A 72,089-nucleotide genomic window follows, 5' to 3' on the forward strand; every position below is an offset into this window, starting at 1 on the left:
TCTGCTCACATGATAATTTATCAAGCGACTGGCGCCGCTGCACTGGACACCACTTCCTCCTGCCGGATCGCCGGTTTCCTGGCTTCCTGGCTTCCTCGCTTACTGGCTTACTGGAGGGCCTATCAAAAGGACATTAGGCGTGCCGCTCCGTTGACAAGTTGGCCTGCGAACAAGAGAAGTAAATGAAAAAGCGTCGGTTAATGCGCCAAGGCCAATGGAAAAATATGAGGGCCAGCGGTTGCAAAAGTATTACCACTGCTCATTTTTTTTCTTTTTTTTTTTTTGGTTCATTCTGTTCTGTTCGGGGTTCTTTATGGCCGCACACTTGACTAGGCAGCGCCGCCCTGCACTTCCTCTAATGGCTCGGAAATGGCCGTATAAATCTCATTTGTAATCGCAAAGCCGAAAAACTATCGCCAGACAACGCCTAAAGTAGGCAGACCCCAAATAATGGAGAACTTGCCGCGAAAGAGTTGCAAAACTTTGCGGCACCGCCACTCGAAACTAAGTCAATAAAAAATATAACCCAAATGGCTGGCGGAGGTGCAGCGGGAATGCAATAACAAGGACCTCAATCGGTGCGGCATATTTTCGACGACTTAGCGACTGTCGTCAGCACTGCCGGGACCGCTTCCGTTTTGGTATTAAGCCATCGAAACTTTTATTGATTTAGGGGCTTTCGTTGCGTCCCAGCGAGCATTTCAGTTGACAGGCCTGCCGCAGACAAAAGCTGAAAAAAGGAGGTTCACGCTGCATGGCCAAAAAATTTAAAGGACTCGCAGTATCTAAGCAAAATATAAAACTTTTTTGATAGCTTCATGTGATAAAAAAATATAAATTTAAGTCTGTCTTTAAATGTTTGTTGATATTTATAATATATTTAATATTCTTTAAATTGAATAAAATTTGCAGCAGCAAATTTATTAGACCTTTAAAATTAATCTTCAGTAAACCTTGACTGATTTACTTTTCTGTTTGTCCTGCGAGCCAGCCAGCTAAAAGAGTTCAAACAAAAACAGGACCCAACACCTGCACGGCAATTTTTGACCAAATATTTGCCGAGTACCTCAAACAAAGCCCCCAGCCCCCCAGCCCCCTAATTCCCCACTTTCTCCCCCTTTCCCCTGAGCCAATTGTGTCTCCGGTTTGTTGTCTGGCGCAACAAAAAATCAATTTCGGGCACATTACCAGCCAGGCAACTTGATTTTATTATTTACTCGTATTTGCCGTTTGACAGATTCGCCTGGCTGCCCTCAAAATTTCAAGCGCACTCGCACACACACACGTCCGCTGGAAAATCGGAAAAGCGGAGGGGCTTTAAAATTGCCCAAGGGGGCCCAAGTAAAATGACTGCAGTGCGCCTTTCGCAAGGAGCGCAGATAAATCGAAATAATAAGAAAGAACAAGCAGGGGGGAAAAAAAGAGAGAAGAAAACCAAGCGAAATCCGTGTATGTTTGCTCACAAATCTTGGGCAAATAAAGCTGGAAAATTCAGCAGGGAAAAGCGGAGGAAAGCGGAGAAAGGCGGAGAAAAGCGGGTAAGTGCGGCTGGATTTTACGTTTTCATTAGAGACTGTCTCGGGGAATCCTTCTGCTGGCGAGAGATCCGAGTTTACTGCAACTTTATCCTATTTTACAAACTACTTTAGGCAATTGATTGTGTGCCAATGTGTCCATGTGTGTGTGTGTGGTGTGTGTCTCAGCGGTGAGTGTTCGAGTATCTGTGAGTGTAAGTATCTGTGTATCTAAAAGGTGCCGGCAAACTGAGCCAGCGCTTTTTGATGTCTCTGTGTGCCTTCTTTATTTTTATTTTTTTCCTTCACTGCTACTCTTTGCTCTTACACGATTTCATTTACTTTGTGCAGCACAAAGCCTAAGCACTCTATGTGTGGGTGTGAATTGCCGGTTGCGCGCGTGTGTGGGTGTCGCCCAGTATCTCCGCAAGTGTGTGCGTGTGTGTGTCTCGGAGGCAATGAAGTGCATTTGAAGCGCACTTGATGCACGTACGGCACGCAGCGCCTTTTTAGACGTATTGTAAATGACTGCAGTGGGCGGCCAAAGGGGGCGGTGGCGGTAAAAGGGGCGTGTGAGGACAGCGCGGTTCGTTAGTTTGACACACACTCACACACAGGAGAAAGGAGAGAGTGCAGAGAGCTATACAGACAGACAGGAAGTGAGTGTGTATGTGTGTGGGCGTCTGTTTGATAAGTGGCAGCAATTTTTTTTGCCCCCCGTCAGCTCTTTTCTACTTTATCTTTCTGTTTCTTTTTTTTTTTCTGCACAGTAAGAAAATGTCAATGAAATTGAACTGTCATTTGGCGTTTTATCGAGTTAAAAGGTGACATGTTAAGAAGGAGAAATATGAAGATGATATTTTGGCACTTTAAATCTTTTAAGCAATCTAACTTGATATAACTTTTACGTTTACCATTTAAGTTTAGTAATAACTTTCTTTTTGTGTTTATATATTTTAAGGAAGATACTTTTTTTAGCCGTGCACTGCTGTTGCTCTTCGTTTTTCACTTCTCCGGCTGACACTACGTCATCTCCTTGAAACCATCCTTCAGCATTCCGCAGCCAGCTAGCAGCTAGCAGGATTCAGTATTCGGTCGCCAGTCCTCAGCCTTCGCTTCGTCCTGCAACGGGGGCCACTAATGAAATTGTTAATTTTTGTTAGCAAAGTCACGTACACGATGTGTTGATGACGCTGAAGAGCCGTCGACGCTGACGCCGCTGGCAATTGGCCCGGGCCAAGAAAAATCTAAGGTGGCCAACAGGAGGGGGGGATTCCTTATTGAAGGGGGAGGGATTGGGTCGCCGCCACTCATAAGTTAAATGGCCCTTGTAGTTTTTATGGCCAGCCTTCGACAAATTGCTGGCTGGCATATTTATGAGCAACAGTTTTCCATTAGCATTCGATTACCAATGGCGGGGGTTTTTCCTCTCATTCGAAACAAGAAACAAGGAGTATATGTGGAGTCTCAAGTGATTTGTATGTTGCAGCAATGGGGGGATAGATATAGCCACTATATATACAGACTATGGACGTTGCACGTGGGGCAACATACAGAAAAGACATCAACAGCCAAAAAGCGAAAAAGTCGCATTGCAGCTATTTCTGTTACGCTTGCCAACTGCTGCCAAAAAGAAGGTCCTGCCATTAATACCGTTTACCTCTCGTTCCCCCTACCTCTCTCTCTCCCTCTCTCTATCTCTCTCTCCCTCTCCCTCTTTCTCTTAGTAGCAGTGTCGTCCTTTTTTTGCTGTCCCTGTTCCACTGCCTTGGCACGTAGCCATTGCAATTGTTGTTCGTGTTTGCTGTTGCTGATGTTGTTGTTGCTGTTCTGTTCTGTTGCCCAAATGCGAATTACGTATACGCCAAGTGGCCCGCTGGCTGCTTGCCTGACTGTTTCGCCTCAGCTGAGTTCGGTTCGCATTTGTTTGGCATTGCATTTTATTCGGGATTCTTTTCGCTTGTTTCCCATTTCGTTTCTGGCTCCCCTTTTTTTTTTTTTTTCTATTTGTTTTTTTATTATTTTTTTTTTTTTGCATTTCGGCCATTGTGCTTATGCACAAGTGCAGAACGAAACAAAACTGAAGGCGCAATGTGGCCGAGCTCCTTTGTTAAAGTTTGCATAAATTAGAATGCATGAAATCTCATTGCAGAACCGCACCAACAATTAAGTGGAATTTGTGGAGCATATGAGCTGGGGCGAATTTGAATTTGAATTTTTATGGCACACTTGCAGGCGGGGATTACAGATGTCGACGTCTTGGTTCGCTGCCATCTCATCACTTTCTACCATTTTCTTTTTTTCAATTTGCAATCTGCGTTGCCGGCCGTTAGGATGTTCGGAGTCCTGGCACTCCCACAACGCTTACACGTAATCTGTTTAAATACACAATAAATAATGGCAGGGAAATTTGCATGAAAAGCCGAACCGGAACAATGTGCGATACACGGACGAAGGTCGAAGGGCTGAAGGAAGGAGCTAAAGGGAGCGGGGTCTCACGTATTTTTTGGGGCAATCATGAGCATGCCATAATGCCTGTGACCACGACTATTAAATCAACACGCGGCGCCAGGCCAAAACATTGGCCCAAATGGCAAAACGCTGCCAACAATGTAGCTGCGAATATTACACATACGAGCTTGCCATACAAACTCGTTCGCACATATATGTGCGTACAAAAATATAAATTTGCCATGATTTATTATTATTCCGTGCGGTTGTTCTTCTTCTCCCTTACTTTTTTTTATTTTGTTCGTTGTATTCTGCTATTATTTAAATTTTAAATAGCTGCAAAGTGCACACACATACTGCCTGGCACTCATAACTCCCACTAGAGTGTATTTCGCTGTGGCCATTAAAACGTTTGCCTTTTCAGCTGCTGCTGCTGCTGCTGCTGCTTTTCCCGCTGCTGTTGCTGCTGCTTTAGCTGTTGTGTCATTATTATTATCGTTCATTGTTTGCTGGCATGTTGTTGTTTGGCAGCCATTTTGTGGTAAATAGAGTCGTTTAAATGCATACACACACACATACACTAGCGAGATTTTATAATAACATTCATAATGCAACGTTTGCATGTCATTCGCAACGGCAACAGAAACAGCAGCAACAACAGCAACAACAAACAAGCTGTAAAAGCAACTGCAAGCAATAAGGACACGCAAATTGTAATTCGTGTAGCATACTTTCCAGGGCGCCCGCTCGAGGGTTAATGCAATCAGAGTGGAAGTGCCAGTGGAAGTGGAAGTGGAAGTGCCAGTGGCAGTGGCAGTGGAAGTGGCTGAGGCACACGACAGCTAATGGAATCACCCGAATCCCGGGGATTTAATAAACTATGCAAAGTTAAAGACTCCGACAGCTTTCGGCCCCCAGCCTTCGGCTTTCAGTCTCATTACATGTCAACCCAGCGATGAGTGTGTGTCCCGGGTGCTTAGCGGATTTTCCGCCTGCCAAATACCAATCATTCGCCATGAGCTCTATCGATTTTCGTGTGGCCCGTTCGGCCCGAAAGACAAAAGTTATTAGCGCCCCGAGACAAGAGGAGGAGTGGAGAAGGGGAAATGCCCGAGGTGCGCCGCTAGATTTCATTATCATTCCTCTGGCATACTAACTTTGGCTGTTAGCCTGGAAAGTGCAGCTGCTACCCAAAGCTGCAGGCTGGAAAACGGGCCAGAACCAGAATCAACCTCGCAAACCGGCAGCCAAAAACCAAAAAAAAAAAGAGTAACAAAAATATAGCAACGCAAATCCAAGAAAAGCAGCAGCGTTTTCATTTTTGCACGCTTCGCTGGGAGAGTCGAGGAAAATTGTGGACGGCTGGCTCCGACATAACTGCCATTGTGCCGGCGAAACGAAAATAGAATGGCGAAATAAAACAAATAGAAATTTATTGCCTGGAATTTATGACAATTCTCCATCCGCCTCCACCCGATGCACTTACTTCGCCTGCATGTGGTTTCAAATCAAATGTTTAAAATTACAAAAAACGGAAAAGAATTCTGCGCTCGAGGAGATTTTATGAATGGGGAATACTGTAACTGACTGCGAAGAATTCTTTTGGAAAGAAAAGTCATGTAAAAACTAGTTATTTCGATCCATATGCTTGAAATAAAAATGATTGTTAAGATAACAAATGAATATGGAAAAGATATAATGTTAGAGGGAAACTATAGTTTGAGTGATTGAAAGTTGCAAAGGTGGAGAAACTATTGAAGAATTCCAGCTCATATGAGAAAACTATTATGTGGATTGCAAAAAAAAAAAGTACTTTAAAGTATTTCCTTTTACAAGTGAAAAATTTAAGGGAGACCTGCTCGATAATTACGTTTGCAATCACAGACCCTAAATGCTTTTTCATTTCGGCTGGCACTCAAGACGGCCCTGTCGGGTAGATTTGCTGGCACATGTTCAAGTGCTATTCCCTTGGCCCGGGGTGTGCCATTCTTTTTGTCTTTCCATCCGCCGCTGGTGGCGAATTCAGCTGCCAAGTGCCAAAGTTCTGCCAGGCGGCACTTAAAATGCATTTTGCTTCTTGGCCAGTGACCATTGCCATCGCCTTTGCTTTTGCCTTCGCCTGGGGTTGCGTCTAATTCGATTAAAATGTTGTAAATTATTGCACTCGCATCGTGGCACCGTTTATGTGTCAGTATGAGTTTGAGTGTACGTCTCGGCCATATTATATAATGCTTTATTGAATTTGCAATTCGAAATGGAGGGGGAATGAGTGAAGGGGGGTAGGGCAAAGTGGAAAATGTGTTTTCAATGAACGTTTTTGTGCGTTCGCCCATAAATCTCTGCCGATGGCCAGGCCAAAGGACATACATAACACACACACTCCTTGAGGACGACGATGCATGGCGAAATGGAATTGCAATTCCCTGGCATTGGCAGGCGAAGATCGAGGAGACCCAAGAAGCCAAAGGAGCCAAAGGAGCAGGTCCAATTGCCAAATAAATGCGTATGGTCGTAACTTAAAAATCAATTTTGCCCCATCGCATCAGCAGGCAGCATACATAATGCATCCATCCATTCGTTTAGTCATTTACGCACTCGAAGTATGACAGGACAGGACAGGACATCGTATCCTGTATGCGATATCAGGAGACTGGGAGACGCACATGGGGAATACCAAAAATTGTTCTGAGCCCGGCAATCAAATGTGGTAATTTAATTTATTGTTTATTTGCCATGAATCAAAAGGAGGCAATGGAACGGAATGGAGAATGGTTGGGGGGTGGAAAAGATGGAGCATCTGCCGCAGGCGAGTAACCGAAATGAACTAAATAAATAATTTGTGGCCCTGCTGCAGTCATAAACAGAAGAAGTCAGCAGAGATACAGAACTCAGATACCGAGTCAAATTGATATTAATGATTGTTTGCTCAGGCATCCAACCCCTTACCTGATTCCGCATCCAGAATTTCCCAATGGGGGAGCACATGATGCCAAGATACCGACTCTTATCTGCAAATATCAGAGTGATGGACAAACGGAAATTAGTGGAATATTCAGTGATTACACGCATCGCATTAAGCAGACGGCTGCTTTTGTTGCGGTCACCCATCGAAAAGTCAATCAACTTAATTACAAATAAATAAATATTTTAATTAAAAATCAATCACAAGCGCCGCGGGCGGAGGAGTGGAAATTAAAATTCAATTAAGTGCTGAGAAGGGTTTTGTACGGTTCCGCAAATAATACGCATACGCAGCGTTCGACGCGTCGTGATTATTCATGCTTCATTGAGCAATTTTCCAAGGAAAATATTGCTGGCATAAATCAATGCATTGTTTTTAGATACTTGCACCTGGCCGCAGTCGCAGGACACGCCATCCAGGATAATATTAAAGGAGGAGGTTGGGGGTAAATAAGGGGGAATTGGCCAGCATAATTGTATGCGTGCACAATATTTATTATTTATCGCCTCGGGCAGGACGCGAACGTCCTTTTGTCGCCACTGTCCTTGTCCGCAGCTCGTTGTCCTCGCCGTTGGCGATAATGGGAGCAAGTAACTTTTAATTTTAATTTAAAATGCAGTTTGCAGTTCGCAGTTCCCATTGCATACGTGTTGGTGTATGTGTGTGTGTGCACACCACTCGGCCACGCCCACTTGTCTGTGTTTATTCACGAAATGAGTTTTAAATTAATGCGATTTTGTTATTTATGAGCGGGTGCCACGCGTCGTATACGTAATGTGTTAACTTAAAGCTACCCATTGACTTGTGTGCGTTACGTTTGAGCCAGATTTGAACGCATTCCCCTCTCACCATCTCCTTCCACCAGCCGATTTTCCCTCTCTGTCTGGCCGCACACAAACAATTGAACTAATTTCCCAGCAGGCCAACATTTCGAGCCTTTTGCATCGCAGTCGGCTCTAAATTGCAAACAAATCAATTGCTGGCCGCAAACAGGAAATCACCAAAAGCGGTCAGAGAGCGAGAAGGCACTACAAAGTGCCAGAAAGAGAGATCCTGAATCGGGGGAAGAAAGAGACGGAGAATACGCACACACAGCGCTAGCAAATTGCATTGCATTTCATTTTCTGTCTGAGTTTAAACTCATTAAATATGCAATAAATATCCAAGCTGCAAAGTGGAAATGAATACATTTGCTGCCTTGACACTGTCCCATCCAACATTTTCACCTCCTCTCGCTCGTCCTCATTTGAAATTCTAATTGTTTTGCGAATTCATCAATGGAGCCCCGCTCCTTGCTTTCCATTTTCCATTTCCCCCCTCTTTAACACGTCCCCTTCGATTACATTTCCATTGGATTTCCGCAATTGATTTAAATGTATTACGTGAGCTTCAATTCGAACTCTTTGTTTGCCAATTGATAATAAATTGTAGCTGTCAGTAATTTTAATACGGTGTGTCTATCACACGACCACGCCCCCCTTTGCCAGCCCACCTTTGATGGATATGTTTCGTCATCAATAGTCGGGCATGTGTTCTACACAAAAAAAGTGTAGCCATCATGATTGTGAAAAAATGGCTGCAAAAACTAGGTGATTTCACAAAAAGAATCTGTTAACTGTATAAATTGATGCATTTCATTTGCAATGTTTTATGAAAACATTCCACGTTATATAAAATAAAAACAGTTCAATGAGTTCCCTCAATTTAAAATAATACCATTCGGCTATTATCAACTTCAATATTTTCGTAAAGGAATATAAAAATAAAAAAATTTACAAAGAATAACACACAAAAAATTCTTCGCAGAACATATTCTTGGAATAGGACTTTAAAAAACCGATGTATAAACAACGATTCCACGAAAACAAAATGTAAATTTGAAGTGGAAAATTCTCCGAACCTCGAATGATTTGAGTGCAGGAATTTCAGCTCACACTCTTGATTCCGATCCTGATGAATGCCCCAGGAGCCCGAATCCTGCCCCAGTATATGCAAATCGGCTGCGGCATAATTTCGGGAGCCGCAAGGCCAAGTTTGGGGCCACGTCATCCCACGCACTTCCGGCGGCGAAAGGCGAAATTTCGATGAGCGTTTTAGAGGCAAGAGTGTTTGAGTGCGGCACGCAACTCGTGGCGTGTGGCATGTGGCAGGCGTGGCCAGGATGACAGGCGAACGCCTCGAGCGGCCAAAGTTGAAACAGTACGCTTCAGTGCAGCTGCTCCATAAATTTGCCACGCCCCCTCGGGCGCTGGACATTTCCGCTTCCGCCTTTGCGTTCGCTTTCTCCGGTTCTCCGGTTGAGAGTCAACATTTAGCAAGCCATTTGATACAATCAATGAGTTTCGCTCGTTGGCGCAGCGAAAACAAAACCAAATTGAACCAAAGCCCACCCACTCACCCACGGAATCTCTTATTTATAATCACTCACATCCGACCGATCCAAAAAGGAGCCAAGGAAAATGCGGAGGAAAAACACAATCCCGGGGCTGTTTGTTTTTCGGCCTTGCGGCCTCGGGCGTGTTGCCCAAATTATGTGGCACTTTAATTTGCGTATACCGCGCCCCGAGGCTCGTTTAATGATGCGTGAGGGAGAAAAATCCACAATCCACAAGGAGCTCACAGGAGTCAGGAGCTCAGGAGTCAGCGAAATGCCAGGAGACACGTGCAGGCGATGGGAAATTAATGGATCCGCAAGTTTACAGGAGCTTGCACTAATTAAAACGGACTTGGCCGAAATGCAAAGCCAAATAGGGCCAGAAACTGTCGCCAGCAAGCGGCGCCTTAGATCTCTTTGCCACCGAACCAAGAGAAAAAAATAAAGGAAAAATATATAGTGGAACCCTCAGCTTTGTGCAATTATGATAATAACAATGGGGCGTAGCCAACGCCCCTTTTGTCTGGCGGAATGTTGCAAAAGTTTTGCAAGTGCATAATTTGAAAAGGGAGCCTAGGAATCCCAAGATCTGGAATCTGCAGTTTGCAATTTGCAGTTTCGCAGCTAGCAGTTTACTTTGGGCCGAGCCTCACACACATAATGAAATAATTGCTGCGACAGCCAGGCCATTCGCAAATGCAAAGGCGAAGCAAAAGATTGCCAACAGTTTTAATGCGGCCGAGAGGAAGAAAGTTTTCCTTGCAGCACCGACATAATTTAATAAGGAGCCAGCCGCCTGCTGCTGCAGTTTTCGTTTGCCATTCCTTTCAATTTATGTGGCATGCGGAATATTCAATTTTCACACACAAACACAAACACACACACACACGCATACTCGGCAAACAGTCCGTGTGGAAAAGCCAAAAACTTCTTTTCGAGCACATTCTTTTGGGGCGGCTTAACTTAATTGCCAAGAGCTGCAGACCATAAACTTGAGCTTATTGGCAGCCGGATAAACTTGGCTTGTAATTGAGCCCCGAAACCCTGGGGGCGAACAGATAAAGGCGGTCTCTTTTCGAGAGTCGGCCATTTGCAGCTAATAAATTGCGGATGCGATAGGACATGGCACCCACTGCATTCTACATATGCATTACATGTGTAATTTGTAACGAAATTAGAAGTCCTTCTACTGCTGCGGCGCACGAAAAAATAACGAAGAGGAATTCACTGCCGGGGAAATGAACTGAAACTGCACACACATTCTGCGCCTCTTCACTTGCCAAGACGGATGGAAAAGTTGAGTCTCCGGCCAGATTAACTTGTAGCCGAGCAAACATGGCACAGAACACCCCTGGTACAATCCCCCTCTTTCCACCGAAAAATGCAGTTGAAGAAATTGAAAAACTTTTCGCTCGTTCTTCGTATCTCAGTGCTCTGCATTCTCATCCGTCAGTTGGCAAGGAAAATTGTTGAAAAGGAGCTGCAAGAAAAAAAAGGGGGGAAAAATTAAAATGGAAAATCCAACAGCAGACACACACACACACACATATACATCTACGCCCTCGGCCACGCCCACTCGGCTGCTGCAGTGGCAACATGTGTTGCTCAACGCCTCCAGTTGTACAACGGCTCGTATACGTTATATGCCAAGCGATGTACGTTTGGGTGCTGAAATTACACAACTTGACTGCTATAAAATTCAAATTAACTCCTCGCTCAGCCAAGGCTGCTGCTTTTTCCCACTGAGCGAGTGTGTTTTATGGCGGAGATAAAGGGGCGAGCAGCGGAAAGGAGGGGAAAGTTAGCCCGGGTTCACTCTAATATGGAAAACGAAAACAAATCTTAATTAAAAATTATTGTTGACATTTGGCGCAACGCGCCCTGCACTTTTAGCCCTTCTTTTTAACCCTTTTTTGCTCGACTCTCTTTCTGTTTTTTATGTCTGCACGTACAGTCGGCAGCAAAGTAGGAGTTATGTGTGTCAGGAAACATAAATAATATTGCTGGCCATAAACAAACATTCTAAGTGTTCTTTAAACACTCAACATGCATACAATAAAAAATATTATAGAGGTTGTACATTTTAATACCATTTTAAGTGAACCAGGAAATAAGTACTAAACTTTTTTAAAGCACCTTTAAAATAGTTTCTTGAACATAATAATTTCATTTGCAAATGGAAATAACTGTCAAATACAGAACCAAAAACCATTTCAATTAGTTTCCCATTTCCTTTAAACAACTTTAAAATGTGAAAATGCCTTTAATTTAGGTTTAATCGTTTTCAAATATTCTGTGTTATATTTTTTCGCCCCCAGCTGTTTGTGGCTGCGTAATTCAGATGAGTGGGCGGCAAACGAGGCGGCGAAGCAATTAAAAAGCCAGCCAGCGCCTTCAACAAGTGTTCAAATGCTACACCCGCCAACACAACCACACACACACACACACAGACACCCATCCACACAGATACTCACACATTAGCCAAAGAATAAATACGCAAGAAATGCGGAAAATGAGGGGGAAAGAGCGGGGAAAATGGCAGGCCTAATGTTCCCCCATGGTTTTTATGGCGTCCCAGAGGCTGTGGGAATTGCCGAAGCCGGGCCCAGGTAAATATTTGATGGCATGCATAAGGTAAGCGACTCGAATTCCGTCATAATTCGCAGGACAGCTCCCTTGAGGAAAACCAACCCCCCCTTCCCCCGTTTCCTTTCCCACTTTCCCCACCAAACCCCAAATAAATTGAATAACGGGGAAAGCGTAATTCGTAGTTCGATTGACGAGTCGCTGGCCTTAAAAGTCAATTAAAGTGGCTTTAAGCCCGAAAGTGGTGGCCATTTTGAATTTTAAGTCAACTCTAGTACCCCTTTAACCCTTACCCTGCCCTCACTCCGCTTTTCCCCCGGCTGGGGCAACTCAAAAGTTTTGTTGCAGCAAAAGTTTTGTTTAACTTTGTTACGCTTCTATTTTTTATGTGATATTAAGAACGCGTTTAACCCCTTGCCCTTCCCTTCCGTTTTTTTGGAGCAACTTTCGGGGCAAACCCACTCACATACTATATATATAGTATAGTATAATATCGTACTATATTGTGTATATATATATATAAATGTAGGACGCCCTGTCGCATGCAAATAAACATTCAATATACAAGGAACAAGCAAGTTTGGCTTGTCTTTGTCTTTGTCCTTGTTTTCAATTGGTTTTTATCACTGCATTTTGATTTTCTTCCTCAATGAGTTGCTCAATTGTTTGCCTTGTAGCAACTTGCAACTGCAAACCAGCAACTTGCAACTGGGAACTGGCAACAGGGAACTGCGAACTGCTAGCAACTCGAGGAGAAAGTTTACTTTTATTGCATTGTCGTGCGGTTGCAAGTCGCCGAAAGTATGCTTTTAATTTTCCTGCTTGCATGTGCACGAGAGATACACAAGGGTTAACGCGGGGGTTAAACGGGGGGCTAACAAGGGGCCAAAGCTGGCGAAAAACTTAAGCCATTTCGAGTGGCGTGGAAAACTTGCAGCTGATTAAGCTCTAAATTATGTGTCACTTAAGGATGCGTTCGCAGGTGAGATCAATTCTCGACCTGACTTCTCAACAAAAGGCATTAAAAGCGAGCGAGGAAAACCCGGAAAAACACGCTCCTCGCTCTTGCAGTAAGGCAATTAAAATCGACATTAAAAAGCCAGAGCAGAAATACACGGATCGCGTAATTAGTAGCAGCATAACGTGGCAAACTGGCAGCTACCTGATAAAAGTTTCAGTGCGAATTGTTTTCCATTAAAGAGCATACTAATTAAAATTAATTGCAATGCTAAAATAGAGGGGGTAGGGCTAATCAAATATTTAATCACAGCCGTGTAGAGCTGATCTACGGCTTCCCTGCTAATCTGCAAATGAGGTTTGAAATAATAATTTAAATAATTTAAGGCGACGGGGAGGCCAACTGGAGCGCCATTTGCATAAATACATTTCTACGCAGGGCCCTCGCTCGCGGTGGGAAAATATAATATTTTTCCGCTTTATTGGCTTCCAAGTGCATGACTTTGGTTTGCTTTTCGCCTCGCCTGGCCTAAGCTGCAAAACTTTTCCACGGGCGCTTTTCCGACCGCCAATTCCCTCTCCCTTCATTGCTCTTTGGATATAGCTATATATATACAAATATACGTATATAGTAGAAGCAGCGACCTTCGGGCGGTGTGAGAAAACGTGCACCTTGCCAACTTGCGAGTGGCACGAAAATAAAAAGGAAAAAAATTCTGAGCGGGGGAAAAAAAGAAAAACAGGCACAAGGCAAAAAGGGGTTTATGCAGTTCTCGGCTGCGCCTTAAGCCCAAATTGAAAACTCTCGATATGGAATTATTTACATAATGCCAGCCAGGCGCATCGAGTCAAATGGAGCCGAGCTCATCCCAGCAGGATCCCCATAACCCACCGATCCCCTTCCCCTTCCCCCTTTTCACTCCTCCTTGAAAAAAATGTTTTGCATCCTCTGACAGCTCGCGTTGTTGATTCGCCGAGCGTGCTCGTATTTTACATAACAATTGCTGCCATAGACCCCACTACATTTCCCCCTCCCCCCTCTGCACCCCCTTTGCAATCCCCTCTGGAGATTGGAACACAATTGATTTAAATGTTTGCGCACATGTTCCGAGCAGAAGAAAAAGCAAGCGCAAAAAAAAATTTGCCGAAATTTTGCGCCAGGACAGCAGCCAAAAGGACTCCGATGTAATATTATGCAAAATGCCAGCGGAGGCGACGATGCGGATGTGCGGATATTCCGAATGCGGATGCAGATGCAGATGCAATTGTCGCAACATGTCGCCGCCGCTGACTGTTGCAGCTGCAGTGCAGCAGTGGTGCAGTGCTGCAGTGCTGCTGTGTTGCAGTGGCAATTGCAGTTGCGCCACTGCCAGTTGTATGGGCACGGCGTCAACAACATTTTTCCAACTCAATTACCTCGGCAGCCGCGACGTGTGCGGCATTTGAAAAAAGCCAAGTCTCAAGCGGCAAAAGTTGACGACGATATTGAATAGAGCGGGGTTCGGTCGGTCGTCGGTGGTGCAGTGGTGCAGTTTCAACTCCTGAAGTTTAAAGACAGTCGAACTTTTACAGCCAGAAGTTCAGGCAACTCCAATTATTAGATAGCAGAAGCGATAGAAAATTTCTCTGAAGTTTAAGCCATGAAAACTTTTCGATAAATTGTGATTGGTTAAATAGTTATGATAAATTATAAATTATAACAATAGAAACTCAGGTTGTTATTTTTGCCAATTAATTTCTATGATTTCTTTAAATAAAGAGAGTAGATTTGTTCATATAAAACAAATTTTTTCTGTATAATTTTTATTAAAAATACCTTAATATATAAAGGTTCTCTGTTACACTTTAACTTAAAATTGTATTCCCAATTCATACCTTAACTTTGACCCTATCCTTAAGGAGAGTCACGTGCTTGCAGCATCTTGCTGTTGCTTGTTATTTGCCTGCCACAAACAGCAGACAGTCAAACAGTCAAACATTCCGAGGAGCGTACAAACAACACCTTGCACTAATAAATAAACAGCAGCCAGGTGGATTCCTCTAAGCCAACCGACTCACAGGCTCACAACTCTCAACTCCCACTGGCTAATCACTCATATAAATAAAGCCCCCCAACAAAGGCGCACCTGCCATTGCCACTTCCCCTTCTCCGTGCAACAGCCACATTGCATTTGCAGCAAGGACGACAGGCAGGCAGGCAGGATATTCGCACAGGCTCCCAGGTAACCCGGTTAACCCGTACCACCGCCAACCGGTTTGGCATATGTAAATTATGACAGTGCCAAGTCAGGCACTTAACTCGGATCCGTCTGTGCGAAATGAGTGTGGGTTCATGTGCAGCACGGATGTCAGTCAGTCAGGCCCGGGATATTTGTGCTCAGACCTTGCATCAACATCAACAACATCAGGCGGGGAGCATCAGGATCGAGGAGCAGCAGCAGGAGCAGAAGGAGCAGATGCATCCTCGCCTGCTGATTACAAAAGTCAACTGGGTGAGCACCCCTTTTTTGCCCCTTTGGCAACCGCACTTTGCGAGTGTTTGCTGGCTGCACTCGAGTGAGCAAATACTTTATTAACACAGTTTTTTGGCCAACATGCATGCAGAGAGAAAAATATGTTGTCAAGTGAGGATGGTGTTCGAAAAAAACATAAATTGAACAAGGAAAACCAACAGGGAAAAGGTTTTTATTCAAGAAAGAATTTAAGAAGAGCACTTTAGTTTATCTTGTTACTGAATAAGTAATTTAAAAGCCCTAACCCTTATTTTATTTATAGTATAGTATCTTTAATGGTAATAATAGTAATTTTCCTTTTCTCTTAGTGTCCACAATCTAATGAGCAGCCTGCATTCAGTTTTCCAGCGTTCAAGAGTTCTTTGCTGTAGTTATAAGCCCAAACTTAAACACTTTGTCGTCTTCTTCGTCGCCGAAAAGGATGAGGGAATTATAATTGAAACAGAAACAGTAACAGAAACAGCCAATGATGGTATTAGGAAACATGAGACGAGAGCTCGAGGGAGATTCCGATGGGAAGAGTCAACAGAATGAGGGCTCTCGACTGGAGTGTCCTTTGAGTAAATCTCCCTCAAAGTTCTCAGTCCTTTTCGATCTTCTGTCAGCTGCAGCCGCTTCTGTTTGTTTTCGACCCTCTTACCCATCTTACCCATCTTTTCTATCATTTCTATCCCCGCCCCGCAACCCCTTCTCGAGTGTTGTCAAATTTTTTGATTGCCATTCTTGTTTGCATGTGGGCCACGCCCCCCTTTCCAAAGTTTCGTGTCATTTTGCTAGCGAATTGTTTGGCGTCGCTGGCAGTTAATAGCGTGGAATATCGCCTGACTTCCTATCCGATGTCTATCTATATATCAATCCCATCATATCCGTCTATCCAACCATCCATCCATCTATCTATCTATCTAGCTAGCTGGCTATGTAGCTATCTATCTGTCCGTCGCGCTCTAGTTGAGCTCGGGAATCCTTCCCATTTGTCAGGGGGCTCATGTTGATTTCTGACATAATATTGACAGCTAAACAAATCCAATTATGCCCAACTCCGCTTTAATCTCTGTGCAGCCTTGTTGCTGTTCATTCGAGCGCTTTAAACGTCCGCCTTTCCAGGGCATTAACTGCTGACCAGAAGGACCTCCTCGCCACTCCACACCACTCCTCTGCCCTCCTTTCTGATCCTTTCTGCTCCTTTTTGCGGAGGTGTGCAATTGAATTATTGCACTCAATGCACAAATACCAACACCCTCGGCTGCAGCCATAAATATGAAATTTTCAACAGAACGCAGAACGGAGAAAGGCAGCCTCATCCTGCCCCAAATGCAACGCCTAAAAGCATGCAGCACCATTTGGCCAGCAGTTTCATTCCCTCCTCTCTTTCCCTCCCTCTCTTCCCTTTTTGACCACCTCCTTTTCTCTCTCTCTCTCTCTGTAGGCAGCTACCATTTTACGGTTTATTTTCGGGCATTGAATGCAAATATTGGCATAAATTTCGGGCATTTGCGGTCACAGCAGCCGAAAGAGAAGGATAGCTGTGGATGTGAAAGGGACAGGGCTACTATACTATATGTGGCTCTGCATTGTTTGCCTGTTTGACTGACTGACGGAATTCTCTCGGATTTTTGGTTATGGATTTGACTTTGCTGTGCCCCAGTGTTTGTGTTTTGTGGCTGCAGCTCTGCTCAGTTGAGTGGAGTCGCTTCAGTGGAAATCAATTGGCTTTTTGCTACATCCAATCCCCCCTTCACCACCCCCTTTTTGGCCACCAATGCTCTGTGGTCGTATCTGTGCTGCGGCAACAAATTTAATAACATCTACATGGGAACAACCTGCTGCAAGGAGCTCTACAGATAGAAAAAATAAACCACAAAGAGAGTGATCAATTTAGAAAAATGTAAAATAAATACAAATATTTGTAAACATTTTTAAAAGTAAAAAAATAAATCAGGTTCTAATGATTTTGAAGCTGGAATTAAATAAGAAAAGGAATTGCTTCAATAAAATAAATTAAATTATAAATACGAAGCAGGCACTTTGGGAAACATATCTTTGGGCATTTATCATTTTAGTTTGATAGCTTGCAACTCAACAATCGTTATTAATATTGTTTTATTTTCTGTGCAGGAGTGCCGGGGGAGTTTACCGACTTCGGCTTGTCACTCGCATATGTTTGAGTGCGGCCGGGCCGGCAAACTTTAACTACTTGGTCGTCCTGGTCGTCGGGAGAGGAGGGGGGATATATCAAGTCCGAGGAGTCCCAGGCCAAATCCTCCTGCCACCGCCGCCTTATCCACACATGCGTGTGATTTATGTGCTTGTTTTTGGCTGCCTGCTGCCGGACATTTATCAAAAGGCGAGGACAAAACAAGCAAAACAAAGGAGGACACACAACAGGCAACGAGGGCGACAACGAGAACGAGAACAGAGCGAGAACAGGACAACGGTGGCGAAGAGACAGGATTCGAGTAGAAGATTTTTCAGTTGAATTTACTTAGGCTCCTCGAAGGGTTTATTTAGTCAAATGTTTAAATTCCACTCGGGAGCCTTTCAAATTCGATTCGATTTCGATCTGTTCTCGGTTCAAAGTTCAATTAAGCGCACATTTGCGGGCTGATTTCGATGTTCTCGTTAAGCCCTTCGACTGCCATTTGGGCCAAACGTATAAATTTGCACACACACTCTCAAACACACACACACACACCATTCCACTTGGGCCACGAAGTTTGTCTATCTGCGGGCCACCCGAATCAATAAATTAAACGCCCTCAATATCCTTTAGCCTTTAAAGTTGCCCTCGCCTCGCCAAAAACTTTTCGACCACCGACTGTTTTGCCTATTTCGCCGGAATCCTTTTTTCGGGCCCCGTAAATTGTTGACGGAAATTGGCAAAAACATCTGAAAACTTTCGGCCGCCTAAAACTATGCTAATTTCCGATGAGTTCTATTGTCTACGTGGACTTTCGGCCTTCCACAGTTGGGAATTATAACGCCTGCCACAAACTTGTGGTGTGTGGCATAAATTCCGGTGAGCCACCTCCGAAAATTTTAAGAAAAGCAAAGAGGATACGAAACAAACATTTCTTTCAATTTGTTTTTAATAAGAATAATATCAGCTCTTTTTAAATAAAAACCATTCTTACAAAGTCTATGGAAAAAACTGTCAGTATTGACAGTTAAATTAATAAAGTTTTCTATCTCTTATACTCTTTAAAGTTCTACCTCTCTTAACCTACCGAATTTAAATATTTCATTCCATAGCCAAAACGTGAAGTCAAAGTTTCTAATGCCTTTCTGCCCAACCACAATTCATCCTTCTCAACTGGTTATTTTATTGCCTCTCGGCAATAATAAATCTCTATTATAAATAACGTTTCAGCGCCCCAAAGCCCGGTGTGTCTATTATACACGGCATTATATTCCCCTGCTTATTATCCATCCCGTGCCTGATGCGGCTGAATTTGTTGTTGTGGTAACTCGACTACTTACAACCCTTTTGAGTTGGCAAAGTGTGGCATAAATTGTAAACTCAATTCGCGGACTCTGGCCTTGAACACATTTTAATTAGCTATCACGTCCGTGCCATGCCAACAGCTTAACAGCCACCTGCTATTTCCCTTTTTCCCCGCCGGATGGATGGGATGATGGGGCACCCTGGTCGAAACTTTTACCCAACTGGTGCTCATTCCCAACTGGTTTTTGCCACTCTGTGTTGCCATGTTCTCCGATTCCAGTTAACGGTCTCAAAGAGCGCTACAGATTTGTTCGTTTCATTTCGCTCGTTCGTTTGCTTCCTGCCGTCATTTATAGAAAAGCTACTTAGACACGACTTTCAGCCAGGTCCTGGCAAGCAGAAAGCAAAAAAAAAAAAAACCAAAAAAAAAAGGGGGAGTAAATCTGGGTGGATGGGGATCCTGGCAGAAGGACAACAATGCAAAGCAGGATGAAAGGCAGTCCGACTGATGTTTAGTTGCAAAACAATTAAGCTGAAAGCAAAGCTGTGTATTGAAGTGTGGCTGTGAAAGGAAGCGCTCCAAAAAAGCAGATATATATACGTATATATCTTTGTGTATATGTAGGTATAGAAGTCGGCTTTCGACTATTGACAAATGCAAAGAGACAGGACGAGTTTCGGGGGGCAAAGGACTCCGCTGATGGATGAAGATGCTCTGACATTAGCATTAATAGAGCGACATTAATTCTGCGGCCGGGGCGGTAACTTTAAGAGCCCGACTGGCAATTATCCGGAACAGGAACCTCTATTAATTTTGCAGGCATTTCCATCCCAACCCATTCCCAGCCAACTCCTCCGCCGCCTGCGCTTTCCTTTAAAATGCATGCGAGTATAAACCCATTAAGGAGACGTACAGGATGGCTTCCTGCTCGTGAGGAGTCCACTTGACAGGCACCTGACTTTCAAGCGAACAAATGTTTGCATATGTCGGCCCCACCTTGCATAAATAATTAATTTAAAGCATCCTTTTAGGCGCCTTCCCGTAAAACTGTAGACAAAACTGCTTAAATATGCATAATTACCTGAAGCGTCCGACTCGAGTTGTGCCAAGATCCTGGGAGTCAAGTTGGTAAGGCTTCGAGCCCCGGGTTTTCAGGTTTCCAGTTTTCAGGACTCAGGACTCAGAAGTCAGGAGTCAGGAGTCGAGCCATCCATTCCGGAAGTGCCTGTGTGTGCGAGAGTTGTTCGTTCCTGCAACGAGAAACGAGAAATTAGTTGTAGGCCCTTTATTCATGAGCAGAATTTACACAATTGTTGCATACTTTCGGGCCATTTGCAAATGTTAAATTAATTGCCCCAGCTACCCCCGCAAAAGAAACTCGAGTGCCGTTGGCCCAATAAAAATGATTTTAATGTGCTGCTAATTCCCCTTAAGAACCGGGGGACAACACGCAACATTGTCATGAGAACTCTCCCCCTTTCGAACGAGTCCTTTCCCATTGACATTCCCATAAATATAATTACAATAATAAAGGAAATATTTACAGCAATTGTAAATACCTCGAGTCGACAACTCGACACGCACGGCCTCAAATTAATAAACTCCAATTGGTGCCATTCCAGTGACATTCCCGCCCCCTTTTCGCCCCCTTTTCGCCTCAGCCTCTGGCTGTCCTGATTGCCGGGACTTCCTGATGAGCGTGTGAGCCCGTAAAGACTTCCTGCCTTCGGGCCAGGATCCTGTGCGTGAATGAGGGCCAAAAGCAGGGAGGCTGGCAGGACGAGAAGGCGGAGTCCTGAAAGGCGTGTCGAAACTGTCACACTCGCCGCCATTTCAGCTGCCACTTTTTATGGCGTCTCCTTTCCCCAAATCTCTTTGTGCATAATTGCACTGTCCTACGCTAAATCTGAGCTGGGCTTATTGAAAAGCAGGGACACAGCGGAAAAAATGCGAGTTTAATTGGCCAGAAAATATCCTGACAGCACTGTCAATTTAAATTTCTTTTATGTGGATGGGTGTTTTAATTTTATTTACGAAATGAAATCAATTATGTGGGATTCGTAATAAAAAGAGATACTTTAAGAATTGTAAATGACGTACTATATTTATATTTAGGAGTACTTTCCATTTTTTTCTGTGAACGATATTTATCCCAGCTGTAACTACAAATATAAAAATCTATTTAAATATCTCCAACAAGATATCTAATTTTTCCAAGTGAGCGGACAAAGTCCAACTCGGTTAGCCGCCTCGCACACTCTTTATGGCAGTAATATCGTGATTAAACTGGCCACACGCCACAATGTCATCAAATAAAATGTAGTTAAGAGGTTAAGACCACTTGACAGCAGTTCGCTTGGCTTTTTCGCCCTCTTTTTTGGGGGGGAAAGGGGGGATGGCTTTTCACTGGACAATGGCAACTGAGATCCAGTTGGGGAAATTTATGATTAAACCAGAGCCAAGCCGAAAATCTGAAAGTTGGCCAAAGGTAAACCCCGCTGGCCTCTGGTTATATGCTAAAGAGATCAGTGCCTGAGAACAGTGGGGCAACAATGGACGGCGTTTACCGCAGGCCAAAGTGCCACACTTAAGTGAATTACAAAGGCAGTTGGAGGAGGTTTCAACTCGGTTGGGGAATGGGAGTGGAAATGGAAGTGGGAGTGGAGCAGTCAACGCGTTGACAGCCACAACAAGCGGCTTAATCGCATTAGTGAGGCAGGAACAGATGGAAGGAGAAGGAGCAGGAGGAAGGGAAAAAGGAGAGGGGGAAAAGGAGCAAAAGGACCCAGGCAAGTGCGAACTGTGAAAACTGATTGTGCGACGCCTCCAGCTGTGGAACGAGGACACCCATTCCCACTGAGTTGCGGCATTGTGAGCGCCACTATTTATACAAAAAAAAAAAAAGAAAGCCAGGAAAAGCCAGCTGGAAAACGGGCGGCTACAGTTACTACAGTAGCAAAAGGAGCAGGAGCAGCAGGAACAGGATCTGGAACTGGAGCTGCAGGACTAACCGTGGCAATCGTCGGGGAGGCGCAAAAGTTCACAGGGCAGGAAATAAAAAATTCGTATTTATATTACACAAAAATGTTTTTTTCCCAGGAGGAGTTGAGCTCTCTCTGGTCGCCCCCGGAGCCTCACCCCAAAAAAAGCAATTAATCTACGACACAAGGCAAGGACATGAAGGCGAAAAAGAAGAAGAGGAAGGAGCAAAGGACGAGGCCTAGTCACTCGTTGGCCAGAAGGGCAAAGGCAAAAAGTGCTTATTCCTGCTTCCTGCCAGCAAATCCAATAACTTATCTTGATTTTATGGTTATTTCAACAAAGGCCGGAAGTTGTAGGTGCAGCAAGGACAAGAGTCTAAGGACGAAGAGGGCCGGGGACGCAAAAGGACGATGGGGAGGACGAGGCCGACAACGAGCACGAGGACGAACAATTGGCAAAAAGTTCTGTGGCGTCCAGTTTTGCATTTTGCACTTGACATGTCATTGTGTGCCAAAGCCAAAGCCAAAGCCAAAGCCAAAATGAAAGGGATAGGGCAAGGATCTGCTTGGGTTGCGAATAAGGACCTCGACGACCATCCTTCCCCCAAAAAGGAAGAAGACGACTTGTTTATGCGACCGTGTGCAACTGCAATTGACATATGGCTTCTTTTCATTTCGGGCCCTCTGAGTTGTAAATTTTAAATGAATTATTTTATTGGGAACCCCGCGCACATCTGTCCAAATTCCCACAGCAGGTGATGGGCGATTATCGACTTTGTGGCTTTGGCCACGCCCCCTTTTCTATATATATGGCATATATGAACGACAAGACATCTACAAGATTAATTGTGCAAAACGAGGTGCGTGCCTTGCTGCCTTTGACATTTATGAGCCGCATAAATCTCCGCGAATTGCCGTCCCCGTTTTAAATGCAACATAATTCGCCTGCCACTAATTGATTGGACAATCCAGTGGCACTTAAAGGGTCTTTGCCTGGCTGCCAAAAGCTGGCCCAGATTAGCCGGGGATTAGCCTGCGGCCAAGTCAACAAGTCCCGCGGGCCACCAAAAAAGGACTGCTAGCTGTTTCAATTAATATTTAAATTCCCCGCCCGCTCTCTTTTTCTCTCACTCTGGGAACCAAGTTAATAATCAAATTATTTTTTATGCAGCCCGCCAAGTACAGCGTCAATTACAAGTTGAGATTGAAAAACGTGGGGGATTGCCAAAAAATTTACACTCAGCAGGAGGAGCAGCTGCCACCAGCAGAAAAACCAAGGAGAAAAACCCCGAGCAGATAGCAAGCCGACTGATAAAGCTTTGTTATGCGGCAAGTTTTCGCTGGATAGGGGATGATGATGATAAGCGGCAACTTTTTTTTTCGCCCCAGCCATTACATATTCATTAAATTGGAAGCCAGAGAAGCCAGCGGAGAGAGAACACAGAGTTTTGAGCTGAGCTCAGGGCAGAGCCATTTCATCTAATTGGTAATGGGACAAATACCCCCGGCCCTGCCAACAAAATGGGTTTTGTATTTGCGTGGCAAATAATTGAAACAAGCTCAAAACTCGTTTCGCCGGCGGAGAAAACCGAACCGAGCTGAATGACGCAATTTGGACTCTGAGGTCTCTGAAATCATGGCAAAAAAAAATACGTATGCTCTCCACTGATGTCATTACGATGGGAAAAAATTAGCAGAGTTGCCGTGCCTGCAAGTGCATAAATTGCAGCAGTCCACCGCTAATGGCCAATATTTTCTAATTAAATGCTATTAATGGGCTTTCGTGGTTTTTTAGCGACATAATAAAATCCAATAAAGAGCAAACATGGCTTAAAGCGCCAGCCAATAACCGCGAAAATACTGAGTGCGGGACCCGCACAAATAAATCATACGCCATGTTGTCACAGATGTTTTGCCAGCGATTATTTCGTTTTTTCTTTTTGGTTTATAATTTTTTGCCATCATTGCGAGATGGTTCTTTAAAAAAAAGGAAGGAAAACCCCAGTCGATCAGAAATTATAAACCGTAAATATTATGAAAATATCAAAAACCAATTGTAAAAAGTCAATTTAATGACATCAATATGCAAACAGCTGCAGGATATAGGATAAATATATAAATTGCGAAAAGCCAAGAGTGATTTAAGCGCGTGTTGACGAAATCGGAGAGGCTAATTTGTAAACCAAATAGTATTGAAAAACAGTCACTGTCATGTATTGCATATTTATTTGCACACAATTGAATTGTCCTGTGGTTGTAGTGTGCGTGTGTGGGTGTAAGTGTGTGCATGACCAGCGGAAACTGATCACAAAATGGCCGCAATTAAACAATCAGCACAACAATTACAATTGTCGACACGACGCGGAGGTAGGAAGTGGCTATCGCTGACAATGTTGTTAGTTGGCATTAATTTATCGTATTCAGCCGGCGCGGCAATTAACTTTCCAATAAACTGCTGCACGACAATGTTAAATGCATACAGCTTGGCTAGAATTTATGGCGCAAGTTTACAGGGAGGAGCGTAAAAATCATGGACGACACTCGTTCATCTTTATCTACGGCTAAATGTTTGCGCGGGAAGCGGAAGGAGCTGCTGCGCTACGTATGATTGATATGTTAATGCAGCACGTATACGCCGTGTGTGTCGTCATCTTCGCCTCCTTCGCCCTCCTCTTCGCCCCCCGCCATCATTTGCATATAGACATAATATGCAAATATCTGCCGCAATCTCACGATGGTATGTGTGTGTATGCTGGATGAGCCAGAAAAGTATCTGGCAAGTTGTGAATGTGCTGCAGATGTTGACAAAATGTGTGTAAGCATAAATTTATGCATGTGCCACATTGGATAAACATTTGCTGTCGCAACCAGCCCTCCACTTGCCACCCCCCCCCTTTCCCACCCTCTTTCTCTCTTGTATTCCTTTGGCAAAGGGAACTTCTTTGAATTGGCTTATTAGAGTAGGCAGTTCTTTAACGAGACGAGAACTGCAGGTGGGCAATGTCCCGGGAATCCGTCGCTCTGAAGCTGACACATCCTCTGTGGATCGCAGTGACATGCGGAATGTTGCAGGTTTTCTAGCCTGAATATAGCCTCCTCTCTTTTTTTTTTGCTGCTGTTGTTGTTGTTTTGTCTGGCCGATTTGCGCTGATTTGTTGGCCAGCCAGTCCATTGGCTTGGCTTTTTTCCGGCTGGGGTCTTTGGGTCAGAACACATGGACAAATAAAAAGCCGCCACACAAAAGCCGCCGACGAATGAGTGTGTGTGAGTGTTTGGGAGTGAGCTTTGCTTTCATGTCCTGCCGGCATATGTCCCTTTTGTATTAGTGGTGCTGTGTATTTTGTTTTCCCTCCCATTTGCTGGTCCTTTTTTTAGGCTAAGCTGATTTGAGTTGCTGCCTTTTTTGTCGCTACAAATGGTCGTATGGCTGGGGATATTTGTGTTTTTTTTTTTCGGTGAGCGGCCTTTTGTTGGCAACAATTGATTGATTGATTGAACGTTTTGATAAGTGCTGTCAGTGGGTTAGTCCCTGCTCCTCCATGATTCCTGATTCCCGATCCCTGTTCCCTGATTCCCGATTCCTGCTCCCTGATCGGTGGTTCATTGCAACTCTCAAAGGACTTTTGCTGACCCAATGGGTGGAGCTAGACGTCCAGACAGGACACTCGAAGAGAGCACACTCGAAGCCAGTCGGAGGCTCTCGAGAACTTCCGCCAAGACAAAGACCAACTGCAGCCACCACACACAGCCAGCCACTCGCACTCGAAACGGATTTCCTTGTTATGCACACCAGCCACTAAGGCCGAATAACAATGTGGCATCCCAGCATCCTGGTGGCCTGGCATCCCGGCATTCAGGATATTCTTGGCACGGACTTCAATGCGGAGTCGCCTCGCAATTAGCACGCATCAATAGGCACGCTCCTGCACTCCAGCACAAAGCGACTCAAATGGCTAAGGCGAATGCTAATCAAGTGGAGAACAAAAGTCATCTACCTCAGACCGCAAAGAAATGCACTGTGGGAAAAGCAGAGATGAGGAGGGGAAAACGCAGGAACAATTGTAGAGGAAAGTTTTCTTAGAGCCATGGAAAAATGCAACTCACTTTAGTAAATCTGATTAACAATTATTGAATTAGTTGTTCAACTTGCATATATGAATTTGATCTACCATTAAATGTAAAAAATCCTACAATTATTTACTAATTCATTTCATAGTTATACTAACTGCTTAACAAAAGAGATATTCCACTTTTTTCCTAGTGTTTCTCCCCCTCCTTTCAGCCCACTCCAATTTCACACATGCCAAGTGCCATAGATCATAGTCAGTTCCAGCTGAGGACCAAAAAAAAAAAAACAAGTAGACTAAAAGAGAAGAAATTGAGTATACGGCACTACAAACGGCGGCACTACAAACGAGAGAATGTGTATCCTGAGTGTGTGCTTGTGGCAGCAACACCGCAGGTGGCACAGCAGGTTGGCGGTTTTCTGGCCCCGAAACTTTCGCCACAATTAATGTGAATGGTGAATATGTTTAATTGTCGACAGGCATGCCATAACCAAAAAGGACTAGAGCACAAAAAAAAATACAAGAAATAACACAAGCCAAGAGCAATGCAAATTTCCTTGGGATAAGATTAAAGTTTCTCGCCTCCCCGAGGACAAAAGTGCCTTGTAGAGCGCAGCAAATTGCTAGTTTGCCCAACTTTGGTTTCCTTTTTTTGTATCCTTGGCCATTTCACGCTCAAAAGCCTGGAAATTAAAAGGGGGGAAAAGAGAGAGAGAGAGCGATGTGGAGTGTTAAAATGCTCGAATAATTACGGTCAATTTAAGGAGCAGCCGTAGTGGTAGTGGCAGTGGCTTAAAAAGGGCCTAGGCCAAAGTTAGGTTTAATTTACAATCAATTATGGCGGATACTCCTCGCATTGTTAACCTGTCCGACACATTTAAATGCAATTTAATGCAATTTATGGCCCGATCCGACCGACTACCAATCCTGTTTGCACCGAGCGGCGGCGGCAGCGGCGGCGGCATGCAGCATGCTTTATTATTATGCACGAGCATATGCAGAACAGAGCCGTGTTGCAGCCGCACATCGAACAACGACGACTCTTATTAAAAGCGGAAACAATGCGCACTTCCGCTTCAATTGTGCGTGCATGTGCGTGTCCATGTCTGTGTCTGTATATGTGTGTGTATGCTTGTATTCCAGTTGGTGTGTGCATGTATTTGTGGCTTTCAGGACTTTGCTTCTCGAGCACGCAATGCGAAAGTGGGCGTGGCATTGCCTTATTATTCATGCTGCCGCCGCTGCTGTTGCGGCTGATAAAACTTAACAATTTATAGCACCCGCCTTTGCCCCCGTCAAGGAGGCGTGGCCATTTGCCGTACAAAACACTTGAATGCACTCAAATAACGAGGCCCATAAATAAACAAGCGTTCAATTAATAGGGTCAGTCCACACTGCGTATACGCGATGTGTGTGGCCCACGGCAGGGGGTTAACGTACCACCACAAAGAAGAAAAAGTTGAAAAACTTTCCACTGCTGGCTAAGCGGAAACTTAATATGCCAAGTAACTCAGCCACTCACCTCGACTTTCGTTCCCATCCGTTTTCCTTTAAGATTTCCATCTGGCCAAGAACCCAAGCAATCCAAGGAACATCTGCAAAAGAATGGAGAAAAAAGAGCACACACAGAAAATATTAGAGTAAGCTCTTATCCTTCGGCTCCTGCGCTGGAAATCAACATAAAATTCACATTTGTCACCCGAAAGTATTAAAGCAGCGCAGTCTCAGATTCAGATATATCAATCTGCAGTCACACACAAGGCGACTTTGAATGCCACGCCCACTTGTAAGACACAGCCAAATGGGTGTAGCTTTTTCAGCATTTCAGCTGAGTGTGTGTTGTGATTTATTTTAAATTGCGTTTAGTTTCGCTCGATTCGCCATTCCTTATTTTTGCTTGGCGGGGTCAGAAGTGACTGCTGGGATGTCTCACTAAGCTTATTTGGCCGTTTTTAATGTCATTTTAAAGACAGCCAACTGACAGCAATCCGAACTGAACCCAACCGAATACCGAATACCCATACAAGCGGAAGCTGGCCAAGAAAATAGAAGGAACAAAAATTGGAGGGCGGAGGGAGGTCACAAAATATGCTGTCATCACGATTATCCTTAACGTCGTATGGCTGCCAATGCCAGTTGTTTCCTTTTCCGTTATAACCCTGACCAAAACACACACACAAACACACACACACAACCGAAACCCACATGTGATTCCATTCCGGATGTGTAAGAATTTGTAAAACGAGCCAGAAGCGAGAGGTTGGAGGATGGAGGACGAAGGACATGGCACACAGGACATGGGACAGAGGACCTGCTTGAAAAACGCACCGAGAGGACTCACTCTTCTTCGATAAAAGCCAAAAAAGCAGAAGGCAAAAGGCAGCAGGACACAATCATCTCGGCTGGGAAAGTGCGTTAGCTACCGTCTGAAAAAAGGGGTGTCCTTCGTTCGCCTGACTAGTCAAAAAAAAAAAAAAAAATAAAAGAAAAAAAAAGGATGTGGAACGATAGAGAGTCTCTTTGTTGTCTGCTAATTTCGTTTCGGTATTTTTTTTTTTTTTTTTTTGGCTGCTGCTGCAGATGTCTCGAACTCTTCTGTTTTTTTCTTGGTTTGCATAATTTTTCTTTATTTTTTCGTCGACTGCAAATTGAAATTTAAAATTTATGCAAATTTTCTCTCTGTCGGTGCTGTCAAGGCAAAAGGGTTTTCTTTATTTCGTATTCTTTTTTTTTTTGAGGGGGAAAACTTCAATTTGATTTCATTTTTGATGGTGTTGGTAATTGTGCCAAAATGGGAACAGCAAAAATAAGAGGGAAAAAGATAGAGAGTGGGGCAAACACAATGGGAAAACTCTGGCAAATTAATCGAAATTAAGTCCGAACATTTTTATGGCATACTTCAGGGCGACGCCACGCCTAGGGGAAAAGTGGAAAAGGAAGCGGGAAAGGGGAAAAAGGGAGGGGATAGCGGGAAAAAGCGTAGGAAAAGCGAGTAGGCCGGGGACTTTATCTAAAATCTCCTGGCATGCCAACGCCATTACAGACTGGGCTTCAACTCGCTTAATCACTGTCCAGCACGCAGTCCTCTGTCGCTTTTCCCCTCTCCCTGCCACCGAATTTTCCCCACACATTTTCCCACCCATTTTCCTACTCACATATGAGCTTCCGCTTGCCGCTGTTGTTCCTGTTGTTTTTGGGCACATCGTCCTCGCAGGGGCCGCGTGCAATTAATTAAAAACAAACAAATTTGAAAATGCACGACAGGCTCGGCGGGAAAAACGGGGAATGGCGGGGGGGAAAAGCAGGATTCTCGCTCTCTCTGGAGAGAGCAAGAGAAAATGCGGAGATTCGGCAGAGGAAGCCAAACTGTCAATGAACAATGCCAGCCAGCCAGCAGGACACTGGACGCAGGACACTGGGCACAGGGCACTGGGCACTGGACACAGGACTCTGGACATTGGACAGTGGAGAGCCGCCTGGCAGGCGACAAAGTTGCTGCCCTAAGCGTTTTTTAATGCACAGCGCAGATTTCCTGCAGCTGCCCCACCAACCTTCCTTTTCCTCTCTCTCTCTCTGGGGCCCTTTGGTAATTTCGTTTTATTATTTTGCAGTTTTCTGTTGCCAGCTCTGCTCTGCTCCACTTTGTAAATATTAAATTATGAGAGGAGAACGACGAACAGCAGCAGCAAAAAAAAAATAGGATGGGGAAAAAAGAAATCAACGAACTTCTGAAATTTCCCAAATGGAAACAGGAACAGCAACACGAGCACGAACACGAACACGAAAGCGGGATAACGGGAAAACGGGGGGCCTGGGCACAAAAACAGATAACAGTTACGCTTACGGCCGTAATAACTGCAGTCTGCCGTACGAGAATGCGGAGCAGCAGCGTCTGCAGTTGGCAGTTATGACGCCAGGTGAGTGCCCATCCCTCCACTTCGAAGGGGAGTTACTTTTCTGAGGGTATTACCATGATACTAAGGAGTTGGCCGAATGCGCTAACTGGTTGGAGTACATAAATTATAGATATTGGGGTGAAGGAGGAAAATTGATTATCTCGGACTAACAAAATATTTTTTCAAATTCATTAAATTAAATTTGAAGTAGATTTGTTCATTTAAGGTAAGTTAATTTTATGTGCTATTCATTAATTGGATATTTTTCATTTAAAAGAGATCTTACAAAAAAGATACACCTTTATACCCTTTAAAAAAAAAAAACAATCCTAAGATATTCTGAATTTTTCTCACTCATAGAAATAAGCATAATAAAAATACTTCTTTATTTGCCTTAGGTTTACCTCCCTTTAATGACTTTTTACCTTTCTGCAAACCCTTGAGTTCTATAATATTTTTCCATCCAACACTAGTGATTATTATCCGCAAGTAGAAGTGCCTCAAGCAGAACTTGATGTGGCTAGAGTACCCAAAAACTCGATTTACTTTATTAAATCTCAGTCGGGCCAGCCATTCTCTGTATTTCTGTTTGTTTTCTGGCTTCACGGCCGCTTAGGCACCAGAAAATCCTCATCGCAACGCTGCGTAAACGTAATCTGTATGTGTGTGTGCTCCTGCGGATCCTTTATCCCGCTCTCGCTCTCTCTCTCTCTCTCTCTATGTTGCTCCTTCAACAATTACATGACGCCTTGCCCCATGCAACGAGCGCCATATGCAGCAAATGGCCCCAAAGGCGGAGAATGGGCTCGAATTCATACATGGATATATGCCAATGATGGTCATCGTGCTAACTGCTTTAAGTGCAGACAGAGAAGGCGAGGATAAGCCGAGCCGAGGGGGAAAGAGAGGGAAGAGAGAGGGAAAGGAGGTAGAAAGGACGAGCACTTCAGTGAAAAATTGAAATTGAAAAAACGACAAAAGTTTGCGGCCGCATCCGGAGCAGAGTCCTTTCCCGCCTGTCCGCCTGCTTCCTGCCTTCCTGCCTTCCATTCGATGGCCAACAGCTAACGGCCGACGGCCAACAGCGAACCCATCCCGTCATCATTCGCATTCGTGTCCTGTGTGTCCTGTGCCTGCTGCTGTCGTTTGTCGCATGCAATAAGTGCTAGTTGAGTGGCGGCACTTGAAACCAGAGCCACACACACATTCATTCAATTGGCCGTCTCTGGTCGCTCCTCTGGTCTCTGGGAAACCCTTTTGCCCCCGCCCCGCCGGTTTTCCTGGCCTGGTTTCAATCCAACAATCCTGCAATCCTGCAATCCAACAGTCGAGCAGTCGAGCAATCGAGTCCTGGCCGACTGACTGCATGTGTTTTCCAGCGGCGCTTCGGATTTCACTTTTGGCCCTGGGTGTCGTTTCTGGCGACCTGACGCCTCCATTTCCGCCAAACCAGCACGGAAGTGGGACCCCCCCTCCCCCCTCCCCCCCAGCCCTTTTCCCTTCGCAGATCCTGCGGATTTGCTGCCGCGGCCATTGCATACGAAATGTGTTGCATACATTTGCGGGCAGTGGCAGCAGCTCAACAAAAAAAAAAAAAAAAAAAGAGGACAAAAACCAACCGAAATACACACGAAAAAAAAACGGGGGGGACTGCAATCAAAATGGAAATAAACGCGCAGAGCAGAATGAAAATTCCCATAATAATGGTCGTGCCGAAGGAGTGCAGGACACTGGCCAGGACATCAGGCGCTTAGCGGCCCACCGCTTTTCTTCTTTTGGCTCAAAGCCGCTACCGCTTTCTATGCATACAAAAAGGTAGTAGCATGTGTGCGAAAGAGAGCGATGGAGAGAGCGGGGAAGAGCGAGAGAGAAAGCTAGAGGATCCTGGTAATGTCCTTCAGCAGTGGCAGCCATTTGCCAGTTTGCGGTTTCCGTTTCGCGTCCTTTTCGTCGTGCAATTTCAGTTTTAGTTGAGTTTTTAGTGGCGTCCACAACTCGGCCATTTAAGCACATTTGTCGTCTCATTGTCCTGCCAACCAACAACGCTTTTCCCCCTCCCTCCCCCCTCGCTGGGAAACCCCCCTGTGGAAGCCCCTCTTTTTGACCACCGCTGACAGTGTGCTAATTAGAAGTCCTTGTTGCTTGTGGCCACAACAAAACAGACGTCGTGCACAGTCTACAGAACGACACCACTACAGGACTGCAGGACTACACAGGACACTCACTACAAACCGAACTAAGAAAGAGAGAGAGGGAGAGAGAGTGTGGCACATAAAACCGAAGGCAGGGAAAACAATGAAAACTACTTTCAGGCCAAAGTCAGAGCGGGGCCATCGTTTTTGGCCATAAACTGCATGGATGTCCTGGCCACTTGAATGTCCCGGCACGTTTTGCGTGCCCTGCACATTTTTATTGTGCTGCTCCTTGCGATGTGTGACTTTAATTTCGAGCTGGCGTACAAGATTTTCCCATTCCCCTACCCCCTCCTCCTTGGAAAAGCCCCGAAAACCGCAGGAGAGAAATGCTCAGCCAAAAATATAAATAATTGCTTTGCTTGCTCAACTGTGAGGGAAGTTGGCCAGGATATGGATAGGATGGTGGATGGAGGATGCCTGAGGATGCTGGCATTGTCTTCCAGTGCAACGCACATTAGTTCTCGTCTCAGTCTTACCATATATATATATATATATATACAGCTTTATATATGTACAAACCACTTGAAATTTAAGGGGGGGCTTAGGGTCTCGGACCACATGACTTCATTTTTCCCCGGGCCGGAGAGCATTTATAAAATAAAATTTGTTTATTATGAAAATGCAGCGATGCGAGATAAGCAAGTGCCAGTTGCGAACCACAACAAAGTTGGCCACTTGACTGGCCAGCTAGCCAACTACCCAACTACCAAGCTACCAAGCTAACCAGCTACCCAGCTAGCCATCTCTTGCCATTCCAACCAACTTTTCCTTTTGCCACCCTTATCCTTGTTAATTGCTGCGGTTTCCGACTGCTTGCCAACAAAAATAAATGAATATTTTTGCGCCAGCTTAGACATGAGTGCAGAATAAATTGTTTGGCATCTTTTGCTGCCAGCTGAATTACGCTGCTGCACTTGTGTATATCTGCAACTTGTATCTTTTGGTTGGCGAATCATGTGCTGGCCGGCTGAGTAATTGGCCGAGCATAAATAAGCCACCATCCACCCCGCTTTTGATAACCCAATGAAGTTTTATGACCGGAAACGGAAATGGAAATGGAAGTGCGAGCTTAGCCACTGGCGAGAGTAACTAAAGTACAAAGCATTTTAATGGCCGCATAAAAAAGCTAAGCGCCGGCATAAAATTTAATGAACGCACTCGGCGGAAAAAAAAGGAAAAAGGTGGCAACGAATCGATTATGGCCAATATTGGCCAACTCTTCGGAAAGCCTGGTGTTTATCACTATTCTGGGTAGACGCTGCTGCGCATAAATTATGCCGGCCATAACTCAAAGCTGCGACGGCGAATGGTTAAAAATGTCTTCCAACTGCAACCATAATTCCTGCAACTCGACGGCAATAAATCACAAAATTTCCATCTTCCATCTGGCTCCGAATCTGTGGCCCTAGCCAAAAAAAAAAAAAAAACAAGAATGGCATTGCAATGGCTGAGTAGCTGGAAAAGCGGCAGTTACACACGACATTAACATGTGACAGACGCCGGGGAAATGGGGAATTGATATGCAGCAAGCCTTCGATAAGGTGTGGCATGTTGGACTTTTGCTTAAAATCAAAAACCTCCTACCTGCCCCCTACTATGGTCTTCTGAGATCCTACCTAGAAGAACGGGAGTTCAAGGTCAGAGTTAGGGACAGATACTCTGATAACTATAGAATGAGAGCAGGAGTACCTCAGGGCAGTGTGCTTGGGCCGCTGCTTTACTCTTTATATACAGTGGATATACCAAGCCCAAACAGACATCACATGATAGATCCTTCCAAAGCTTTGATTGCTACATATGCAGATGACATTGCAGTCATCTACAATTCCAGATGTCGGAGGGAAGCAGCAAATGGAATACAAGAATACCTTAAGGATCTTTCTGCTTGGTGTAAACGTTGGAATATGAGAATCAATCCGCAAAAAACTACGAACCCCTGCTTTACACTGAAGAGACTTGTATCTAACACCCCTGAAATCCAGCTAGAGGGAGTCAGTTTGGAACAGCCGTCGCAAGCAAAATATCTTGGTATCACACTGGATAAGCGCCTTACGTTCGGACCACATCTGAAAGCAACAGTCAAAAAATGTAACCAAAGGATTCAGCAACTGCGTTGGCTTACACACAGAAGGAGCACTTTGCCGCTGAGATGCAAGAGGGCAGTATATGCATTCTGTATCCTGCCAATCTGGCTTTATGGTATTCAAATTTGGGGGATCGCAGCCAAATCGAACTACAAAAGGTTACAAGTGTTGCAGAATCGGTTTCTACGTACCATTACTGACTGTCCCTGGTATGTGCGTGGCACGACACTTCACAGAGACCTAAATCTACACACTGTGGAAGAACAGATTGGGAGACACACAAGCCGATACCGAGATAGATTAGAAAGACACCGCAGCTTACTGGCTAGGAATCTACTCCCAGCGAGACCTTTGAGGCGTCTCAAAAGGCAAGGCTTTGCCAAGACGATAAGGAATCAATAAGAAAATACTATATATAATCCTCTTCTTAATGCTGAGGTTTGGTTTACTTTTCTCATTGGTGACACCTGTGTTGTTAAGTACTTTAATTTGCTGTACAGATTCTGCACTAAATAAATAAATAAAGAAAGAAAATGAGAAAGAAAATAGAAATAAGCATAATAAAAATACTTCTTTATTTGCCTTAGGTTTACCTCCCTTTAATGACTTTTTACCTTTCTGCAAACCCTTGAGTTCTATAATATTTTTCCATCCAACACTAGTGATTATTATCCGCAAGTAGAAGTGCCTCAAGCAGAACTTGATGTGGCTAGAGTACCCAAAAACTCGATTTACTTTATTAAATCTCAGTCGGGCCAGCCATTCTCTGTATTTCTGTTTGTTTTCTGGCTTCACGGCCGCTTAGGCACCAGAAAATCCTCATCGCAACGCTGCGTAAACGTAATCTGTATGTGTGTGTGCTCCTGCGGATCCTTTATCCCGCTCTCGTCTCTCTCTCTCTCTCTCTATGTTGCTCCTTCAACAATTACATGACGCCTTGCCCCATGCAACGAGCGCCATATGCAGCAAATGGCCCCAAAGGCGGAGAATGGGCTCGAATTCATACATGGATATATGCCAATGATGGTCATCGTGCTAACTGCTTTAAGTGCAGACAGAGAAGGCGAGGATAAGCCGAGCCGAGGGGGAAAGAGAGGGAAGAGAGAGGGAAAGGAGGTAGAAAGGACGAGCACTTCAGTGAAAAATTGAAATTGAAAAAACGACAAAAGTTTGCGGCCGCATCCGGAGCAGAGTCCTTTCCCGCCTGTCCGCCTGCTTCCTGCCTTCCTGCCTTCCATTCGATGGCCAACAGCTAACGGCCGACGGCCAACAGCGAACCCATCCCGTCATCATTCGCATTCGTGTCCTGTGTGTCCTGTGCCTGCTGCTGTCGTTTGTCGCATGCAATAAGTGCTAGTTGAGTGGCGGCACTTGAAACCAGAGCCACACACACATTCATTCAATTGGCCGTCTCTGGTCGCTCCTCTGGTCTCTGGGAAACCCTTTTGCCCCCGCCCCGCCGGTTTTCCTGGCCTGGTTTCAATCCAACAATCCTGCAATCCTGCAATCCAACAGTCGAGCAGTCGAGCAATCGAGTCCTGGCCGACTGACTGCATGTGTTTTCCAGCGGCGCTTCGGATTTCACTTTTGGCCCTGGGTGTCGTTTCTGGCGACCTGACGCCTCCATTTCCGCCAAACCAGCACGGAAGTGGGACCCCCCCTCCCCCTCCCCCCAGCCCTTTTCCCTTCGCAGATCCTGCGGATTTGCTGCCGCGGCCATTGCATACGAAATGTGTTGCATACATTTGCGGGCAGTGGCAGCAGCTCAACAAAAAAAAAAAAAAAAAAAGAGGACAAAAACCAACCGAAATACACACGAAAAAAAAACGGGGGGGACTGCAATCAAAATGGAAATAAACGCGCAGAGCAGAATGAAAATTCCCATAATAATGGTCGTGCCGAAGGAGTGCAGGACACTGGCCAGGACATCAGGCGCTTAGCGGCCCACCGCTTTTCTTCTTTTGGCTCAAAGCCGCTACCGCTTTCTATGCATACAAAAAGGTAGTAGCATGTGTGCGAAAGAGAGCGATGGAGAGAGCGGGGAAGAGCGAGAGAGAAAGCTAGAGGATCCTGGTAATGTCCTTCAGCAGTGGCAGCCATTTGCCAGTTTGCGGTTTCCGTTTCGCGTCCTTTTCGTCGTGCAATTTCAGTTTTAGTTGAGTTTTTAGTGGCGTCCACAACTCGGCCATTTAAGCACATTTGTCGTCTCATTGTCCTGCCAACCAACAACGCTTTTCCCCCTCCCTCCCCCTCGCTGGGAAACCCCCCTGTGGAAGCCCCTCTTTTTGACCACCGCTGACAGTGTGCTAATTAGAAGTCCTTGTTGCTTGTGGCCACAACAAAACAGACGTCGTGCACAGTCTACAGAACGACACCACTACAGGACTGCAGGACTACACAGGACACTCACTACAAACCGAACTAAGAAAGAGAGAGAGGGAGAGAGAGTGTGGCACATAAAACCGAAGGCAGGGAAAACAATGAAAACTACTTTCAGGCCAAAGTCAGAGCGGGGCCATCGTTTTTGGCCATAAACTGCATGGATGTCCTGGCCACTTGAATGTCCCGGCACGTTTTGCGTGCCCTGCACATTTTTATTGTGCTGCTCCTTGCGATGTGTGACTTTAATTTCGAGCTGGCGTACAAGATTTTCCCATTCCCCTACCCCCTCCTCCTTGGAAAAGCCCCGAAAACCGCAGGAGAGAAATGCTCAGCCAAAAATATAAATAATTGCTTTGCTTGCTCAACTGTGAGGGAAGTTGGCCAGGATATGGATAGGATGGTGGATGGAGGATGCCTGAGGATGCTGGCATTGTCTTCCAGTGCAACGCACATTAGTTCTCGTCTCAGTCTTACCATATATATATATATATATATACAGCTTTATATATGTACAAACCACTTGAAATTTAAGGGGGGGCTTAGGGTCTCGGACCACATGACTTCATTTTTCCCCGGGCCGGAGAGCATTTATAAAATAAAATTTGTTTATTATGAAAATGCAGCGATGCGAGATAAGCAAGTGCCAGTTGCGAACCACAACAAAGTTGGCCACTTGACTGGCCAGCTAGCCAACTACCCAACTACCAAGCTACCAAGCTAACCAGCTACCCAGCTAGCCATCTCTTGCCATTCCAACCAACTTTTCCTTTTGCCACCCTTATCCTTGTTAATTGCTGCGGTTTCCGACTGCTTGCCAACAAAAATAAATGAATATTTTTGCGCCAGCTTAGACATGAGTGCAGAATAAATTGTTTGGCATCTTTTGCTGCCAGCTGAATTACGCTGCTGCACTTGTGTATATCTGCAACTTGTATCTTTTGGTTGGCGAATCATGTGCTGGCCGGCTGAGTAATTGGCCGAGCATAAATAAGCCACCATCCACCCCGCTTTTGATAACCCAATGAAGTTTTATGACCGGAAACGGAAATGGAAATGGAAGTGCGAGCTTAGCCACTGGCGAGAGTAACTAAAGTACAAAGCATTTTAATGGCCGCATAAAAAAGCTAAGCGCCGGCATAAAATTTAATGAACGCACTCGGCGGAAAAAAAAGGAAAAAGGTGGCAACGAATCGATTATGGCCAATATTGGCCAACTCTTCGGAAAGCCTGGTTTTTATCACTATTCTGGGTAGACGCTGCTGCGCATAAATTATGCCGGCCATAACTCAAAGCTGCGACGGCGAATGGTTAAAAATGTCTTCCAACTGCAACCATAATTCCTGCAACTCGACGGCAATAAATCACAAAATTTCCATCTTCCATCTGGCTCCGAATCTGTGGCCCTAGCCAAAAAAAAAAAAAAAAACAAGAATGGCATTGCAATGGCTGAGTAGCTGGAAAAGCGGCAGTTACACACGACATTAACATGTGACAGACGCCGGGGAAATGGGGAATTTCCCCAGCCCTTTTTCCCTCCCTCCCCTCGTTGCTGCCTGTTAATTTCATTCATTATTTATGGTTTACCTCAAAAACGCATCAGTTGTAACCGGTAACCGGCAAACCTGCAACATGGCACCTGCAACTTGCAACTGGCAACCCCCTGGCGAAGCCCACTTCCCCAAATGTACACTTTTAATTAACAAACGCACGAAAATGCTATTTTACATGAGACAGGAAACGAGAAGAAAGGGTGGGGAAATGGCTTGTTTTTAGGGTAGAAGTCAAACAGATATTGCATGTGCGAGCATTAATGTGTGCACACGAGGAAATGGTAGAAAAGAAAGGAAAACAAATATAAATAAAAGTGGAAATGACTTCTGTAATAAAATTTAATTGATTGCTAATATATTTAGAATAAACACTTCATAAATGTCAAGTGCAATAATAAAGAAACGTGAAGGAAAAGTAAAACAAAATATATAACAATTTTATGACAACAATTTCATTAATAAATCGAGATTATATTTTAACATGCAAAAATAATAAAAATTCTTGGAAAGGGTTATATATTTTGTATTTATCGCATACTTATATTGAACTCTTCTAGGTAAGATATATATTTATTCTTTATATTCTTCATAAAATCCAGATTATCCTGGCTTTAAGTATTCGTCGCGTGGATTGCAATCTCCGACTTATTTGCGGTGAGTGCATTGTTGTGTCTTCCCCTCGTTGCAATTAAGAGCTGGCATTAATCAACAGGCTCGAGTTGCGTCTTACCCCTTCGAATGTACTGAGAACTATTACAGTTTTGGCCGCATTTTGTTGCCTCCTCCTCCCTTTTGCCGCCCAGCGGAGGATGCTTTAATTTATTTAGACCAAATACAACGCAAGCGAAAAATGGCAAACGACAGAAATTTATCTCCTGCACGCCTTGTCGCATAAATTATGTCGAAGAAGAGGGTTTTCCGAGCGCTTTCCCTCCCCGCCTTTCCCACCCTTTTCCCCCTCTCCCCCGTCAGCAATTTCCCCGCGTCTGGGTGAAATTAATGAAAGCAACGCAGCGCTGGCGAAAAGATGCCGAAGCAGCGTAAAACACGAGACAAAAGACAGTTAAAATGAACTAAAATCAAATGAAATGTGGCCACCAGGGGCGGCGAAAGGGGGCGGGCCTAATGACAGCCACAATGGGGGCGTGGTGGGGATGCTAAAAGGAGGGGGGGAAGAGGGGGAGAAAGGAGAAGGGGAGAAGGAAAGAAAGCAAGCGGCGAATAGGAAGCGGAAATGAAAGCAGCGATGCCGAAGGACAACGCCAAAGATGCGAAATGCAATGCGATGCGACTGCTGCTGCTGCTGCTGCTGCAGTGGGAATGCAACAAATCACAGATGCAACAGCAACAGCAGCCGCAGTAGAAACGCAGCAGCAACAGCAACAGAAACAGCAGCAGTGGCAGTGCAGCAGCAAATGTTGCATGGCAAATGCGATTGTCAAGCAATGACCTCATTAAGGAGGCGTGGCCAGCGGAGGCAGGAAGTCGATGTTCATCCTGGCCACCAGCTCCGCCATCCTCGAATCCACGGCTCCTCGACTCACGCCCCGCATTAATAACTGCCAACCGCAAACAATTATGGCGAGATGAGGAGTGGCGACTTTTGGGAACAGAGGGGAGTAAGGCATTTACACAGAAAACAAATTCCGAAACAAACTTTTGAAAAGAAACAATTATCCAAACTACAAGTTATATAAGGGAAACACTTGGAGAAACTTATGCAAACATTATTAACATAGCTTGCAGTCTACTTAAAAAATAAATAAAATGAGTTTAAGAGGTTCAACATAAATACCAAAAGATCCGAAAGTTTATTACTATTTCCTCTCAAGCAATCACCTTTCGCACTTAAGTTTCTCCAAAAAAGTAGTAGTTAAAGCCTAATTTAAGCTCTTTTTATCGTACGTAAATTTAGAAAGCGTGGCTAATTTAAGTACGCAGGCTTTCCCGCAGTGTGTCTAACACCTCAGACAGAGATAGACTGGTGGCAAGTTGCGGAAAGTTGGGGGAAAGGAAGCAAATTCAGCCGCAGGCGAGCTGTCAGCTGGCATACAACGTCATATACGTCAACGGAATGCGAGTGCGAATGAGGAGATGAGGAGGGTGAAGGGGGAGGGGGAGGGGGAATGCTTCAAGGGGTTTTAGCCTCTAATAATGGCGATATAATCAGTGCTAACAAAAAGCGACAAGAGAAGATAGAAGGAGACAGATAGACGGGGGAAGAGGGAAGAGGGAGACAGGAGCCACACAAAGGTGACAAAATGTGACAGCGCTAAAAACGGTACAATGACATGGCCACGGGAAAACGCTTTCCTGCTTTTCCGCCATATCCTGCCATAGCCAAAAACCAAAAAAAAAACAGGCTAAAACACACACTACATACTGCATACTACCACCCACAGAGACACCTGTCAACCGCACTCAGGAGCGAACTGCAAACTGTCATATCCTTAAAGCGGGCTAAGCCATAACCAAGACAACCAAAGAACAAATTACATCGCATTTAAGTTTCATAATATGCTTAAAATGAAAACGCACAAAAAGTTACCCAAGTCCTCCACCTACTTTTCCCTTCCCAGCCATATTTTCCTTTTGCGTATTGTTAGAAACTAAAACCCGAAAAGCACCTGGCAGGCGGCACCTGACAGCGACCGCCCGGCGAGTCCTGCAGATCCTGCCAGTGGAGTTTTAGCCAGGAGTTTTAGCCCAGGAGTTTTAGCCAGGAGTTTCAGGCAGGAGTCTGAGCTGAGGAGTCTGTGTGTCCAAGACAATGGGCTGCGACAAGTGCAGGAGTCTATAAAAACGAGCAGACAAAAACTAAAAACTTGCAAAATGCACAACGGAGCGTTGCTGGAAAAACCGCATGCTCGACATGGAATAGAAAGAATAAACCAAGAACTGCAACTACAGGAACCACATCTCATTGTCTAGTCCTTCCAAACCTACCTCACCCCCCCCCCCTTTCCCTCCCCTCCACCGAATTCCCTTTCCGCTCCTTCGAAAAAACTTCGCTTCAAAAAAGGATTGCAACAGCAACAGACAAGACAAGCGAACAAACATACAATTGTGTGTTGGTGTGTGTGTATGTGTGTGTGGCCATTGTTGCGCCTTTTGCACCGCTGCACCACTCAAAAAATGGGTGGTGCTCTGCTCCCGGCGAATGACAGCTGTTGGCAGCGCTTTTGGACTGCAAGTTTTATTTACACTTTATTGACTCGAAATCAACTTGAAAATATTTGCCCATTTATGTTTAAACAGCTGGCCAATACAGCCGGTTTCTTTTAAGTCAGCCGAGGGCGAAGTGTTGTGGAGTATTTTTAATAATTACCCTTCAGTGGTTTGTTGCTAATACAGTTTGGCCTTTGAACTTTGAACTCCGGCTGAATGGGTGTCACCTGCGGCGGCGACTTCCAAGAAAACCTTTTCTTTAGCTCGCTGAAAGGATTTGAGTTGCTTTTCCAAAGCAAAACAAATTTCACTGCACTTTTCATAAATCATATATAAGAAGGGGTTATGTGTGTGTAAGTGAGTGTGTGTTTTTGTGTGTGTGGGAGGGTGTGCGATAACAAACATGACCACATGCAGTGTGGGTCACTTGGAAATTATGACAACCTGGCCAAGAAAGCACACAACGAGGCCCAAAAGGAATGGCAGGACATGTGGGGAATGGGCTCTTGTTTGCTGGGAAATTCATGGGCTCTTGGCAGTTGGCCCGGAAAAACCAGAGGTGGAAAAACATCAGCAGAAGCTGAGGCTAAGGCAATAGCAGTGGCAGCAGCAGCAGCAACCTACGCCAATTGGCAGAAAACAAAAACATGGCCAGAAGGCAGGGGGCCCAGCACTCATTGCCAAAAATTCCTTCCTTACCTTGTTTGGGCCTGGGTGTGGCCCAAATTTTGCCAAGGACTTGGCCCCTTTTGGCCTGAAAAACCAACACCCCCCATTCCCCCCACCCTTTTGGCAATCAGCTTCATCTTCTAGTTTTTTAAGAGAGGAGGGGGATTGGTAGGAAAGGTGGAGAACTTCTTGTTCTTGCTTTCGCCTTTCATGTTTGCCAAACGGAACTTTGGCTCGTTAATATTTTTCGTTTTGTTGCTTTTTTTTTGTTGTTGTGCACAGCGGGCGTAAAAAGGATTCCACTTGGCCAGCAAAAACAAACGAAATCAAAAAAGTTCGGAACAAACGATGGCAACAAAATTTGTGTGTTGTTGTAAATCTGCATCAGCAGGTTGCCGTTTCGTTCCAATCCTTTTGAAAGGTATTTGCAATATTAATTTTCCATGCAGCCCAATAGTGACTTGGCCTTTTGTCAGTTAACAAAATGTGTGGCATATAAAAAATTCATTTGCCAACGCTCGAAAGTAGGCAACGGCCAGGCGAATATATATTTTTTTCCACGGCACAAAAGTGTCGAGTAATGGTAATGGATACTCAAAACACACACAAAGGGATGCAGAAAACCAGAAAATAAACGACGAGTGTGGGCTTGAAAAAAGGATACAACGGCTAGCCTAACAAAATAAAATGGCGCATAAAATTTTAATGCATATCAAATGATTTAATTTGACGCCACATAAAAATGGACACAAACACAAAGTGTTTAAACAGCCTGTTAGGGCGGTGGGCGTGGCATGCGTGTGTGTTCGGTGGAAAGAGGGAGTGAAAAAAAAATGGAAAAAGGAAAATAAAATAAAGCGAAGTCTCGTAATTACTTTGATGAAAAATGGCAGTTTCAGTGATTAAGCAAAGCCTGAAAGTAGGGAAAAGGAAGTGAGTCCACTTGTAGTGGTGCGTGTGTGTGTGTGTGTGTGTGGCATGTGGCACCATTCACTTGATTACACATACGCCATGTTGTGCGAGAGGCGAGAGCAGGAAATTAAGCCTGTGGACTAGGCGGAAGTGGCCAAAGTCAAACGATGTGCCAGTCTGCAAGTATGTGTTGCTGCACAGAGAAAATAAAACTAATAAAATAAAAATAAAAGAAAATATTTCAAAAAATTTTAGGAGCTCAATAAAGTTATTTCTTCCACAAAAAACTGTTCTACAATAATAACACAACAAAATAGTTCATCCTAGACTAACCAATAATTTTCTCAGCATATTTTTAATTAACCAACTTTTTCCCAATGTGTACATTTTCTCAGCGAAAGTATGTGTGTGCATGAGCCTAATGATGTCAGCGGCAGCAGAAACACGCAGTTGCCGCATTAGTTGTAATTGCCGCGCCATGTTCACCAATGATCGCCTTGAATCCTTATCCAGCCTTCAAGGACCTGCAGCCATAACTCACCGCCCTGTGAGCTCCTCGGTGAGCTTTTAAGTAAATATCGACGAAATATGCCCGGCCACGCTCGCTCACTTCGCAATGGGGAAAAAGAGACCCGCGACGACATGAAAAATCTAGCGAGAAAAACATCTTGCCATAAAGAATGCGAAAGAAAAATTGCAATTGCGATAGCGGCATCAGAAGTGCAACGGCAGCAGCAGCACCACCACCACTTCTTTTTGCACCACCACCAACAATGACAATAAATTGCAGCAAAAATGAGCAATGAGTAATTCATATGGTGAGACAGAAGCTCGTGGAAGGAGCGCCGTGGAAGTCGAGGGAATAGCCGCAGAGCGAGCAATTCAACGGGCCATCAATCTTGACTGCTCGCCCATCTCCATCGCCATCTCCATCTGCGAAACCATGGCCAAAAGCTGGTGCTCCTGATGCCGCCGCTCCTGGCGCCGCAGAGTCTACATCAATTTGGCAGCCACGAGGAATCGAGGAGCTGCGGAGTCGAGGAGCCGTGAAACGGACAATACGGACGGACAATACGGACAAGCGGACGGACGGACAAGCCACGGACAACCAACGGACATGACGCGCTTTTATGTGGCTGCTGGGAATTGAAGAGCCCGGAACAGGGAAGGGGGGTTCTGTGGGGAAAAGCTCTGCTACGTGCGGCCTGAGCGTTTGTAATATGCTTGTAAAATGCAATAAATTTTGTTAGCTCTCGGACAAAGTCAGGACACAGCAGCAGTAGCAGCGGCAGCAACACCAGCGGCAACATTGACGATGGCAAGCCATAAAACGCGTTTTTGATTTGCCCCAAAATTTATGTGAGCACATTAAATGCGAGACAGTTGAAAGAACAAGCAGCAGCAGCAGCAGCAGCAGTGGCAGCAACATCAGTCGAGCAACAGATTGCCGAGCGTCATTATCTCCGTGTGTTATCGCTACAAGCAACACCAGCAACACCAACAACAACAAAAAACAGCAACAACAACATTGGTAGCGACAGGTGTTGTCGTTATGTGCCATAATCTTTTTGACAACCCGCTGCATATTAAAGCAACGCCCCCTATGACAGAGTTGATTGGTGATTGCCTGATGGTTGTTGCTCCTGCTGGTTGTTGCTTCTGCTGATTTGATGTTGCCACTGCTGCTGGTTGTTGCTGGTTGCTCTTAGCATTTGTAGACTGTTGATTTCATGCTGATATTGCAGGTTGTTGCTTCTATTTTTGATGGTGATGCTGCTGGCTTTAGATTGATGCTGGCTTATTGCAAATGTTGTTTATAGATTGTTGATGCTGCAGAGTGTGAATAATGTTGATTAAGAACCATAATTTTATATTGCAAATTATTGGAAGTTTAACTCTAAATTACTCTCTATAAACATAATGGTGATACTGTACTATTAAATGTTGCTATAACTCTGTTAAGTTTAAATGTATTTGCTGTGTTGCCTTTAATGATTTTATGTTGCAGGTGGAAATCACTAAAAGCTTATGGCTATAAGTTATTTTCTAACAACTGTGACTTCTGATTCATTGTTAATTTAAAGCTATTTTATTGCTTATGACACACTACTGCCCACTACAATATTTTATTGATTTTAAAGCTAATATTGCCGGCGGCTACTGGTTCTACCAAAATGTCGACGCGGTGATTTTATCTCTCGTAGTTATTTGCAGTTCCGCCGCGATCTCTGTTTACAATTCGGCTAGATTCTCTTGCAAATCGCTCTCTGCATTGCTGGTTGCAAAATCTTTGTTTGTTTATGGCAAGTTTTATGTATTGGCCGCTTTGCGAAACGGCAAACATGTGGGTCTATCTCTACTAACATACATATGGCTGGTATGTGCCGGCCGCTAAAAACGGAACATCTGCGTATGTTGACGTAATTCGAATGGAAATAGCCGCCGATTATTCGGGCTAAACATTTCAAACTCTTTGTTTATGGGCCGGGCATCATCTTTGGCTTGGCAAATGCTCATTTTCGGTTTTGGGACTCTGGGAATACCAGTTAGGGGAGAAGTAGTTCTCTTTTGGCCAATTGAGATGCCGGCTGGCCGACAAAGCCATAAACTTGACAAGAACTAGAGTTGTGCCCGGACTGGCAATGGATTCGTAATTCCCCACTCAGGACCTCTCTGCCAAATCCCCGACCTCCGATGTCAATTAGGGCTTTTTGGGCTACAAACTGCAATCAAAGTCTCCCGACACAAATTGCACTCCGATGGCTGTGGCAATATATATAGAGTGCAGTACGAAAACAATTGCCCAAGATCGGAGTGGAATTGGATATTTGTTCAACTCTCCCCGAACTTGAACCGAAAATCATGCAAATTGTTATATATTTCAATATTTTATTAGCCCAGGGAAATACGGAATCCAAATGCGAATCGGATTCCGATGGCGATGGCGATGCCGATGCCGATTCCTCGCCATGGCCATAAATTGCAGCAGTTGCTCCGGCAGTGAGTGTCGGGATTGGAAGGACGAAGGACGAAGGAGGAAAGAGGAAGGACTTGCTGGCCATAAATATCGCAGCCATTACACAAAACACAAAACTGCAGGAGGAGCTGGAGAGAGACAAAGGGGCGACACAAACACACATAAAGATATAGAAACATGAATGGCACAATAAATAAATCGGGTAAGCGGCGTTTTAAAACAAATAGAAAGAAAAATACACACAGCCCTGAATGAAAAACAAAACAATTCCAAATGCACAACTAAAGCCGGGATGAGATAGGCGTTGAAAGGGAAAGAGGAGAGGGGGGAGGGGAGCTGAAGGGAAATGCGGGGTAAAATAGCGAAATAAAATTTGCATTTTTTGCGTTTAAAGCTTCGGTATCAGCAAAACTACGAACCGAATATAAAGCACAGTACCAACAAAAACTCAGCGAGACGAGATGAGATGTACAAAGTCAAAGTCAGCAGAAGCGAAATGTTATCGGTTATTGAACAAGTATCGTTCAGACGGGGAGGGGGCGGGGGGATCTATATAGCGAGAGGGGACTGTCGTTGAAGATGCTTTATATGTGCATATTCCGCCGTTCGCTGTTGTTAGGCCTTATAAATAACCGTGTGCGGCTCATCTTTATGTACATATTTCTGTCCTCTGATTTCGACTGAAGGTGCGTCGTATGCTGATTTCTTCTCCACTTCTCTACTGTGCTCTTATTTCACGCTTTTTTGGTTCGCTAAGGTGTTCCATACTCTGTATTTAATGGGGAGAACATTTCCTTTTTGCGCAAGCGACAATGCGGCGTATGCGTAATGTGATCTTAAGGATGCCGAAAACGTACTTTTTTTGATAAATGACTAAGCTGAATTTTATTCGGCAATCAACTTGAGTTACTAAGCCTTTATTTTCATCTTAAAGCGTTTATATTATGTTACAAAGGTAAAAATCTAGAAAATATATGATTGCAATTATTTACCTATCCTATATGATATATATTTTTCTACTCCTTAAAGGCATTTAATCTACCTTTAAACCCAATTGTCAACACTGTAGATGAGCAATGTCCTCCCCCAACTTAATTTTCCTAACACCCTATTCTACCATCGTCCTTTCCTTTTTCTTGTTTGTCATCTTCCCTTTCAGCGATCAAAAATCATTTGATGTTCTTTGGCCCTTTCAGGCGACTCTAAAAAGTTTGCCCGAATCGAAACATTTTCAATACATTTGATTAAACCGGGTCCGGCTGCTGACCCTCCCCCTCCCCCTCCCCCTCGGCCTTTCCCTTTTCCCCATCCTGCTCATCATCATTGCTGATGGCCAGGCCATAAAACGTTTATCTCCCACACTTTGCTCTTTCACTCCCTATCTCTGGCTGGCTGCCCCTGTGCCTCCTTTATCGCAGTATCAATAAATTAATTTGAAAACTTTGTCGCTTCCATTTGATTCTGTGGGTGGACCACCCAACATTTTCCCCCTCACTCCGCACTCCCCACTCTGGCATTTTTCTTTTAATTTTTTTTGTGCAAATTTTCGTCTGTTTCAAATTCGTTTCATCGTCGGTATCTTGTATCTATAAGTTAGCATCGCTTTCTGTTCCGTTCGTTCGGTGGCTCCGTGTAATTTGCTCTCTCAGTCCCCTTTCTCTGCTTTCTCCAACTCCTTTCGAGCACACCACTCCCACCCCCTTCCACCCTATTTTCCCGTTCGTCTTTTACTTTTTGGGCAAAGTACAACTACTACAACTAGGACAACTATGAGTTCAGTGCGATGGCAGTTTGCTCGACAGGCAGTTAACATGAAGCACCACCGCCCTCCCCCATTTTCCCTCCCCCAACCACCCAAAACATTTTCCTCCTCTCAGGCTGTATATGTGTTAGTATTTTTTGGCTATTGAATTGGTTTCATGCTCATGCATTTTATATGAAATTGTCTGCATGTCTGTCTGACTTTTTGCCCATCGTGTCACGCCCACGCCACCCAACTTGTAATCTAAACCGGGCCCGTGGCATTTGCACCATTTTCGGGGAAGCGCAAAAATTTACATCGCTTAATTCGTTAGCCGAGAAAATGTTTTTCGCCTGCAATTAGTGGACAACATTTGTTAGCCAAACACTTTTCGCCCAAAAAGACTGGCGAGACGAGGAGGCATGGCGAGGCGAGGCATTTGGAAAACGGGCAATAGGCAATGCAGGTAGCAAAACTAGAGCTCTTATCTTTATTGCAAAAAACGAAAAACTGCCAAAAAGAAGGAAAATGTGGGCACAAAAAAAAATATATAAGAGAAGAATTCGAATAAGAAAGAACGAGAAAAATAAGTGGAGGCAGCGGCAAAAAAAAATACAAAAAACAAAAAAACGGTGAAATGGAGATGGGAATTTTTGTTTTTTTTTTTTTTTTCTACTTGGTTCTCGTATGCTCGACTTTTATTTGAAGTAGAATTTTAATCCATGGTTTTTTAATGCGGGCGATAAACTTTTACGGCAATTGTCGACGGCATTAGCGAGGGTGGAATGAGGAATGAGGCAGGTCTTTTCTCCAGCTCCTCGTTATTTCGCCGATCGCTCGGGCTTAGCTTAACTTTACCGTTGAGGTGCTCACACATACCCACACACGCACACCCACACACACTGATACACGGTTATGCTCCCCAAACAGTAATGCCATACGGTTTCATTTTGCTCCCCTGTTGACGCTTCTGATGTTTAATGCCTTAATTAAATGTTTCATTAGCACGCTCGACGCAGGGGCGTGGCAAATGTACGCCCACAAGCGCTGACTTAAACATGCAATCGAAAATAGGTGGCAAGAATAATAATAACTTAGGCTTATGGTAAATTGGCTGGCAAGTCCTCGTTTTAATCTTCACATCTTTAATTGTGTTAATGGTGTGATTTTATTGGATTGAAATGTCTTTTGGTTTTGCGTTCTCAAACAATTACATTACTCAATAGAAAAGCATTCTACGTGCTGGGCAAAGCTTTATTACCATTTCCATTAAAGCTTAAATTGTCAGTTTTACTCAGAAATTGAAGGGATTTTGATGGAGCCACACTTGTTATAATCACTTTTACAAACAAGTACAAAATAGGCAACGATAAATTCAAAAACAAAATACCTGATTATTCACAGTGGTTTAGCCATATTAATTAAGGGAATTCATAGTAAATAACAAAGCATAACCATTAAAAGAACAACAATATAGATTTTCGTATTTTCTAAACGGATTTATGGTAATCGCATTATATGCAAAACAAGGCTCAAAATTAGTTACAATTAGGGTCGTTATTCAATATTAATTTGGTGCCGCTGGGCTCTCGAATTTCGGATTTTTATTTGCAGAAACCCAATCGGATCCAATTGGTTATGTTTATATATCTATTTGTATTGGCTTACCCGCTCTTCCTTATCGTCGGCTATCTCCCCCCTCTCCCTCTCTCTTTCTCTCACACACTCCTTCTCCCTCTCTCTTCATCACGCTTGTTCAATTTTCGAAAATTCAGATGGTGCCCATTCAGAATTTGTGTTGCGGGTTTGCGGGCTTTTGGGGCTGCGGCATTTTTATGCTTTTGATTCAGTTGTTGCTGTTTCTGTTTGCTTGTCGTAGCCATAAAAAATCCATTTTAGCCGGGCCAACACGCCAAACCAGTCGGTCAGAGTCAGCAGAGTCGCCGAGTCTAGCGTTTTGTTATAAATTCACGACTTCACGGCAACCACTCGGCTCTCTCCGTTGCCGTCTCTTTCGCGCTGATGGGGGGACATCGGTTTGGCAGGAGCGACCTTAGCCAAGGCTGAGATTGAAAAAGATGACAAAGATGGCTGCAACATCCGGTTGGCCATGTGTGCAAATGGGCGTGTGCGCTCGCATATGGGCAATACGAATTCCAGACAACGCCGGCAGCGGCGTCTCAGTTTCAGCCGCTGTCTGATTTTGAGTCTGTTTCTGAGTTTCAGTTTGAGCCTGGGCCCCGGTTTCGGTTTGGGTTCGAGTTTGGGTTTGAGACGCTGGCTGATAACCGTTCAAAGCCCCTCCCACTGCATCTTCAGTCTGCCTTCTGTCTGACAATCTACACTGCGCGAAAGTCCCATACTAATTGCAGAAGCTCAAGGCTTTATTGTGTCTATTTAGTTAAAAAATTTAAATTTCTTATCATTTTACCTGAGTTATAAAAACTGAACAATTGTTTAGCATCTAAGGAAGTTCACAATCTAACTAAATCATTATTATTATGTCATGTATGCACTTTTTAAAAACTTTACTTAACTACTTAGGCAACATTCAAAGCTAGAAAGAACCTAAGACAAAACGATTTAAAGTTATTCAAACTGTGGAACTTGTTGAGATACCATCAAACGTATAAGACCAGGTCGTAAAACATTCAGGTACTCTGCCAACAGTTTCAAACTCTGTTTAGGAACTAACTATCTTTGATGGTAAAGGAACTACTCAACTAACAGCCGGGTTTTATGTACTTTCTTGTGAAGTAATTCCTAATTCCATAAACTTGTTTCAAGAACCGCACTGCCCTGCTGACTTTTCAGGCGCTTTAGTTCCGATCTCTTGAGCAAATCTCGGTTCTATATTGCTTTTGTCTGGCTGTATGGGTGTAGATGTCTGGGCCTGTCGTTCGCACTTTGTAATTGCAACTGTGCGAGTGCGAATATCTGAGTGCGAGTACTCGTGTGTCTGCGGCGATAGCTCTTGTTGCCGGGAATGACGCATTGGCTGGGGCTTTAGAGTTTTTTGGCTGATTGTTCACTTTTGTTTTGTGTTTTGTGTTTTATTCGGTTTTTGGAATATTTTGTGTGATTTTTTGCACTTATTTCGCCGGAGCACTGTGTGTCTGTGTGTAACTGTCTTTGTCTTTGTTTAACATTTGCACTGCCTTGGCGTTTAGTTGTGAGCGTGTGGGGGGGGGGACGGTGGGCGGCTGGGGCGAGAGAGGGAGGCAGGAGAGAGCCGGAAAGCACCCGGCACAGACGAGACGCGCAGCACGAATGAATGGAGTTTCACAGCCAGCGAGCGAGCAAAGCTATGGCCATGGTAGAATAAGTATAAGGTGGTTGCCTCGGCTCCGAAAGTCCGTTAACAGTACCTAAAAAGCTATGGCCGATTGCTCGGAGAGCCGAAGAGCGCCGAACGAACACGAAGCTCCCGTTCTTTCTCGCACTCTCTTTTGGCGGCCATTGCTCAGGCGTGTAGGTCGTCTAGAGGCCGTTGCGGCTCTCTTTCTCTTTGTTGGCCCGAAGCGGCTCTCTTTTTGTTGGCCAAAACTGCAAATCAAAGTCGAGGTCGTTGTACGAATGAAAGAATGTCGGCATGTGATTGTTGCCGGCGTCGCTGCCGACGTCGACGGCGCAGTCAGCGGCGCTGCAACTGAATGATGTTTAATGCCTGGCCGATCTGCCACCCAACTCCCTCCTCCTCCTCTCTCCCACAGTCTCTCGCTGCTGCATTATGCTGCCATGTATCTGTCTCTTTATTTTGTGAGCTAGTGTGTGTCTGTGTGCATGCCTTAACTTGGCTTTCTTTTGAATAATGTTGCTTCATGCTTTCGCAGTCTTGGTCTTCATCTGTCTGCCCGCCCCCCTCTCTTTCGCCCGCTCTCTCTTCCTAGCCAACCTTTAGCGCCCTCTCTGTCAGCGTCTACACTTAAAAAATGACAATAGGGCCTACAATAAATTCTTTCTTAAAATATATCTTACTTGCATTTGTTTGGCTCTGAATTTAAATATATCGTTACATTTTTAAGTTTGTACACATAATTTTTAAGGCAACCTTTTCTTATTATTCTCATTTCATCTTTATCAAAAATTAAATAAATTATAAAATTTTAACTTTAAATACTCAATTTTTAAACCACTATTCCCTAAAAATCAAATAACATTAAAAGGTATATTTTCTTAAGTGTAGGCAAAAATGCTGTTACTTTTTATGTGCAACTCTTCCACCGCCCACCCCCCTTTTAGCCACCCAGAAGGAATTCAGTTAGCCTCGCTCGCTTTGCCCATTTTTACTACCTTTTCTGCTACTTTTTTTTTTTTTTTTTCTTCCTATTTGGCCATTTTTGTCTTTTTTTTTTTAATACATTTTCGGCTGCCTCGCCGCTTTCGCGCGTTTGTAATAAAAACTCGTTATAAGTAGAAATTCTTTTCTTTTGGGCTAGTTCCACCTGTCCCCCCTCGCGTCCACTGGCTTTCTTTAAGAACTCTTTGCGGCCACTTTTCTTTATTATGATTTTTTCGTGGCCGTCTCGCAGCTTTTTGGCCATAACAAATGTGAGAACCGCCCGAGGCTGGAGCGGCTAAAGCCTTTAGAAGTCCAAAGTTAACGCCCCCAATCCCATGTTATCTGCTCCAGAGCTTTTCGGCCAGCTTAGCTCAATTAGAGCTAATTTGCTTATCACTCTGGCAGGGGATGCCCGCCAAATGAAATTGTCACTTCCAAACAGCTGATAGGAAGAACGCCGAGTTCCGGCGATAAGATAACCGCTCACGTGAAAAGCGGAATCGATGCGAAATTAGTTTTTGCGACAGCCGCGCACAAACTGCAAATTCATTCCGGCCACGGACTATTTAACATCATTTATCGTGAGCCGTAAACAAGGCCCAAAACAGAAAAGGGCAGAAGAGCGGCTGAGACGCATGATTAGGCAGAAAGTGATTGGCAGTGTTATTGACCAACAAGCAACCCATTTTGGCGCAGGAATTTGCATGGCCAACGGGAATGGAAAGCGGTTGGCTGGCTGGTTGCTTCGGGAAAAGCGTAGCAAATGTGCTGATGAATCGGTTCGGTTAGATTGATGACTCGTTTATTGCATTGAGAAAGTACGCAAAGAAATGGAAGCTGCCAAATGGAAGGATTACAGCGGGGGATTGGCCACGTTTATAGCTCTCCCGGAATTTCTTTTTAAGCACTCTTTTCTTTGGATATCTTGGCGTCTTTTTCATTCCTCTGATCTTGAACACAGTTTCAACGAATTTAAGGAATGTACGAAAATACAACATAAGAATCCTGTTTCTAAGAAATATCTTTATCTTCCTTTGATACCAAATGCCTTGGTGTTACTTCTAATTTTGGTACACTCTGCGGATACTTGATATTCATTTTGTTCTTTCCCTTGTAATACCACAAACCCAACCCTTTTCCACTTGTCACTTGATTATAATAAATGTCCCCTAATGACTGCGCACTCACCTGTAATTTTCCGGCTCACACCAGCACCTGTCATATTTGTTTTCTGGCTTCCCATTGAAGTTGTTTTCGTGTTTTTTTTTTTCATATTTTTTTTTGGAAGTTGGCGCGACGTATTAAATGCAAATGGATTACGGCGAATTGATTATGCCCGAGACGGAGTTAAATTACACACGAATGCCTTAAAAGCGTATCAGAACTTGGCCAGTACAAGAGTAAAAACACACAGAGACACAGCAAGTGTACTTGACGGTTTCAAATTCCTGGCTAGCTGGATCACTTGGGGTTCTTTTTTGATAGAGTTTGGATAATCATTTATTTTTTTTTTTTTTTTTTTTTGGTTACAGAGCACTTGCGACTGTATCGCTTGAGGCTCTCGGCTCGACTGTCGCTGCACTTTTTGGCTGGCCCAAAGGTCTAGAACTTGGCTGGGAAAAGGGTTCTTTGGGGGGTTCTTTTCAGAGTTCTCTTTGGGTTCTTTGGGGATTCTTCTGCTGCTCTGGAGCCGGACAACCTCGACTGGCGGTCGTTGCGTGGCGACTGAATGCCAACTTTTTGGGGACTGGCCCAACGAGAACTGCCGTGAGCTCTCTGCAGTTCCGCAGCGGCAGCGGTGCGACAGAGAGGTTCGCTGTTCTGTCGTCGCGTTACTGCGCTGCAACGTTGCAGCGTTGGAGAGAGGGGCGTGCGGACTCGAAGGGGGCGGGGGACCAGACAACGAGTGCATTGGCATAGTAAACTTTTGCACGAGGCGCCAGCCTCTCGTTCTCTCTCTCGCTCGCTCGCTCTTTCCCTCTCTCTCCTTCTCTGTCGCGGGCTGCGATGCCGTTAGATGCGCACTTGACGTCTGGCGTCGCAACAAGTCGGCGGCAGCGCAGTTGGCGGAGGCAGCGGCAGAGGCTGCGACGTCGACTGTCTGTCTCGACTTCAAAACGCTTCGTTTCGCAGAAAAGGGATTCCCCGAACCCAAAACGAACCGAGCCGAAACGCCAACGACCCGAACAAAAGTCGATGGGAACCGAATGCCAACGGCGCCAGCGAAGTTTTTATATTTTTTTTTTGTTCGGATTTTTAGTGGCTGTTTTTAGGGTAATACTCGCTAGCCGAAAATCGGCAGTCCCAATCATACCTTACAAAATAAAAATCATTACTATGTACAACAATTTATTGGTCAAGTATTTATGCATATCGAATGCAAGTTTTTAATTAAAAAAGGTGTAAGGATGCGTATTATTATTAAAAACAGAAATGTGTTGGTGGATGGGGAATGATTTTTATGGGTAGGCAAAGACATACATAATTAAAAACACTAATACTAAAAATACTAACTGTTAAAAAAGTAAATAGATACGCAGATAAATGGCTCCTTGTAAGAAGTATTAATTTGTATGCTATTCAAATTTGTCGTACAATTTTATTCTGAAAACCAAGTGAAGTGGATGGGCAAGACTTTAGTGAGGACTTTAGTAATCTCTCCACTAGTAGCTTGTGACGGTTAGCTAAAAACTTGTTAAAATATACCCAGTATGCATAGAATAATACTTCCATTAGCGGCTCCTAATTTCCCTTATTACTTCAACCAGAGATCAGTAGACGAAACAAAGGAAGCGTACGCAAAAATGTGGCTTACAAGCCAGGCGGAGCTGCCCCTTAACCGAAGTTATGCCCGCTATAAGCCGCTCGGGTATAGATTACAATACAAAACTTGGCAGGAGCAGAGAAAAAAGAAGGGAAGAGGAGAGAGTTATGAGGGGAGGGGGGTGAAACACACGGAAGCCTCGAATTTAGCCGGCATTTTGCAGTGCATCCGCTCGGCAATCATCGCCGCAGAGGGTGGAACTGAGAGCACTCCGCGCGAAGAAAGAAGAGAAGGGAGAAGAGAAGAGAAAGAGCGCAGGACTTAAGAGTGCGGCGGGCGACTCGGTTTTGGGGCAGGTCAAGTCCGGGTAGCCAGCTGACGGACATTGGCAGCGAAATAGGGAAGCGGCGCCCAGAACGAGGCAAAAAGGATGCGACGCAGTCCCCGCTCGTTATTAGATTCATCTTGTTTAGCGCTTAAGCAGCTTGGAGCCTTTCCTTCTTCTGCAGCCGTTGGGGCAATCCCCAACTGACCGTAAACTCCACTCGCTCGCTCGCTCGCTGGCTCGCTCGCCTTTTTCTTCTTCTTCTTCTTTACGGCCCGAAGTCCCGTAGACATCCGCCCGTTGGCCACTTTTCTCATCATTATGCCAGCTGGATTTTTATGCCCGGCATCTGCATCGTTTCATTAAAATGATTATTAGCACATCTTCAGCTTCAGGACGACTCTGAGTGCACTTGCCTCTTCCACAAGGCATTGTGGCAGGCAAATATCTAATTAGACGGATTCTCAAGCTGACGCCTGATTAGGCCAAGGGTCCTTGGCCAATTTGCATTGTCCGCTAGCCGCTTTAATTTCGCCCTTTTTGGTTTAATGCCATTCAACTATCGGCCGACAGCAATTAAATTATCAAACAATTTCCCAACTGCAGAATTATTATTAAATTTTGTGCCGGCCTCAAACGCACACCCACGAACCGCAACACACACACCTCGAAATAGTTATTGGCATGAATATATATGTGTATGTAAATGTCCAGATTTGCATGTGTGGGGATTCCCGCGCCTCTCGAGGACATTCTGCACACATGTCGCCTATTAACCGCGTACAATTTTCATATGCAAAATTGGCAAAATTTTCGATACGGCCAAAAATATGCAGCCGAATATCTGATACGGAGGTAAGTGGATAAAATGAACAGCTGATGAAGGCCGCCCAGTAACACAATATTTATCAATAACTTGGCCAAAACATTTAAGTTTCTAAGGTGTTAACCTTTATTACAAGTGCAATTGTTTTGATTGCCAATCGAAAGCTATTTCGTTCCATAATTAGGGGTTATAATAAAGATAATTATTTTAATTGGTGTTTACTTTTTTAACAAAACAATTAATTTAAGCTTTGAGCTAAAACTAGAATGTTTCAGCAGAATGTTCTGTACAACTAACTTTTGCTAATTGTACTTTACTTTATACTCAAATTATTTTGTTAGGTGAAAAAATTTCAAAATTTAATTTGTTAATTTTTCAGCCATTCTTGTCAATGGCCACTGTTTTAAAAATGTGTGGGATTTTACGTTGCACTCCGCACTCCCTCCAAAAAGTTTCAAACTGCATTTTAGGCATTTTGTCGCTAAATTGAGTTCCGGTTTTAGATGGCTTTTGTGTGGGTTTTTGGTCCTAGCCCCCCAATCCCTGCGATCCTTCGAGCCTTCAATAAGCAGCGCAGGATAGTGTGTTTGTTGGCTGCATGTTTTTCCCACATTCTTTTTTGCGTGAGTGTTTATTTTATGGCCGTCGCAGTTTGTTTTACAAATATTTTTATCCCGGCTAAATAAATTCGCATAAAATTCGCAGCGCCGTCGACGAGCGCCGGAGAATTGGCTTGTAATTAAACCAGAAATTCCACTGTTTGCTGCCAAAAATAGCTGCGAGCCGTAACCATTGGCCAGTAACAAGAAGTTGGCAGCAATTAGCGATGGACACAAATAAATTATTTACAAATTTTCTGCGTTCGCCATAAACAATCCATAATGCAGCAGCAGCAGCAGCAGCAGCAAAGGCAGCGGAGTGGGCCAAAAAGTCCGTATTCAAATGATTTTGAATGGGCCAAAAGAATGGAGGAAAAGTGGCAAATTATGGCAGTAGCCACGAGAGCTTTAATTAAACATTAAAACGATGCTAATCAGGCATCCCAGGGCAATTCCAATTCAAACTAAAAGCCTGCATTAAAGCGCCAAAACGGTTGCTATGTAAAATACCCATTAGATTCTCGGCCCCAGCAGCTGGACAAAGTATAAAGAAAAAAATAAAAAAGGGGGAAAATATATATGCGCAAAATATTCAAATGCATCTAAATAAATATGAAAATTTTATAATATTATACATGCAGATAGGCGCGACTAAAAATCATTGTGTTGCTCCCGGTTTCTCCCCACTTTTTCCCCCATTTCGGTAATATTGAAAAGGATTAACTTTGATCGGGAACTGGGAGCATTTGGGAGCTGGAGCAGCCGTCGAGCAGGGGCACAAATTAAGCTAATTGCGCGCCAGATATGCAAACACACTCAAACCCAAAGGGGTTACCAGGGGGTTTCGTGGAACGGGGGAGGGGGTGGGGTAACTTTCGGGTCAGGGGTCGAGCACATTAATAGTCGCATTTGCATAAAGTGCACTACTACCTACACCGGGCCAACAACTGGATGGACGACGCACTCATTGTCAGTCTCTTTGGACCCGATGGACCCACTTCGTCCCGATGATGAAATGTCCTGTCAAACTGACAGCCAACAAAAATCCATCTGTCGAACTGTGAGTGCCGCAGTGCCAAAGTGCCGGAGTGTCGAGTTGCAGTTGCCTGTGTTACTGTGCCTGTGCCTGTGCCTCTGGCCTAAAGCTACTATATACACCAGACAATATAGGGCCTGATTGACAGGTCAAGTCAATCGAGGCTCCACTTGAATTATGCAAAAATTCCAACCACATTGACTGCTGTTGAAGCGGAGATATCATAGGGACATAATTCACAGATCAGACTTGGCAAAACCTATTGCTCTATCTTCGCTTTTCCCGAAGACCATAAATTTTGGCGTCTAAAGCCCTCCTTAAATCCGACTAATTGATTCGATTCACTTGGCTTCAAGTTGGAGCACTCAATTAGCTGAAGGTGGCAGCTGAGTGAAAACTTTTAAGCTGCCAAATTAAATGAAGTGTAGCTGGGCCACACGCAACTTCTTCTGGCTAATTCTGCTGGATTTTCAGGCAGCTAGCTAATTGGAAAAGCCAATGCCGCGTACCACTTGACGTATACTTAATCTTTTTGACACACAAACAACGGAGAAAGCAAAGTCCTGCAGTTCCTGTTGTAAATTGAAAGAAGGAGGAGAAGGAGGTGGTGGAGGCGGAGGCGGAGGTGGCAGGACATCTCAAATGGGTTAACAGACAAGCTCGGAACTTGACACACTCTCTTTTCAGCTTGGCCAAGATGCAAAGCAAATATAAACAAATCAGCGGACAACGAGGAGAGTCAGCAAAAATGGCAAACACCACGAGGCGAAAAGGGATAACGATGGATGGCAGTTTCGGGGCGATTGGGTTACTTTAAAAACTTGCACATCAGCAGAAACCTGCAGCAGCTGCCACAGCACACAAAACATATGGAAATTAAATTTCTTTCGCCCGAAAGGAAACAAGAGCAAACCGGGAAAATGCCAGATTTTGTTGCAGCATTTTTGGCGCAGCCTTTGTATGTGTGTGTGTCTGTGTAAGTGTGTGTATGTGTGTGGGGGCGATGGGTTTTTAGAAAATGAAACTTTGCACGGCCATCGCAGGCAAGCCTCGAAACCCTCCAAACCTCGAAAAACAAGCCCTGAGGGTCCGGAAAGCCGAGAACTGAGAACTGAGAACGCTGCCCACACAACTGCGGCTGCGAAAGCACTTAATCATCTTAAACCGTTGTTTGCACGGTTTCCCGCAGACGTGGCTGCCACCTTTCCCCTTTCCCCTCCCCCTCATCCTTGCATCCCCCTCCCCTCATCCGCCCCTCCTATAGCCACGCCCCCACAGGCAGGCCCACTTTCGGTCCTACACGTGTTTTCATATGCTGCGTCGCACGCAAAACAAAAACAAAAGTCTCATAAAAAAGCATAAAACAAAAGCGGAAAACAGTTTGACTTTTAAGTCCTAACGAATAGTAAATGTTCTTCCTAACATTGAATGCCTAAAACTATATAAGCATACATAATCAAATATATACATTAAAAAATAAAAATTAAAAAAAAACGTTATTTTAGTGCTCAAGATACTGTTTATACATTGCTATATTTAAGGGAGTACCAAACTATCTTTTTAGGGAATAGATTTGAATATTACCCACCAATCAAAGTACTCATAATTTTTATTGTTTCCAGAACCAATTTTAATTTTTTTCATTAACTAGGAAAATACTACAAATTTAGGTCGTAAGTTAGAGGAAAAACCATTCAATTGCAAATTGGCTTAAGTTTTTAATTTTGGTTATAAAAACCAGAAGATTTAAAAATTCTGAGATCTGGCCTATAATTTTCATTTTTTGAGGCAATAAAATTCCACATACTTGCTTTCCCCTCGTGCGGCAACATTCTCTTGGCCAAAGTGTCTTTACCCATTTTTGCGACGTGACCAGGTAAAAACCGAAAAGAGTTGGGCGAACAAAAACGGATATATAACATCCAGAATGGGTGGGGGATGGGGGCGGATGCCACACCCCCACAAACGCCAGGTTATATCTGCTGCTACCTCAGCGGTAACCCTCGAATCGCACAGCCTTTCCCCCTCCCCCTGTTTCCACCTACCCCTTTTCCCACCCCTCTTGCCACTTCCTCTCTCACCCCTCCATTGACCAGTTGCGCAGCAAACTAAACACGTGGCAGCACCTGTCCAACCAAGTTTCATATCCACACGCTGCCCTGCTTCCCCCGCTCCCCCTGTACCCCCTCTCTTCCCCTCTACCCCCTTTCGAGTCGCGCCCCTGGTGACCACATTTCATACAGTTTCCAAAGCTAAACCGCATTTAGCGCGCGTTTAGTGGTCGCCATTCTGTTTGCCATCGTTGCGCGTTGTTGCCCAGATTTATGCAATGGAAATATGCCACTGTCTAAAGTTTCAAGTGCCATTCAGGCCCTGTTACCGCTGCCACGGCCCCCCCCCCCTACCACCTCCCCCTTGCCTCTTCAGACGCCCCCCGCACACATGACAGGGTAAACAACGCCACTGGCTGAATAGCTTTCCTGCCACGGAGAACTTCGCTTGGGTTTTTTGGTAATTAAAAAAATTTTTGCTTATATGCAAATCAATTAGTGTGAACCCAGAGATTTGGGCGGCGGATATACCATATAGGAGAAAGCCCCACTCGAAAGCAATATAGGGCTAAGGCCTTGTTGTTGCCGCCACTGCGCTCCTAATTTGCATCTCTGGCAACATTTGGTGGCACGGCCACAAAGGCTCCAAATTGGAAGGCATATATGCAATCCTTGGAAGGCTGATATGCGCCAAGCTCCAGACTGATTTGCGCCACAATTTGGTATCATCCTTAAACATCGACAGGTTCTGCACGGAGAGAAATAATATCCTTAAGACAATATGTTGATAAGTAAAGTAAATGAAGTCATTTCATTACAGAATTATGTGAGGGAATTGTTATTATTTAACTTACGGAAAGAGTATTTTATTATTAATGAATTAGATAATAAAACGTTTCGAATCAGCGGTCAGAGTTCATATAAATTTATTAAATAGTGTAATACTTTAAAGTTTTTTACGAGTTGACCCTTCTGCTGTCCTCTTCTAACTTTCCATTTGATTGTTTCAATAAAAGCAAATACAATCGATGGTTATTTTGGCTGATATATTTTTCTCCGTATAGGTAAGGCCAAAAAGGGGAAGGATGGGGCCTCATTTGATTGCCGGGAGCAGCAACAGTTTGCTCTGCACTGCGGCCGTGTCCTGTGGCCAAAATGGATGGAAAAGCGAGGGAAATGGGGCCAGGATGCTTTGCATATTGTGTACTTAACTTGTTTGACTGCCGGCGGGGGGTGTAGGTGGTGGAGGGGGTGGGTGGTCCTGGTGGGGGAATGGGGATCTGGAAACTAGCAGAAAACAGCGGCAGCAACAAGCGAACGACGAACGACTGAAAGTTCTTACAGCCCTTCTCACACGACTCACAACTCTTTGAAGCCAAAGGGCAGAAACTTGCCTCGGCTCCTTCAAATTGAAGCCCCTCCCTGCCCCTCCCCATCCCCCGCGCGATTTTCCCAGGCAGCCAGCTCGCATTTCAACGGCAAGAAAACAACTAAAAGTCAAATAAACAATTCAACTTTGCGCTGTCAACGGGAGAATGCAGCCAAGTTGGCGGAGAAGGCGCAGCAACATCATCATCGCTCATAATAATACAAGGATCCAAGGAACCTAAGAAACCGAAGGAACCGAAGGAACTGAAGGAACCGAAGGAAGTGAAGGAGCAGACCGAAGGAACAGACCTTCCACCATAGTTTCTTATTTCGTTGCTTTGCATCTTTTATTTATTGTGCTGCCATCGCTCGCTTTTCCTTCTTTTCCTTTCGTTTTTTTTTTTTTTATTGTTCACCCCCAACATTTTCCCTGTTTGCTCGTGTCGCCGGCAAAGGTTACAGCTCTTGACTTTAATTGTTAACAAGTGACTGCTGCGAGCTTAAATCATTGAGGACACCTATGAAAAATGATGAGATCATATTTCACATTTTCACCGCCGCCGCCGTCGCCAAACAAACAAACACACTCGTACATATATTCTGCTTAAGCTGAATGGCTCAAGATGATGACAAATGCCCCGAACCTGATTAGGTAAACATTAAGAGCAGCAGCAGCAGCAACACACACGCGGGAATACGCTCGTAACTCATCATCATCTTGCGGCCAACGCTGCGTATGCTTAACACTCGTCAACGCTGCGTATGCGTGACAAATATCCAGGGAGCTGCCACCGCCCACCGCCCACCAACCACCACCCATCAGCCACCACCCAGCATTCAGCATCAGGTGGAAAACAACGAAAATGGAGCAAAAATAATTAATACTTTCCGGGCCGGGAGTTTTCCTTGAATGAATCATGAACGGGGCGAATGCAAATTGAAGTGGCCAACTTCGGAACTGGCCAATTGGACTGCCACTGCTGTTGCTGTTTCTGCTGCTCGGGAAAAAAAAGAAGCAGAACAGTCCGGCAATCGAGGTGAATCGCATTTGAAATTCAATGAATTTCGTACCCAGGTAAGAGGATGAATGGCCAAAACGATTGGTGGGCAGCAGCAAGAGGCGGGTGGATCGAAGGGGAAGGATGGTTTGGTGGGGCAACAGCCTGACAGGAGACACGGTCCTGTCAATTGGACGCCACTTGAGCCGAGCCAAAGGATTCGAATCCTTCGGATGCAGCTTGGAGGTGCTGCCACGCCCTGCATTATGGATGACTTCGGACGACAAATGGCGCCCGTTTGCATTCCCCATCCGGATTCAATTTGTGACAAGTCGGTTGAGCAATGTCCCCGGCCAACGTCATAAATTGTTGAGGGATTCCAGGGGAGGAGGGGTCAGGGGTCAGGGGGTCAGAAAGCTTCTGCACATTCGCTAATTATCAAGAGTGCCCGACCGACGAAACGCATTAAAAATGTGTGCAACTTGCACTCGTAACTCAGTCGAGCTGGCCCTTATTTATGGCCAACGGGGATTATTAAGGACAATTAAAGGAGCCAGGGATTGTTTACAAATGCAAATCCGCTTTAAATTTTAACACCAATATTCCGAAATTCGGAAGCCAATAAACAAATTGGCCTCGGGGAGAAAATGGAAGCAGCAGAAAGTCTCAGTGACACGAAGACTACGCAATAACAATTAGGAAAAGCCGGCTGGCCGGAAAATTCCACAAGGATCAAGTTGCAACAAGCTGCAACAAATCGAAATTAATTTGAAACTCCGGCTGGCTGCCAGGCAGCCGGAAAGATTCCGGTCCAGCATCTTGAGGCAGACATCAGTCTCGAAGGACTCGAAAGTCCAAGGATATTCCGGCCAAAACGAAGTACATTGGACAGGACAACTTGTCAAGTCGGCCAATTAATAAATCAATTTGTTTCCTCGTATTTAATTTTGCATTTATTGACTGTCACTTATCGGCAGCAGGCAAACCCTTAAATTCAACGGAGTCAAAAATCAACAAGGAGGGGATTTCAATCTCTTTTTAAAGCAAAATATTTAATTCGATGAATAGTAAATAAGAAGGGGATTTTGCACAGCTGTAATTAAAAATTAATTTCAGTTACTTTGAGATAAATCTTTAAAAAATCGAATTTAAAACTGAAGTTATTAGGATTGTAAGCTAAAGAAATTCCAAAAACTAAATCCTAACATATTTATAATAAATTATAAATAATATTGAATAAATAATTTGAATCTAATTTATCTGCAAACGAAGATTAACTAACATATTAGGTAACCAAAAAAACTACTTCGTAGTCAGGTAGACTAACATAAAATTGTATTTTTAGATTTTGCAGTTACGAATTTCAATACCTCTTTGTTAAGTGGGCTTCTAGTCTTGGCTAAAGAGATACAGGAAACTTGGTTATGGGAAGCCAAGACTGAGACCTGGTCGAAATGGGTTCGAAGAGGCGGAAAAAGGGGAGGGGAAAAGGGGGAGGGGCAGTTGCGGTCTTGTTGCTGCGGTTGTGGTAATCATGCAAGACACGCTCGACTCGTGGAGCAACCGCAAATACATAAATCATGCGGCTATTTTAAGACCCCCGAAAAACCGAAAAAAAACCGAAAGAAATCTGGAAATCCGGGCGAGAAACGGAGGTGGAGATGAACAGTTAGACTAGTCCAGGTAAATGAACTAAAAGTGCGAAGCGGCGCGTGCAGAGCGACAAAAACAACAACAACAACAGTAATAACAACAACAACAATGGCCATATGAGCAGTAAGCGATCGCCGAGCGAAATGAGATTGCCACACTTTCGGTGAAAGAGGGAAAGAGATAAGGTGGGGGAGGGGAAGGGGTAGAGGAAGGGAGAGAGAGAGGTGGAGAGAGGGAGAGTGCGAGAGGGGAGCAGCGGTAATCACCACATTTGAATGAACAACGCTGCCCGCAAACATCGCATCCATTCATTCAAACCGAGCAGACCTCGTTGGCCAAATAAAAAAATAAATAAAACCAACATAAAAACGCGTTAAACAGCTGACGGTGCCATGAGCGGCGACGCCGTCGGCGACGCAGATTATGCAATCGTTAAAACTGTAAACGGTAAAAAGCGCTCTGCCCACTGGTCAGCAGAGGCAGCGACAGAGGCGGGGCAGCGGCAGAGGCGTCAGCGGATCCATGGAGCATGTCCAGAAGTCTGGAGCCCAAAAAACCTGCAAGCCATTGCACCAAATAATCCTAAGATTTTGTTATAATACACATAAATTATATTAACACATTTTATAGATCACGAAAACTAATCTTGTCTTAAAATAAGAAATAAGAATTGTACATAATGTTTGTAGAAATAAACACGCAAAGCCCAGATTTAAATTACAGAAACCAATACAATAACTAAAGATCTATTTACAAACTAAGAATCTTTATTGTCAAAATAATAATTTCATAATGAAATTTTCATTTCTTTAATACTAAATGTCATTATAAAAGTATATTTATTAACATAAAAGCTTGATATCCAAACATATAGTTAATTGTATGATTATATAAAAGTTACCTTTGGAATTTAACATTAAATTTGGAACCGTATCTTGGTAATAGGAACACAATTCAAAGTATCTAAAGGTTTAAAAATACAAATTTGACTTCTTTGTGTTTTAATCTCAGCTGTGAGCACTGAGAGAAATGTTTGTAGGGCTGTTTCATCTGGTTCTTTGTGGTTTGTCTAGTTATTGTGTCTTTAAGCCAACTCTCGTGCTGCTTGTGTTACTGCTTCTTCTGCTGCCGCGCTGGCTGCACAAGTTGGCCAACGAAGTCGCCATCGCCGGCTTCGTCGCCGGTGGAATGTGGAGAAAGTAGGCCGCGATCGTCTAGGCGCTGCCAGAGATCGCTGACTCTTTGTGCGCGGCTCTCAACGTGGCTGAAACTGCGAAAACCGGGCTCAGACCGTCTGAGAGCCAAGAGTCGCGTGCATGCAGCATTCCATGTGGCTTTGGCTAAAACAGCAACAGCGGCAGCAGCAGCAGCAGCGGACTAACAGTTAGCCGCCCGTTGCAGTTCCGTTTGCAGCAAGCGGATTTCTGAGCCACACTAATTGGTCTCAATCTGTCTGGAAGAAGTGGCGAAAGGGGGCCGATGCGGTGGGCGGGAAACGGGGGGAACGGGGAGAGGGGAGGGGCTGGTCGGCAAGGTTGTTGCACGTTCGAGTTATTAGCGCAACATTGTAGGAGCCAGTCGGCCATGGAGTTAATGTCTTGGCCATTAGGCGGCCGCCTAAATGGCCGCAGACAAAAATGGGGAAAGGGGGCTTCGTGCTGCTCACCAAGGAAACGAGTAATAACTGCAGGGAAAACACAATAGAAAAGTAATTAAAATATGCAACAGAGATTTTACGGAACATCAACTATTATTATTTTAGGTGGCTCTTTTCTCCAGTTTTCTTATCCATTGAGAATACGCAGATGATAATCTCAGTGTGTTTGTATCTTTATCTTTAACGCCGGTCGGCAATTCGATTTGCGCAGCAGATTGTTGATTTTGGGTGTGAAAAAGAATCTGAAATACTCTCTCGCTGATTCCTGACCTATGCAAAGTCCAGAGCGAACCCGCAAGATACTGAATGGGAAGCTATAGTCCGATGGGTTCGGTATACACTGCTCAATAAAGCGCCAGCTGCCGTTTGCTGCGTAGTATCTGAAGCTCCCCGTTTGCCCCACAATCGCCTTCAAGTATCAGATATACAGACTGACAAAAGTACTTAGAGTTTGTTATTTTTTTATTCATTGCGAATGTTAATGGGTAAGTGTGTGTGTGGGTAAACCAATTGTACAAATATAGAAATTTGCGAATTTGCAAAGCAGAGCGAGGTGGAGAGGGAAAGAGAGCGGGGAAATATCGGGTATCGGTGGCAACTCAACAAAAAACTTTTCTTTATCGCATCTATGGAGTTTCCAGCGAACCGGAAGTTCGTTTACCTTTCGAAAGTTGCCTCACACTACCCACGAGTGAGGGAGAAAGGTGGAGCGAAGAGAGAGAGAAGACAAGATCGTAGTTAAGTGCGCCATAAAATATAAAGCAGTGAACCGATCTTCTCTCTTCCGCTCTCTTCATCTCTTTAACGCACTCTTTAGAGTACCACAAACGAACTTGACACACTGACGCAGATTTTTTCTGTTCGCAGAGGGGGCTAAGTGGGTGGTGGGGGCATTACGGGGGTATTGAGATCTTCGCATTAACTGTTAAGCGGATGCCTGCGCTGCAGTTGTTGCGCGGTTGACGTCGACTGAGGCAGCGGCGCTTTCTGTTTGCCGTTTGATTTATTTGCCGTTTGCACTTGAATTTCTGTTCTCACCAGCTCTCTTTGCCACTCTCTTAGTCGCTGTCTGCAACTTGTTTAACTGCACTTGTCTGCTGCCGGGAATTACAGTTAAGCGCGGCCGTTAAGCGTCTGATCTCACACTGTGGAAAATCGGATTTATTAATTGTTTGGGAAACAAAAGGAAAACAAATAGGTAATTATAATTTTTCAAATTATTTAAATAAAAAAAATCCTAATTTATTATTTTCCCTTTTTTAAATTTATAGAGGCTCGAGATAGTTTCTCTTTAAAGAGTTTTTTGCAGTGCCCTCACAATCCATTCGGAAAGCTGTTAAGATCTAGTTAAAGTGACTGCCATGTTGGCCCGCTTACCGATCTAAAATTAACGCCTGACCTTACTTGGTATTCGCTACTGGTCTTCGTGATGTCACCCAGAAAATATAGATAACCGCCAGGCGGGGAAAATCTCTTTTAAGCCACTGGTCAATCCTCTTGATATCCAGTGTCCTTTCGTTCCGGCACATTATGGGCAAAATAAAAGAAAGTCGAGCCACGGCGGCTGTTCGCACAATAACTGGCCGCCATAATTTACAGTTTTTAATGACAACATTTACCGCAGCATACTTCACGGCGCTTGTGGGCCGCCCACAAAAGGCTGTGTGCGTATCGAACCCACTTTGCGCCACCCCCTTTGAAACGCCCCTTCTTCTGTTCAAAGCCACCGTTACTCCCATCCCCCCTTTTTTGCATACTCCACCCATGTCGTTGGGACACATTGTTGTGTTAATTAAATGTCATACGTGAGAAAATTGGCGCCATATTGGATTTTATCTGTGGCGAGGCGGGGTCAGTGGCGTGTGGGGGGTCGGGGGGTTGCAACAAGGGGGTTACGTGGCGTTCTTTTGCATATAGCCAACTGCAAGTGGAGCTGCGCTTATCTGGCTTTGGCTTTTGGCAAATTAATGAGCCACCTTCTCTGGCTGTTTGGGGCCAATCCTTTGGCACCCTCGCCTGCGGTGCCCCAGCCCCTTTCCCTTTTTTGTTTCTGCCCCCCCCCTCACTCCTCTTAACCCTCCGGAAAATCTGCTACCAACTCCTGTTTGGTTTTGTTTCGTTTTGCGCCTTGTGGCCGGGCCAACCAACTTATAAGTAAAACATGTAATTTCAATTTTGTGGCTCTTGTTCTTCCACCAATTGTAGTTGTTGTTGTTGTTGTTGGTATTGTTGGTTTTATTGGTGGTGTAGTTGTTGTTGTTGTTGCAGCACATCACGTATGCAGCGCAGGTTTTTTTATTTTGGCCAACCTTTTTTTTTGTGTGGCCCAGCGAACAACGAACGTCGACAACAAAATTGAAGTTGATAATAATGCAGTGCGATTTCTTTTGCGGCTACCGCTCATGATGTAAGCAAACAGTGAGGGCGGCTGGGCACGGGGGCAGAGGGGGGCGTGGCAGCGTTGGCGGCTGCAGTTCATATGTCAAATTTTTGGCACATGTCCAACAACCCCAGAAAAAAAGGAAACCTCCGAACTGGATGAGAAATGTGAAGAGGGGACAGCACAAAAACTGGGCGGCAGACTCGTAAAAATCAACGAGCGGCGTTACGGACGGGGGCCTTACTTCCTCCGAATTCTTAGTGAGTGTTGGAAAACGACGGCACTTAGAGACAGCCAAAAGAGGAGGCATAACTACCCAAAACAAATGGACAAAATAGATCCCCCCTCCCCCTTTTGCTTCCCGTTGTAGATCCCATCTAACATTCGGTTTTGGCTTGGCTTTTGGGTTTTTGGTGATGCAACGGAAGCGGATGTTCGTATTTGCACTTTTGCATTTTCGCTAAATGCGCAATTTTGTTATGCGCCACTGGCTAACGGGCCACGCCCACCTGACCGCCCACCAGCGTTACCTATTCTTTATCCTCCCCTTTTTTTTTTTTTTGCTCCCCCTTTCCCTGGACACTTTGGCATATGCGGCGTATGTGCAATATTTTTTGTTTGCCTTCGCTTTTCGGCAGCTTTTCAAGTATTTTTCTAATTAGTTGAAAGCCCGACTGAATGACTGACTGACTAACTGACAAACTCGACTTTTTATCGGGACGTCGATGATGATGATGATGATGCAAGTCTTTAGGCTAATGAACGAGGCAACCAAAGATGGAAAAAGGGCAGCCTACGGAAAGCCTTAGACAAAGGACTCAAGTTTTGCCTGGCTCCGCCCCATAATCAAATTGCATTTTGTGCAATCAACGCAAGAGAGACAGAGAAGCCGGGAAGCCGGGAAGAATAAAGAGTCCGGGGCATATGACAAAAATTTAAAATGAAATACAAACGTTCTGGCTGAATGGCTTGGACATGGACTTAAACCGGAAGCGGAAACGTAAACATTACTTTCAATATTTGGGGCCCCCAAAGTGGACAGTGCCAGTTGGCAGGACGCGAGGGGCGTGGCGGGTGAAGGAAGGGAAGGGGGAGGAGGGGGGAAGAAGGGGGTAGGTCGGCTGGCAGGTCCTGTGCAACGAGCGTACGAAAGCTGGGGCCCAACTCCTGTGTTCCGTGTCCAAAGTCCGGCCATGTCCTTTTTCGGCATGTCCTGTCAGGCCGCAAAACGCAAACTGCATACCAAATGCGTGTGTCGCAAAAAAACATATATATATACGTATATATAGAGTGAGAGAAAAGGGGGCCCGGCACAAAAAGAGGAGCCAAGGATAAAGCAAATCTGAGGGGGGAAAAGCCAGTCGCCAGAAGAAACTAAAGAGAAGGACTAAGGCCAGTTTGGGCAATCTTTTTGCAGGACATTACAATAAATCTAAAATAAATATACAACAAACGAAGGGGGTCGACGACGAGTGGCAGTGGGGCGTCCAGGCACGGAAAATGACTTTTGCCCCTGCTTTCCAATTTTCACTCCTCTTTTTTTGCCAACTCATTTCCTTGGGGCCGCCTTCGAAATTAGGTGCAAAATGAGCACACAAAATAAATTTTCAATTGCGGCCCCACTGCCATTACTTCCCCAAAAATAACCAGGGATAAAAACCAAAATAATGGACAGGAGTCGGGGGAATGTATGTGGAGGGGGTATGGATGGGTTGATATCGAAAATGGAGAAGGGGCTTACCTTAACGACTTGCCATATTTAAAGGCGGCTTAGAGGCATCGCATGCTATATGGCCGAGAAATCGAGAGCTCTCCCCAGGTACTGGCATAATTGTTTATCGAAATATGAATCCCAAATAAACCAGTGCACTGCAACACCCTCCATGGAGGTCCTCCCATTCATCCATGTACTCCTCTACCCCGCATCCCTTGTAAATGAAATGCACTGAGAAAGAACAATATTTTACTACATAGCAAAAGCAATTAAATCATTTATTTTATGAAGAGTTGCTTAGGATATTATTCAACGCAACCTACCAAGCTTATTAATTATATTTAAATATTTATTATTAATTATATAAAAATAAATTAAAATGGAATGAATACGAAGCAAAACTCAAAAAATAAATCAATGAATAATAATTATAGTAAACGTATCTATTATTAATTATACCAACTTCTTTTTTCTGTGTACTTATAAAAACTCTAACTAATAATATTATTTATATGCTTTTTTTCTGTGTACTCCATAGATATAAACCAGGCAAACGCACCGAGCCGAGGACAGAGACATCTTTACGGTTGCACACAAAATTTATGCGTGTTTAGTGCATGCAAATGCATAAACCAGGAGCTCTTTCTACGTGACTGTGCGTGTGTGTGTATGAGTGTGTGTGTGTGTCGGGGAGTGGGGAGCAAGGGAAGTGCGGGGGAGTACAGTGGAAGGACCTAGGATCCAGTGCAGTGTAAATGCGTTAATCTGCAGTTTTGGCATCGGGCGCAACCTGAAACCCGGTAACAAAACAATTAAAACAATATGCAATTTTGATATGTTTATTCGTTGCAGCTTGTCTGCTTTTTGGAAGGGGGTGGTGGGCGGTCAAAAAGGACGAGCAGGACATCGGCCAACAGGCAACTGCAGTTAGATTACATTAGAGGTTTGCTCTCCTTGCTGGCGTAATTGCATTTAGCTTTGAGCTGGCTTTGCCTTCGCTTCAGTTTTCAAATGGGAAATGAAATTGAGGAATTTGTTCGTTGGTCAGTTGTGGAAGGGAAAACGGGCTATTATACATAACGTTCACCTCACTTTTCCGAATGTGTTTGCAACCTGCTGCAGCTGGAAAATAGAAATTGCAATTTTCACCTGACAAACTTCAGAAACGGTGGAGAAAATTACACGGATTTGGAACTTATGTTCTTGATTAATACTGTGTCTTTGCATTTGTTTTATTTGTGGTTTTATCTGCTTTTTAATCGATCTAAGTCTTATATTTTTCCAAAATAATTAAATGTTCAAACATCTTGAAAGGAAATCTTATAGTGAACACAGCATGCATTTATTTTATTTTAATTGTAATGGCTTGCAGTATTTTTACTTCTGGATTTCTGAAACCAAAACCACTGTTGCTTTCAAGACTTTTCCCCCAGTTGAATTAAATTAGGAAACCGCCAACCAATTGCAGCAAATGCAAAACCCCTTTAATGACTCCGCCTCGCATTTCGAGTTAAGCCTTAAGGCAATATGAAATGTCAACAAATTATACCGAACCAACCCCCCTCTTTTCCTCCGAACACAGATTTTAAATTGTCCATTCAGCTGATTGCAAACAACTGCAGCAATTTGCAAAATTTTCAAACTATTTTGCACATCATTTTGTGTGGTTTACTGCAAGCTACTTCCCACACGATGCGGTGGCGACCAATAAAAGTGATTAACTTTCGGGGGCACCAATATGACGATTGTGATGCACCACTGCGGTTTGGGTGGTGCGATGGTTAATTGTGGTTTACTGCCGGCTGTTGCGGCTCCTGCGGCATTTTCTGGCTTTTGCCGCCTGATTAAATGTGAATTAAACTGCACCGGGCACCCGGTTTTATAAATTCACTCAGGCTTTCTTCTCTTTTTTTTTTATTGTTTGGTATTCTGTTAACCCTTTTTTTTGGTTCAGTACATAAACTCTGAAAAGTATGCTACACATTCAACTCAAGCTGTTGCCCCTTTCTCCGCTTCTCGCTGTTGTTGGCAATTTAACAAACATATCCGCATTAAGGTTAAAAACTTTTAATTGTTTGCTTGTTGCGAGACACTCAAGCACACTCACACACACACGTAAGGAGGGTTGGGGACACACACACACAGATACAAAGGGGTCACAGATGGCGGATCCTGCAGGAAGATGGTAAAGGGGGCGTGGCAAAGCCCGCACTAATTAAAATTCGCGCGCATTTCGCGTTGGTCAACCGAAAGGCCAAAAACGGCAACAAGAACAACTTTTGGCCCAAATGGCGTTTCTTTTTCGGCTCTTTTGCCGCTTTTGCAGCTTGAGGGGGGCGTGGCAGGAGGAGTTGCCGCTACAAATGCCCAACAGCGCTTTTCGGGTGTTTTCCCTTCTTGACCGACCATTTTTGGTTTTTTTTTTTTTGTTATTTTTTTTTTTTTTTTGTTTTTCTGGTGCCCCGGCTTCTGTTTTGGGCTTGTTATTAATTTTACTTTTTTAGCTTTTTGTTTGGACTTGGGAACTTGGCCGCTGGCCCCTCGGCATTCCTACTATGCGACTTGTATGTCACTCTTGTGTGATTGTTTTTGCTGGTCTACAGTGAGACATCTTATAACTTAAACTATTTATGGGAGTTTTAAGAGGTCTCAAGACTTAAAATATAGTTTTAAAACTATACAATATTACATATCGTATTATTAGAAAATGATTGAAATGCTCTTTATAATAATAGAAATGTAACAATTATATTAAAAAGCATCGTTTAGCGCCAATAATCTTCTAAGGAAAATAATCATATAAGATTTGTACTAACACTTCGATTCTATTGATCTTAAGAGCCCTAACATATTTCTTTAACTTCGAACATTTAATGAATATAGTTCTTAGTTTTTAAGTTATATTTAGCAGGATGTACTGTACTCATTGCCTTTGTTGTTGCTAGAGTAGCCGCATTCTAATGAAGTTTACCCACAGCAATTGTGTTTAGGAAACGTGCCTTGGCCTGCGTTTA

General features: G+C 44.3%; 1 long non-coding RNA gene across 2 annotated transcripts; it reads right to left on the bottom strand.

The window, feature by feature from the left end:
- Positions 1-5,898: 5,898 nt before the first annotated feature.
- LOC108087646 lies at positions 5,899-53,429 on the bottom strand. Of its 2 annotated transcripts, none has more exons than XR_006245464.1 (4): positions 52,893-53,429; positions 27,371-27,443; positions 19,882-20,050; positions 5,899-6,973 (listed from the first exon to the last, which is right to left on the bottom strand). It is a non-coding gene; the product is annotated as an uncharacterized LOC108087646 (long non-coding RNA). The 2 variants fall into 2 exon arrangements; XR_006245465.1 differs by having other exon boundaries at positions 49,091-53,429.
- Between the last annotated feature and the right edge of the window lie 18,660 nt (positions 53,430-72,089).

Source organism: Drosophila ficusphila, unplaced genomic scaffold (assembly GCF_018152265.1).
Source record: "Drosophila ficusphila isolate 14025-0441.05 unplaced genomic scaffold, ASM1815226v1 contig_414, whole genome shotgun sequence".
Classification (NCBI taxonomy): Eukaryota; Metazoa; Arthropoda; class Insecta; order Diptera; family Drosophilidae; genus Drosophila; species Drosophila ficusphila.